This window comes from Anolis sagrei, chromosome 1 (assembly GCF_037176765.1).
Source record: "Anolis sagrei isolate rAnoSag1 chromosome 1, rAnoSag1.mat, whole genome shotgun sequence".
Taxonomy (NCBI): Eukaryota; Metazoa; Chordata; class Lepidosauria; order Squamata; family Dactyloidae; genus Anolis; species Anolis sagrei.
This window is the reverse complement of record NC_090021.1, coordinates 176,954,132-177,026,220: the sequence shown is the minus strand read 5'-3', so window position 1 is coordinate 177,026,220 and position 72,089 is coordinate 176,954,132. Positions and strand designations below refer to the sequence as shown.

Genomic DNA, 72,089 nt, shown 5'->3' with positions numbered 1-72,089 from the left:
GGAGCCGACCAAGGGCAAGATGGATGGATGGTTTCCTTTCTGGTATGACTTCCAGCAAGTTCATAGTGATCCCCTCCATATTTATTTTCTGCTCGTCCGAGGCCGGGCTGTCACACTCTTGCTGTGTCATATGTCAAAGCTTTTTTGATGTGCCGAGACTGAAATTGAAAACGAACAGAGTGCAGCGACTCTCAGTAAGCTTCCTATTTCTTACATCAATGTGGTGTTGAGATTAAGTCCTACTGCAGAACGGTGTTGTTACCAGTAAATTGCAGGGAGGCCATTGACCTGAATACATTCAGAACATCTGTAAGAAGCAATGGCTCCTGTAAGACAAGGACGTGGTGTAGGCAATCCTCCAAATCAGACTGTCTCTACTACTGGCTAGGACTGTTGATAGTTGCAGCCCTACAACACTGAGAGGTGCATAGGTTCCTCATGCCACTGCATAAAATCTATAATGCAGGGAGCGTTGGAGTGTTTACTCTAGATTTTCCTTCCACTGTTCTTATAGTTGCTCTGAGTTCAACCTCTCTCTCCCTCCCCCCCCCCCCCTCTCTCTGGCAGCTTTCGTACAATTCGGAGCAGCTAGGGGAAGTGCTGAAAAAAAAAATAAAGAGTTCCCTCATCCTCTCCCCCCACCCGCGAACATTACCCCCCCTCCCCAACCCCCCTTTCCCCACTGCACCCTCCTTATGTAACCTCCCTTCATACCCACTACCTGTTTTTAATAATGTATATGTATATGAAAATTAATAAAAATATATTTTAAAAAAGAGTTCCCTCATTGCCTTTACAGTTGTGGATCCAGTGTCCTCTTCCTGCACCCACTGTAATGTTCACTCCTACTGTGGCTCTAAATGCTGTTGAAACTTAGGCCCATTACCCAAGGAATCACAGAACACAACTAGCAAACACTTTGCCTTTCAGGACACTCAGTTGCAGATGCCACAGTGACTATTCTTGAACAAAAGAATTTCAAAAACAGATTTCAGTGCAAATCAAAACCCTCAACTCTGTTTCTTACTTTTCTGTTTATTTCTGTTTTTCTAGCCAATGATGTTGTTATTTTGCCATTTCCTTGGTATTATGTTTTAGATCGGTGCACTTAGCAATGCTTTCCTCTGCTCAGAACTCAAAGTATTGAATTACTGCTATCTTCTCTTTGTGAAAGGTTAAAATTTAAAACCATTCATTAGTTGATAAGGTTATCTACTGACCAGAAGAGCCCGGTCTGGCTGGTCCTTTTGCTTTTAAGAGATTATTGCACTGCAGGAAGGAGGCGATGATTTTCAAGGTAGGGAGAGAAACTTTCTTCTTTCCTCCTTAACAGGCTTACTGACAAAAGCACAGTAAAAGGATGGGTGAGGAAGATGGTAATCTGAATTTCCTTCTGATCAATAATCCTCTATATTTGAAGTCTGCCTAGCAGGTTTTTCTATTAGCCAGACCAGAAGTAAGATGACACCATATTCATGGACTAGATGCAGAATAAGGATGCAGTTCCTCATTCTGAATTCAAAAAGGGGAGCTCTTGTAATCAATGAGGTTCATATATGTCTATACAAGATGGTATTGGAGTATAGTGCTACTCTTCTGGAATAAGACCTGCTGTATTTATGGGGAATATATGTTCCTAGACCCCTCATGGATACTGTGGATGGTAGTGAATCATATATTTTGACTATCGCTGTGCTGAAAGTCGGCCATAGAACTACACTGGAGGATCTAGAGAGGCCCAAAAACTCTTGATGTGTGTGTGTGGGGGGGGGGGAGGCGGGGGAGGCGGGGGAGGAGAGGAGAGTATTGTTTGGAGTGTGTGCGTGAAACTGGATACCAGATCCTTTTTATGAAAGAACAATGGGGAAGAAAAAAGGTGAAGTGGGACATGAGGGAGAACTTTTCTGACACATGGCCCCTATAAATAGTAGATGTCCCACATATTTCCCCAGTTGACTTCACACTTTCTCCTCTTTTGGCAGATGGGAAGGGGAGAGGAAAGTGTGCCCCCCTTGCGAATCATTTCCATTCTCTATGGGTTTGATGCAGACAGAAGCCAATGGGGTCATTTTGAACAAATTTCTCTGCTCATTTCCATAGATCCCACTCTGCCAATCAGAACCACTGGCTAGCACTGGATGTGTGACTAGTCCCTTTTTCATCAAAGGTATAAGTGAGCAATTGGCAGAAAAATGTTTAGGAAAATTCATACAAAAAAGGAAACATACATGGAAGGGAAACTTGACTGATATGGTATTAGAATGAGATTCTGAGAAAAGAAGAGAAAAATCAAGACAATTTATGAAAACAGGGTTTTGTATCCCTAGTCATACAATGGGGTTATGAGTGAACTCTGTTTCAGAGCTCTGGTAAGAACTTCCGAGTGTCTTATTTTCTTTCCAGAGGGGGAAGCACAGGTCTGGCCTCTTTCTTTCTCTGGGATGTGACATAGACTGAAAACCTGAAATGAACATGAAAAATGCCAAATGTTTGGCCATCCATTTTGAGTAAGGTGTGTTAGATAACAACTTATCTAGCAGAATGGTATACAGACAACATTGCCAGTTGTGTGTCAATTTCCCTCATGAACACCACTGGATGTCAAATTAATGTTATTTTCTCCACCAAAATGCTAGTTGCTTAATCTGGTTTTGTTAGCTATACAAGATTTTGGCAAGAGAAATAAAGATGTTTAGCAATAATGTGGTCCTTTGCATATTTTCAGGTGTCCTGAATATATGTTTTGACAGGGTGCCAAATTCTTGCAGTAATTACATTAGCAGCTTCTTTGCCAATCCCAGTCCACTTGTCAGAGCAGATTTTTACTTCTCTCCATATTGAAGTTTAATGCAGCATATAGATTTCACAGCATTTAACTTCACAGCCATTCATAAACACTCCACATACTCCAATTCAAGAAAATATCAGAGACCAAGGGTACATCTACACTGTAGAATGATTACAATTTGACACCACGTTAACTGCATTGGTTTGGTGATATACAGTCATAGGAGCGAAACTCCGGCAAGGTCTTTCACATTCTCTGCCGGAGTCCTGAGGCCATACCAAACTACAAAACCAACAACTTCATAGCATTTAGCCATAGTTGTTTTAATCATGTCAAAATGTATTTATTCACATCTGACACAAAAACTGAAATGGCCTAGAACTTGTTCCTGGTGATATTTAGGGCATACAGAGGTTTCTGGTTCTTAATGGGAGTTTTACCCAGTTGAACCATTTCAAATCACAGGAAAGGAGATTCCACCTAAACATTGGGAAGAACTTCCTGACTGTTAGAGCTGTTAAGCAGTGGAACTCTCTGCTTTGGAGTGTGGTGGAAGTTCCTTCCTTAGAGGCTTTTAAACAGGGGCTGGATAGCCAGCTGTTGGGGGTACTTTGTCCTTTTCCTGCATGGCAGAATGAGGTTGGACTGGATAGCCCTTCGGGTCTCTTCCAACCTTGTTATTTTACGATTCTAAGGAAAATTGGGGAAATCCCAGAATTTGGGTCGAGTGTGGGTGGCAAACCAAATCCAGTTCAAGCAGTCTGCTGTTACATAGGCTGCCACTGCCACTTGATTTTCCACGTGCACATTAGCGTAGGAAAAAGGAGATGGCTTGTGTCAATTGCTACTCGTGTATAGCTACAGATAAGGGGTCGTCCTTTTCCCTGATCATAGGGGCACCTTTACTAATGTTAGTACAGGGTGGCCACAATGTCCCTGAGCTTGCTCGGAGTCTAGTGTCTAGATCCAGGGAAGTCATGCTACCCATGCTCTATTCTGCCTCAGTTAGACCACACCTGGAATATTAATCCCAATATGCTCAAACGATCAGGGGTCTGGAGAACAAACCCCATGAGGATTGGCTTAAAGAGCTGGACATGCTTAGCCTGAAGGAGCATAGTGTCTAGATCCAGGGAAGTCATGCTACCCATGCTCTATTCTGCCTCAGTTAGACCACACCTGGAATATTGTGTCCAATTCTGGGCACCACAATTGAAGAGAGATATTGACAAGCTGGAAAGTGTTCAGAGAAGGGCGGCTCAAATGATCAGGGGTCTGGAAAACAAACCCCATGAGGATCAGCTTAAAGAGCTGGGCATGTTTAGCCTGAAGAAGAAAGGCTGAAAGGAGACATGATAGCCATATATAAATATGTGAGAGGAAGTCATAGGGAGGAAGGAGCAAGCTTGCTTTCTGCTGCCCTGGAGACTAGGATGCAATGGAGCAATGGTTTCAAACTACAAGAAAGGAGATTCCATCTGAATATGAGGAAGAACTTCTGACTGTGAGAACTGTTCAGCAGTGGGACTCTCTGCCCTGGAGTGTGGTGGAGGCTCCTTCTTTGGAAGCTTTTAAAAAGGGGCTGGATGGTGTAGTGAATTCCCTACCTGTGAGGCTAGGAAAAGCCTAGAAAAGTAGGCCGAAGAAGTTAAGCCACCATTTTGGAAAGGGTGCTGGGAGGAATCCATTTTAGTTACTCATTTCCTGAAGGGGGGCATGTTTAGAAAGAAAGGTTTTGGAGGGAAATGAGGGGAGTTAGTAATTGGCAGAGAGAGAGAGTGAGCAGAGGTTAACCTGGCAAAAGAAAAAAATATTGACTTTAAGGGAAGGTTTTGAAACCCTGTCAGGCAGATTGGTTCTGGTTGTTGAAGAGACAGGTTCTGGCGTTTGAGAGAGTCAGAGGGACTCTGGGCTTTGAAGAAGGTAGATTAGAGTAGTATTCAGAGAGAGTTCTTAGAGAAAGCATAGCTGGAATACGGAAGAGCAACAGATCCTAGAGAAAGGACTGTTTGTAGTCAAAGAAGCCTAGTCAGAGGGAAGACTGCAAGGTTCTCGTGAGGAAGTTAAGAGTTTAAGTGCAACCAAGAAGTGTTTACGAATGGAACTGCTTAAAGTAACCACAAGCTTTTTATGCCAATACTTTGAATCCAACTAAGCTTAATACCTGATTTGTTCAAGTTCTCTCAAATAAAAATAATTGTTTTCTTTTTCACAACATGTGCCTCACATGTGACTCTGTGTATAAAGATTTAAAGCAGCTTTACTGAAGAATCTCTAAACAAGATAGAGAAACAGATTCTATACATTTGTTGGCAGCGGAGACTTAAAAGTTTCTCTATAAGAATCACCTCAGCATAGTACTTTAACTGGTGACCGTGGCCTGAAGTTTATTTTGCCTTTAACAAGTTCAAGTTAAGCACCCTAAACTTTTATATTCTGGTGTCAGATTGTGGGATTAATATTCCCAAATATTCCATCATCTGTTATAGATGGCCATCTGTCGGGGGTGCTTTGAATGCAATTTTCCTGCTTCTTGGACCGGATGGTCCATGAGATCTCTTCCAACTCTATGATCTTTTGACTCCTCTGACCATCCAGCAATAATCATGACAACAAGAAAAGTAAAGGGTCAGTCCAGCCAGGTCATATTGGGTTCAGCCTGGTTGGGATATTTATACTCCAACTTGCCACTGCTGTGGGTGGAACATGGAATGTGTGGCCCCAGAATACAGAGGGTCAGATCTACTGCTTGTAGACACGTGTTGTGGTTTTTCTCCATGTTGTATCAGGCTGGTGTTTTTCCATTGAACTCTATTTACATCACATCAATGGATTCCACCTGTGAAGACTAGGGACCTCATGAGATGGGCCGGCAGAATTGCCACGCATTGTGGCAAATCTGGTGGTACCCATTGGGGAATGTGGGGAACCTATCACCACTTGCCTCGTATCACCACACCCACTTGAGATACCTGGTCTGTCCACCCCCCCCCCCCCTTTTCAACACAGTCAGCCTCCCATGTATCCGCCATGGTGGCATGCACTGGTTAGCCTCTACTTTTACAACAGAGTCCCTCTGGAAGTTGCTCTAAGTCATGGGATGGGGGTCAGCAGGTTCCTCCATAAAATTAAAGGTGAACCGGAGCATTCCTAGGACTGGTTTTGCATGTCCGTCTAAAAGTAAGCCCCATCAAACACAGAAGGTAATAATTCTGTGTAACCATTTTTGTGGAGGTGTTCTACAGAGTGCAATAAGAAAGCTGTTGCTTGGGCTTTTTTTCATTCACTACTGATGTGCACTCCTATGATTTGATTTTTCAGGCTTTGTCTATTGTGTTTTCTTATGTGCCTTCAATTTGACTCTTAAGTTATGGTTACCCTGTTTTGTTTTGTTTGTTTGTTTGGAGGGTGGTCGGGGAGGTTAGACAAAATGTATTCAAGTGAGATTTGCTATTGCCTTTCTCCTAGGGTGCATCTGCACAGGGAATGGGCAAACGTCAGTACTCCAGGTGTTTTGAATTTCAACTCCCAGAAATCCCAGCCAGTTTACCAGCTGTTAGGATTTCTAGGAGTTGAAGAATATGGTATGACACTATTCTTTAACACTGAGCCTTGGCAGTGAAAGGGGTGTCAAACTGCATTAATTATACAGAATATCCTTAATTTGACCCTTAATCTGTTTCCTCTCTTATGAAAATATTTCTTCAGAGACATGAGCCATGCCAGTTGGGGCTTAAGAATTCAGACCATGATTACCTTCCAGTGAGAAACAGGCATGCTTACTGGAAACAACTGAGGAGAATCAGGAAAATTAGAGCACGTTTTTCACCATTTAAAGGGGGTAACTTTTCTAAAACGGGTTGATGATACTCAGGTGGATCATATCAGGTAAACAGATGAAAAAAGAAGATGTCCTTTCAGGGAGATAGAGGCGGGATACAAAAATAAAGTAGTTATTATTATTATTATTATTATTATTATTATTATTATTTGAAACACAACAAGATGCGTCTACAGCAGACACTTTGCTGGCTGTTGTATTGTATCACACGTCGGACATTTCCCAACTGTATGGTGATAATGATGATGATTTGGAACACAACAAGATCACTCTGCTGGCTGTTGTATTGGATCACACTTTGGACATTTCCCAAGTGTCTAGGACTGTGCGATGTATCGGCGAATAATGTGTGCAGATTCCAGTAAGGTGGCCTTCTGCAGCTGGCAGATGGTAATTTTGTCAGTGCCAATTGTGTTTAAGTGCAGGCCAAGGTCTTTAGGCACTGCACCCAGTGTGCCGATCATCACTGGCACCACCTTGACTGGCTTATTATTTTACTTATGAAATATCCGTGTATAATACAAGGTGCTGAGCATACCCTTTGCCACAGGCTAGAATATATTCTCCTGAAATGGGGTCCAGGGTTATAATTTTCAGAGAGAGAGAAGTATATCCCCATCTTCTCTGCACTTTCTATGCCTTCTGTTGACTGTCCCAGATGCAGAAGTAAATTTCCTCTGCTATAGCAGTGTTGCTTCCATGTTGCTCTTCCAGACATAGAAATGGTTTTAGTGCCTCAGCAGTTAAGAATCACAATATCCTTCAGATCCCAGTGGTACACAAAATATAACAATATTCTAAACTGCTCTTCTATATGGTTAAACATATCTTAATGTTGCTGAAAGTTGTGATAATTGTTGCTGTAGTTCACAATGCTTTACAACTCTTACAATGAAGTTTTTAATGACCTGAAAAGTGCTGGGCTCTTTTCAGGTCATTCCCAGCACCATCTGCAACATTTTACTCCCACCTTCAGGGGGCTTTCTTGATTGTGGGATGTATTTAGGGGGTGGGGGGAAGAAACATAAACCTTCACTTCTGATCCTTTTTAATTTCTTTCAACATGGGTCAGGGAAATTGCAACTTTACCTTGTAATACTATTGGTGTTGGTTTTTTAAAAAACAGAATGATGAAATCTGCCCAAAAACTATAGTATTAATATCAGCAACACTATAAAGAGCCGTTCAAAAGAAAAAAGAGGGTATAGAAACAAAAAGTCTCAAAAATCTTTCATTGAGGTCTTTATCATTGGAAAAGAACATATTTTACACTAAGAAATATGAAATCCAAATACTGAAATCAATGTATGTTTACTGTGTGTGTGTGTGCTTTTACCAATTTGTATGTTATCCATGAAATGTCTTTTCCAGGCTACTACGTGCAAAATGCTGAGCAACCCAGGCAGGATTGGATTATTTTAAATTTTGGCTTGAAGAGCATACTAACCTTTACTGTTTCACATTGGATTTAAAGGGCTTTCATGATTCCTGGTATGCTCTTCTTCTTTGCAAGGGAAAGGGTCCTTGAGGCAGGGTTTGAACTGTAATGCATGGGAGACTTGTTCAAAATGCCACATTGTCCTTTGTGGGATTTCATGTTGAAAAGGAGTTGTTGCCTGACTAACAGAAACACAAACTTGGTGAGTTACAACCCATATCAAAAGAGCGTATGTTTCATGACCCTCAGTGAATACCTAGAACTGGGAATAATAACAAATCCTACATTTTAGCTAAACTTGTGCTGGGAGCATGCCATAGAATAATGGAGAACCTAAAGATGACCATAAACACTTCCAATGCAGGGGGAATATATTTGGGACTGTGGGTTAGTAAAACTGAGTATTAAAACTGTGCCTAAGGGGCTCATAGTGCATCTGCTCTTACTTTCAACTCACATCTCTCTTTTCAGTGGAATTTCTCTTTGCCCCTTTTCTGTATATTTTTATTTCCATTTCTTGGGGAATCTCATCTGTTAGGCTCAGAAAATAATCCTCAGTTGGGGTGATTCCACCATAAATATAGCAGTTGAAGACAGTTCCATCTTGTCTCCTTGTGCTTTACTAATAATATAATATAATATAATATAATATACTGTATATCATATTATAATGTAATACAATATAATACTAATAATACAATATTATAATTATATAAAACCTCCCTGCTTAGATACATCCTACTTCTGTCCATGCCCAGTGTTTATTTTAAAATTTTAATCTATTACATCTGGCCCAGCCATAGCTTTTAAATTTTGTGTGTGTTATTGCCTATATGTGAGTGATATTAACTGGATTGTTTTATTTGCTTACTACTTTGTTGTTTTATTGATGTGTTGTTGGGCTTGGCCTCATGTAAGCCGCCCCGAGTCCCCTGGGGAGATGGTGGCGGGGTATAAATAAATAAATTATTATTATTATTACAAAGCTTAGTAATTACACAGTAGTTTCTTCTCAATATTCCTTAGTTACTCCAAGTTAACTTTAATTATCATGAACATTTGAAACAGTTTCTATATAACTTCCAGAATGGCTTATCTCTTCAATAACTTGCTTTACTTTAAAATGATATTCTCTCTCAGCCTTCTGACTGGGTAAATATAATCTTATGGTTTCTTCACCTTAGCAATAGGTTAACTGTGGACTTTTCTCCCAAAGGACACTTTTTCCTCAGTTCCACTGACTGACACGTATGCACAGATGCACCTTTTATTTACTTCAGCTCTCCCACTGAAGAGAGAAAATATTACTGGGAATGCCTTTTCCCTAGCTCACAAGCTAGTTTCTCATTCAAAACCAGGTCATTTAAATATCAAAGCTGAAGACTTAAACTCCTTGGTCTAGCTCTAACATAGCTAGACTGGGTAACATTTTAAAATGTCCGCTCTCCTCCTCTTGGCAGTTGGCTCCTGAGATCTGCTGAAAGAGATACATTTCTACTGCAAGCAAACTGGGTTACTATGGCAACACAGCAGCTGCGGTTTGATCTAGCCTGTGCTTACAATATACTAACCTTAAAAAACATATTCAAACCCCATATTATAATTAGATATATTGTAACACAAGCCCTAACACAGTCCCTGAGAAGTTGACTGTTCTTTTAAGTAAGCACTAACAATACCCTCAGCAAATTCACAATTTTGGGGTCAGTGGCCTGGTATTTCCCATCCTGGTTTATTAGTATTGTTTTGTTCATTTCACTTTTTCCTTGGATTCATTTTCTATTCGATTAGGCATGCTGTTGTCATCACATTTACTTTGGCTTCATCTTTCTAGTTTTCTTACGATGCATAACTGTGAAATGGATTTCTTTGCTGCCACACATTGCTCTGAAGATCCGAGCATTGTATTACTAAGTATTACTAAGGCCTGTGGAGCTTTCTCAGACAGATACTTTCTATTGATGCTCCCATAAGTATTTGTTTACTTCTGACTGGATTTTTAATATGAAAGTTCAAGAGACTTTCCATTACAAACTGTAAAGGAAAATATAAGCGTGCCTTGCAATGGTGGCCATGTGCATGTGTGTTTGTATGTGTGCATACACTCTCTATTTTCCTGGTACATTGGGGGGGGGGGGGGAGCCAAAAACTGAAAATTACATTGAAATAAGAAGCCGATAATTCAGTAGGACATTTCCACAAAGAATTTGATTTACATGGAATTTGGTTTCATCCATATTGTGGTTTTCTCTTTTAATAGACAAATGTCACCTTCTTTTTCTAATAATCTTTAGTAAGGGGTTTTCCTTTTACAATAATACAATGGGGGGAGGGTTGGGAAAAGGGAAGGAAAGAAAAAAAGGAAAATGGGAGGAGGTATCTTATCTGTTAATCAAACTAACGGGGGGGGGGGTGTTGGTTTCTTCCGTTTCTCATCAGAGTGGCATTATTTATGTGCATTTTTTCCTTCAGTTTTGTTCTCGTTCTCTTCCTCCTTCTGGTAGTGGGTCTGTTTTTGTAATTATTATGTTTCCTTTTCTCTTTTTATATCAATAATTTTACTTTCCTTGTGTGTTCACATATCTACTCTACTGTTGTCATCCATCCCACAATGAACTAAATTCAAAGTTAGTCTAAGGACCCTCTTACAGAAATCCACTATTCCACTACAGTTTTATTATTATCAACTGTTTGTTTTCTTTTGACCAAGTCTTCAAGGATGTCCAGTCCGTCATCTTCATAGGTTTGTTTTGTGTCTTTGAAAGTACAAATGTTCGTTTATCCATGCTCATTATATCGAGGATTTTCTTTAGCCAGTCTCCTTTTTGAGGTCTTACTTTTTGTCTCCATGACTTTGCGTAGATTATTCTGCTGCTGTCGTCATATATACGAAAAGTTTGTCATCATTAGTGTCCCATTGAATGTTTGTCATTCCTAGGAGAAAGCTTTCTGGTTGGAATGGGATTTTCTTCTTCAGTATTTTTTGACAGGTGTCCAATATCTCATACTTCCAGAACAATTTTGCCATTTCGCATGCCCACCACATGTGCATGAAAGACACTTTGAATTCCACATTTCCAACATTTATCGTTCATGTTTTTGTTGAATTTGGCTATTTTACTTGGGGTCATGTACCATTAGTAGAACGTCATTACCAGATTTTCTTTGAGGTCATACGCATAAATATAGTTCATTTTCTTGTTCCATATTGCTTTCCAATCCTCTAATGGTATCAAACTTCCTATATCCCTGGCCCATTTAACCATACAGTTTTTAATTTGCTCTTTTTCAGTACTCCATTCTAATAGTTTTTTTATATATATATTTGTAACTATTTTTTTTTTTTGCTTTCAAAGATTTTTTGCCATGCTGAGACACCTTCTTCAAAACCTAATTTGCTATCTTTTTGGAAGTGATCTTTAATCTGTAGGTGTTTGAACCAGGTTATGTTAGCAAATTTCTTATTTAGTTCTTCTTGCGCTTTCAATTTAGTTTCCCTTTGTCCTTCCTTCAGAATATCTTCATAGGTGGGCCACACAGTCCAACCTAATTCTCACCTCTGGCATGTTTCCAGAGGGGAAAGCCATAGAGGTGTTTTCCTATATATTCTTTGTTTATATTTATCCCAAATTCGTAGCAGGGCCGATCGTACAAAATGGTTCCCCAAATTTTTCTCTATGCCTTTTCTTCTGTACCAGAGGTACTTGTGCCACCTTGCTCGCAAGTCATGGCCCTCTAGTGTCAATATCTTTTTGTGTCATCTTCTTGACATGATTCTATAGCAATGGAAAATTGTTCCCCTTGACTGCATTTTGCTTACCTCCACTTTTCCTCTTGCCAAAGTCATATGAGGCATTCAAGTGTAAAGCATGGGTATCTGAGTTATGGTGTAAAGAAGACTAGTTAATTTGGAATATGCACTGTTTGCTCAGTTCTACTCTTCACTGTTCTGGTAAAGGGACATCGTAAAAGTAAATTAGGAAAAAGTAGGAACCATCTGTTGAAAGGAACATAACAATGATATTTTAAGTATATCAGAAAGGCAGAAGAATAATGATAAACCCCTTGTGTATTCCCACATCTACTCTACTGTTGTCATCCATCCTACAATGAACTACATTCAAAGTTAGTCTAAGGACTTTCTTGCAGAAATCCACTATTCCACTGCAGTTTTATTATCAACTAGCTGTTCCATGCCACACGTTGCTGTGGCCCAGTTTGTGTTTTGAGTGTGTGTATGTGTATATATATTTGTGTATATGTGTATATATGTGTGTTTGTGTAGTTTTACACATATTTTGTAATGCATTTTTTTTGTTTTTTGGATTTTTAAGTCTCTTCTACTGTGTTTTTCAGTGTTTTTTTTTTTTTTTGAATGATGCTCACTTGTAGGCCTGGTATACGTATTGTGTCCAAATTTGGCGTTAATTCATCCAGTGGTTTTTGAGTTATGTTAATCCCACAAATGAACATTATATTTTTATTTATATAGAATAGCTGTCCCCTGCCACGCATTACTGTGGCCAAGTGTGGTGAAGTGGAAAATAAAGTAATGAGAAAGTATTGGTTTCCAATACATTTAATTTCTTTATGTTTTTAGGTAAACAGTATTTCTTCTTGTTACTTTGTCCGTGTTGCTGTAGAGATTATCTGGTTTTCCTACTCTGGAACATGCAGTATATTACTGTCCTTCTTTAGGGGTCCCTATCAAATCAATGATACCATTTGTCTCCTGCATATGCCATCAGCTGGAGACCTCCCCCCCCCCCCCCCCCGCCAGCACCAAGTGTCGCTCTGGGCCAGAGAGGGGAGGCCAAGGGACAGTTCCATCTTGTGTCCTGGATATGCCATCAGCTGGAGACCCCTCCTCCCAGCACCAACTGCAACTCTGGACCAGAGTGAAGAGAGGGTATGCCAGGGGACAGTTCCATCTTGTCTCATGCATGTGCAAACAGCTGGAACCCCCTCCCCACAGCACCAATTATTGTTCTGGGCCAGAGTGAAGAGAGGGGAGGCCAAGGGACAGTTCCATCTTGTGTACTGGATATGTCATCAGCTGGAGAACCCTCCCCCCAGCACCAACTGTCCCTCTGGGCCACAGTGAAGAGAGCGGAGGCCAAGGGACAGTTCCATCTTGTGTCCTGGCTATGCAATCAGCTGGAGAGCCCTCCCCCCAGCACCAATTGTTGTTCTGGGCCAGAGTGAAGAGAGGGGAGGCCAAGGGACAGATCCATCTTGCGTACTGGATATGCCATCAGCTGGAGACCCCTCCCCCCAGCACCAACTGCCACTCTGGGCTAGAGATAAGAGAGGGGAGGCCAAGGGACAGTTCCATCCTGTGTACTGGATATGCCATCAGCTGGAGACCCCTCCCCCAAAACCAACTGACCCTCTGGGCCAGAGTGAAGAGAGGAGAGACCAAGCGACAGTTCCATCTTGTCTCCTGGTTATGCCATCAGCTGGAGACCTCTCCCCCCACACCAACTGTCGCTCTGGGCCAGAGTGAAGAGAGGGGAGGCCAAGGGGCAGTTCCATCTTGCGTACTGGATATGCCATCAGCTGGAGACCCCTCCCCTCAGCACCAACTGCCGCTCTGGGCTAGAGATAAGAGAGGGGAGGCCAAGGGACAGTTCCGTCTTGTCTCCTGGTTATGCCATCAGCTGGAGACCCCTCCCCGCATACCAACTGTCGCTCTGGGCCAGAGTGAAGAGAGGGGAGGCCAAGGGACAGTTCCATCTTGTGTCCTGCATATGCCATCAGCTGGAGACCCCTCCCCCAGCACCAACTGCTGCTCTGGGTGAAGAGAGGGGAGGCCAAAGGACAGTTCCATCTTCTGTACTGGATATGCCATCAGCTGGAGACCCCTCCCATAACACCAACTGTCCCACTGGGCCAGAGTGAAGAGAGGGGAGACCAAGGGACAGTTCCATCCTGTCTCCTGGTTATGCCACCAGCTGGAGACCCCTCCCCCAGCACCAACTGTTTCTCTGCGCCAGAGTGAAGAGAGGGGAGGCCAAAGGGACAGTTCCATCATGTCGCCTGGATATGCCATCAGCTGGATACCCCTCCCCCTTCACCAACTGTTGCTCTGGGCTAGAGTGAAGAAAGGGTAGGCCAAGGGACAGTTCCATCTTGTGTCCTGGATAGGCCATCAGTTGGAGACCCCTCACTCCACACCAACTGTCGCTCAGGGCCAGAGTAAAGAACAGAGGGGAGGCCAGGGGACAGTTCCATATTGTGTCCTGGATCTCCCATCAGTTGGAGACCCCGCACTCCACACCAACTGTCGCTCAGAGCCAGAGTGAAGAGAGGGGAGGCCAAGGGACAGTTCCATCTTGTGTCCTGGATATGCTATCAGCTGGAGACCCCAACACCAACTGTCCCACTGGGCCAGAGTGAAGAGAGGGGAAACCAAGGGAAAGGTCCATCCTGTCTCCTGGTTATGCCATCAGCTGGAGACCCCTCCCCCCCCACACCAACTGTCGTTCTGGACCAGAGTGAAGAGAGGGGAGGCCAAGGGATAGTTCCATCTTGTGGACTGGATGTGCCATCAGCTGGAGACCCCTCCCCCTTCACCAACTGTCCCTCTGGGCCAGAATGAAGAGAGGGGAGGCCAAGGGACAGTTCCATCTTGTGTCATGGCTATGTAATCAGCTGGAGACCCCTCCCCCCAGCACCAACTGTTGCTCTAGGCCAGAGTGAAGAGAGGGGAGGCCAAGGGACAGCTCCATCTTATGTCCTGCATATACCATCAGCTGGAGACCCCTCCCCGCACACCAACTGTGGCTCTGGGCCAGAGTGAAGAGAGGGGAGACCAAGGGGACAGTTCCATCTTGTGTCCTAGATATGCCATCAGCTGGAGACCCCTCCCCCCAGCACCAACTGTCCCTCTGGGCCAGAGAGAAGAGAGGGGAGGCCAAGGGACAGTTCCATCTTGTGTCCTTGATATGCCATCAGTTTGAGACCCCTCCCCCACTGGAGGGGTCCAACGACCAACTGTCGCTCTGGGCCAGAGTGAATAAAGGGGAGGCCAAGGGACAGTTCCATCTTGTGTCCTGGATATGCCATCAGCTGGAGACCCCTCCCCCTTCACCAACTGTGGTTCTGGACCAGAGTGAAGAAAGGGGAGGCCAAGGGACAGTTCCATCTTGTGTCCTGGATATGCCATCAGCTGGAGACCCCTCCTCCCAGCACCAACTGCAACTCTGGGCCAGAGTGAAGAGAGGGGAGGCCAGGGGACAGTTCCATCTTATGTCCTAGATATGCCATCAGCTGGAGACCCCTCCCCCTTCACCAACTGTGGTTCTGGACCAGAGTGAAGAAAGGGGAGGCCAAGGGACAGTTCCATCTTGTGTCCTGGATATGCCATCAGCTGGAGACCCCTCCTCCCAGCACCAACTGCAACTCTGGGCCAGAGAGAAGAGAGGGGAGGCCAAGGGACAGTTCCATCTTGTGTCCTTGATATGCCATCAGTTTGAGACCCCTCCCCCACTGGAGGTGTCCAACGACCAACTGTCGATCTGGGCCAGAGTGTATAAAGGGGAGGCCAAGGGACAGTTCCATCTTGTTTCCTGGATATGCCATCAGCTGGAGACCCCTCCCCCCACACCAACTGTCACTCTGGGCCAGAGTGAAGAGAGGGGAGGCCAAGGGACAGTTCCATCTTGTGTCCTGGATATGCCATCAGCTGGAGACCCCTCCTCCCAGCACCAACTGCAACTCTGGGCCAGAGTGAAGAGAGGGGAGGCCAGGGGACAGTTCCATCTTGTCTCATGCATGTGCAAACAGCTGGAGCCTCCTCCCCACAGCACCAATTATTGTTCTGGGCCAGAGTGGAGAGAGGGGAGGCCAAGGGACAGTTCCATCTTGTGTACTGGATATGCCATCAGCTGGAGAACCCTCCCCCCAGCACCAACTGTCCCTCTGGGCCACAGTGAAGAGAGAGGAGGCCAAGGGACAGTTCCATCTTGTGTCATGGCTATGCAATCAGCTGGCGACCCCTCCCCCCAGCACCAACTGTTGCTCTGGGCCAGAGTGAAGAGAGGGGAGACCAAGGGACAGATCCATCTTGTGTCCTGGATATGCTATCAGCTGGAGACCCCTCCCCCCACACCAACCGTCGCTCTGGACCAGAGTGAAGAGAGGGGAGGCCAAGGGACAGTTTCATCTTGTGTCCTGCATATACCATCAGCTGGAGACCCCTACCCGCACACCGTGGCTCTGGGCCAGAGTGAAGAGAGGGGAGGCCAAGGGACAGTTCCATCTTGTGTCATGGCTATTCAATCAGCTGGAGACCCCTCCCCCCAGCACCAACTGTTGCTCTGGGCCAGAGTGAAGAGAGGGGAGGCCAAGGGACAAATCCATCTTGTGTCCTGGATATGCCATCAGCTGGAGACCCCTCCCCGCCCACCAACCGTCGCTCTGGGCCAGAGTGAAGAGAGGGGAGGCCAAGGGACAGTTCCATCTTGTGTCCTTGATATGCCATCAGTTTGAGACCCCTCCCCCACTGGAGGGGTCCAACGACCAACTGTCGCTCTGGGCCAGAGTGAATAAAGGGGAGGCCAAGGGACAGTTCCATCTTGTTTCCTGGATATGCCATCAGCTTGGGACCCCTCCCCCCACACCAACTGTCACTCTGGGCCAGAGTGAAGAGAGGGGAGGCCAAGGGATAGTTCCATTTTTTCTCGTGGATATGCCATCACCTGGAGATCCTTCCCCCCACATCAACTGTCACCCTGGGCCAGAAGGAAGAGAGGGGAGACCAAGGGACAGTTATTTCTTGTGTCCTGGATATGCCATCAGCTGGAGTCCTATTTTCTATAGTTTAACAGTTTTGCTGGATTTAGTTTTTAATATTTTCATGAAAATAATTAGTAAAAAGTAATGCCACTTCTGCTCTAAAGGAATGTGCGCCAGATCATTGGGGAGGCTTACCTCTACATGAGATATGTCTCATATAAATGAAGATGAGCTATTCATTTTCTCATTAGGTGGCCTTGTTAACCTATTCTACATCCTCATCTAGAATTTTTTCCTCTTTTGTGGAAGGTAAAGCCAATTGGTTGTGTCAGTTTCTCTTGCTGCCAAACACAAGCAAAAAAGTCATTAATGATTGCAACATATGTTGCTGTTTTCCAGACCACTGGGATCTTCATACATCTGTTGTTCCTGGGGGACCCAAGATATGATTGTTAATATCATGATCCCAACATCCTTAGTCAGTGGAGCTTCTAGAACATTAGCACTTGCTTAACTCTGTATAATGCGTTGATAAACAACCACAAGTGAAATTATGGTGCAAAGTTTGTGTTGAGACTGAGAATGCACTAGGGAAGGAGGCAGGTGCAAGAGGTGGAGTGAGAATCGATTTAATAATGAATTTATTTGACTTAAACCCATGTCTTTCTCTTAGCAATTGGACTCAAAACAAGATGGAAACAAGTGCTGATAAAAGCAATCAAAATGCGATATTACAGACAAAGTTCACATTTATACTTGTCGCACCATAGCAGTAGCTCCAAATGTCCCCTAATATGCCTTTAGAAGCCATCCAAAAGATCTCTTGGCTGCTGGAGAGAAGGTTGTTGAATGATGATGCATCCAGCCCTCTCTCACCAGTGAGGGTTAGTGTGATTAGTAGTTGTGAGAGGACCCTGTTACCCCCTTTTGCATCAAATGAGTGTGGCAGGGGAAGGAACACATCATAATTTGGCATCACACACTCCACTGTCTCAGAACTCCTTTCCTTGGTGTAGCTTCTTGGTGTTTGAGGTGGGTTTGAGAGGTTGTATTGCCAGATATACCTATGACAATGGAGCTGCATCACTGTAGTTATGTCTGATAATGCAGAATCTTGGCCAGAGTACTTAATATTCAAATATCATGAAGCAAATTGCGATATTTAATAACAACTGAATGGAAAAAGTCATGTAAAAACACATCAATCTAATGTAGTGCACCTCCCCATTTAGAATCGTTAAGAATCACAAATTATAATTTGTATTGAAGGATAGGTAACTAATGTGTGTTTTTCCTCCTTGATACAGCTAAAGCTAAGTTCCAGCTGTATGGAATAGTCAAAGTATACATCTACCAACACTGATAAACTGACAAACCATTGAGGTTTGATTCGAAAATCCCATCTGAATATCAAATCTTTGCATGCTCTAGGCCATATTATATACAATGATTTAGTAAAATGGTGGTTATTTTTTGAAATGTCAAAAGTAAGGGATTTTCTATACTGTTCCAAATATTAATGAGGGCTAGCTTTGCTTCACTCCAAGTTCAGATGGCTCTGGTTCCTTCATGGTATTTAGGCTTTGGTGCTCACATTTAGTTATATTTTGGAATGCATCTGTGTTTGGAATAAGGGTAAACAATTAATCTGGTTGTTTTAAATATGAATGTACCCTAATCTAAAATAATCTTCATATTCAGAGTGGAAACAATATAAGATTTTAAAAACTTGACTCTGTGGGGAAACCGAAAAACACACAATCTTCAATCCAGACCCAGAGCCTCAAAGTCTTAGTTCATATCACTGTACACTCACAGCATTCTAATACTGAATTAGTATTTCCACTTCCTAATTTTTATGTGAGATTGGTAAAGGAGGGGAAAGAATATAATTTCTGTTCATTGTAAAAGAATTGATCACACATGTAAAGAAAAGTAAATCCGTAGAAAAAGTGAAAATGACATTTCCTCTTGAGTATACTAATCAGGAAAGAAATTAAGTTTAAAGATTTACCAATGAGGCTGTAAAGAAAAGGAGGAGGTTTTTCCGGTCAGTGTGGTTCCTGCCGTTTCACAATGTTTCCGTATTGGGAATCTCTCTCTTTGATGCTGAACTCCTATGAATGATTTTGTTTTTATCTTTTATAGGGACTTGTAAATTAGATCTACTATGTAGAACTTGCACCATAATATTGTAGAGTGGCAGAAATGTTAATATTTGAGAAATAATAATTTCACAAGTTTTCTCCCTGCTTAATAATGTTTTATGCCATCCTTGCCTAATGTTCAGTTCTCCTGAAGTGTTTCATGACATTATTCTATGCAGAAAGAAGGGATTTTAAAGTGTCATAACTGTGGGGCTTTGCACAAACAGTACTGTTTCCAGGAAGCCATGTGTAATTTTGTATGTTTGCAAGACTGCCCTTTTTTGACACTTTTTCCCACAATCTTTCTCAACAAACCACCTGGCTAGGTTTATTGTGCAAGTCTGCTAGTTTTTTTTTTTCCGCAAGACATTTGGTGTGTAATTTTTTTTAAAATATGTAAGATTGCTGGGAGATTGTTTGCTTTGCATAGTCTTGCACAATATACACATGCATTAGTCTGGAAAGAAATGAAACATATAGCACAAGCTGAGAGCTGGGAAACTAATTTATCCGCCAGGAAACAAATACTGGCAAAAATACATAGTCAAATCCTCTTGTTCAGTTATCCAATCAGAAAGCCATATTTTCTCTTCCAGTGTACTCCATTCTGTTCCTCGTCCCATCCAATTTTCAGTTATCAATGCTGCAATGATCTGCCTTGTACATATAGTTCTTTTTGGACTGATTTTGTGGTGTTTTACCTAAGATCCTCCTACCAAGTTATTCTCTCCAAAGTATGCTCTTGTGCAAAGCTGCTACTGTTTTGATTGCAGATGGGTTGATAATTTATCTCTGAGCTTTAGGATAAAAGGCAATGGTTTTTCTTGTGATAAGTCTTATACCAGTAGCTAATAGAAATGACAAAGAGTAGCAGAATCATTGCATCCATTTGTTTATGGCGATTTAATACATTGATATCTTCATGTGAATTGAATGTTTTTCTGCTCACATTTTTTGCTAACCAGTCTCCTATTTACTGAAGCCAACTACCGTACCCCATACTATTCTGAAAGGGCTCAAGTCCCCCAGAAGCCATTTTTGAAGTGCAAGAAGACTGATGATACAGGGGAGAATATTCAGCAAAAGAAGTGTGCCTTTTTTTTGCAATTAGAAATATATGCTTCTAGTTGAAAACAGTGAATTGTTTGCACATTTGGATGAGTAAACCTACTTTTGAATAGGGAAAAGTGCACAGATTTATATACAAGTTATGTATTGAATGTAACATTCAGTATAGTCCTCTGTTGACCCAGAGTTTTTTAAAAAAATTAAATATTGTGTTGTTGTTGTTGTTTTAAAAAAATGACAGATTAATCTGGTTCCTGGTAACTTCCTTACTTCACCTTGTTTCTCAATTTGTTTAAACCATGATGTTATATTTCTGGAATACCAACATGCTATCTCTTTGTGTTACGTATTGTTTCCAGGAGTTACCGCCTATTACAGGGAAAACCAGCTCATTCCTAATCCTTCTAAAACACACTTTTTTCCTGTGGTCCTTCAGTTATTATTCAAAAGAACTTACAATTTTGACAGTACTCTATAAAATGTTTCTCAGATAAATCAGAGTGTCCTTTTAATGAAGCAAAACGAACATGATTATGAAAGAAAGTTGTGAAATGTTTCAACTCTGGAAACAATAGGTAACACAAAGAGATAGCATGTTGGTATTCCAGAAATATAACATCATTACTCCTTTCCACCACATGCTAAGAAGGCTGTCCAGGTCGTGAACCAGTGTCTGGCTGCTGTGACGGTCTGGATGAGGGCGAACAATCTGAAGGTCCTCCTGGCCAGTTGCAAGGCCGAACAGGGTATAGGGAGATCAACTTGGAAAGATACTTGTAGCAAAGAGCTATGCCAGTGTCACTTTCCATCACTATTCATTAAAAGTGGAATCCACTTGAGTCCCTTTGGGAAGATGGTGGAGGGGTATACATAAAGATTATTATTATTATTATTATTATTATTATTATTATTATTATTTTACTGACACAAAATCACAGTATGACACAGCAAACGAGATATATATGTTGGATTTCGTATCACAAAATCACAAGTTGAATACTTCCCAAGCGTTCAGGACTGTGTGATATGTTTTTGAATGATGCACGCAGATCCAAGTAAGGTGGCCTTTTGCTGTTGATAGATCGTGGTTTTTTCAATGTTTATTATTTCCAAATACTAGCTGAGATATTTTGGCACGGCACCCAGTGCGCCAATTACCACTGGGACCACCTGTGCTGGTTTCTGCCAAAGCCTTTGCAGTACAATTTTGAGGTCTTGATCATGGTTGATTTTTTCCTATTGGTTTTTGGTCAATTTGACTGTCATCTGGTATGGCGACATCAATAATCCAAAGTTTTTTCTTTTCCACAATCATGATGTCTGTTGTATTGTGCTCAAAAACTTTGTCAGTTTGGATTCGAAAGTCCCGCAGTATTTTTGCGTGTTCATTTTCCACTAACTTTGCAGGTCTATAATACCACCAGTTCTTTACTATTGGCAGGTGGTACTTGTGACATAAGTTCCAATGAATCATTTCGGCCACATAGTTGTGCCTCTGTTTGTAGTCTGTCTGTGTGATGATGATGATGATGATGATGATGATGATGATGATACCACAGTATGTCACAGCAAATGAGATCTATATGCTGGATTTCGTATCACAAAATCACAAGTCAAACACTTCTAAGTGTCTAGGACTGAGTGATGTATGATGATGATGATGATGATGATGATGATGATTATTATTATTATTATTATTGAGGCACATTTGTTGTCATACTAAAACAACTCCCATCTTCATGTTGTAATAAATGATATTTTTCTTAAAATCTTGCAGTACCAAATAAAACCGTATTTGGAGAATTCTGATAAACACTGTGTGGAACGTATGAGGGAGGCCTTTTATCCAGATCTTAGGAAAGAACCCCGAAAGGCACCTATTCAAACATATGAGACAGTCAGTATAATATACAAATTCCTTTCCTTTTGTTGTTCCTTTGGTCTCGATCAGGTAGAGAGCTGGTCACATCAATACACTAGACATAAAAACTGCTACAGCGTTATCATTTTTAAAATTGACTAGAGGCATGATTTGCATTTCTTTGCATTTGAAGACTGCAAATTAGATTCAGCACATATTTTGAAAACACTGGGAGTCTTATACCTAAGAAAGAAATTGGTCAGTGAAATAGTACGGTGAACATGTGGAGCATTTCTCTAAAGTCCAAATTTGCTAAATGTGATTGAGTTTTTTTATTGCAATTTTGGAAAACCTGGAATGATATTTCTTTCCTAGGCAGGCAGAAGAGCGGAAGGAGAGATGCAGTAGGGGAACAGTCTAAAAAAGGCATGCCCATTGATTTTATTAAGCCTTAGTTTTGATTAGTACTTAGGTTTTCAAAATTTTGTGTGTATGTATGCGTGAATTTTCGATGGTTAGTTTTGTCCTTTTAAGCACCCTTGTCAGAGATAGGGATTTGATTTTAGCCCTCTGGGATTCTTTTTGACTTTCCTTTGTAACTGGAATATATGATTGTGACAGGGGCGGCATTATTTTCTCTTCTGATATTGTTATTCTTGCTATATTGGATTTTTTTTTGGGGGGGGGGAGATTGCTATTTAATTTTATTGCATTGGTTTATTGTGGGATTGTTGTTTTGCCTGCTTCTAATAAATTGACAAAAGAAAGCGGTTGTTTATATTTTAGAATTTTGCAGCTCCATTGTTAGATTTCCCTTCTCAGAAGCCCTTGATGGGCCCCTTATTATTGAGGAAATAAATCAATTCCACCTTTAACCAAAGTCTTAACAGGGTTCTTAAAGGTGCTGAACTTTATTTCTAAATATGTCCAGTACCCTGGAAAACACCTGCAAATGTAACAAAAACCTAGAATGAACACTAAATGCTTGAGAGGACTCAGTTGTCAGTTGGAACTATCACTGGGCTGACTGAAGCCTGCTTAAAATGCCTGCAACCTTTTCTCTCTGTTGGATGTGGGCTCAGACTATCCCTTAAATCACTGTAAATTCCTCCCAAGCCCCTCCTGTATTATTTTTTTTACATGAGACTTCTGTATGGAGGTCTCAGTGGTCTGTGGAAGTCAGAGCTGAATTGCTTGAAGGTACTGCAAATCCCATCATCTGTTTTCCATACTCCTTTAAACATATTTTTTCTGATTAATCATGATGCTTTAATTATGTTGAATTCGTAACAATGAAAACACATCCTGCATATCAGATATTTACATTACGATTCGTAACAGTAGCAAAATTAGAGTTATAAAGGAGCAACGAAAATAATTTTATGGTTGGGGGTCACCACAAGATGAGGAACCATATTTAGGGGTCACGATGTTAGAAAGGTTGAGAACCACTGGTATAGACTGACATGATTTGCGTGTTTCTCTGCCATTGGCTATAACATACTAAATGTCTTCATCTGTTTTCTTATTTCAGAACGATCATGAAAAAATAATTTGCCATCCAGAAAATTTCCAGTGGGAATAGTGGTGCTTAGAAAACATTGCTGCTATTCTTGGCCATCGTTTCCCTGGCACTTACATCTGGGTTATAACATCCCGTATGCATTTGCACAAATTTAGCTGCTATAATAATTTTGGGACAAGTAATATGTTTGGAGCACCTGAGCACAACACTAACTTTGGAACCTTCATGTACCTTCATGCATTGTTAATTAATGCATTTAAATTTGCTCAAAATATTTTGCTGTCTCAAAAAAGTATGCATGATTTCCTCAAGGAGACTAAGCCAGCTACCTATTAGGGCTGGGCGGTTTTGTTTCGTTAATTCGTAATTCGTTAAAAATTCGTTATTTTTTTTTATAACGAAGCGATAACGAACCATTCTGGAGCAACTTAAAAACGAAATGAATTTTTAAATTCGTTTCGTAATTGTTTCGGATTCGTTATGTATTCGTTTCGTTATCGTTTTGAAGTCGTTTCGTTATTATTTCCGCATGTCTGGGGCAAGTTTTATAGTTGTTTTTTGTTTAATTAGTGAAAAAAAATTATAATATCACACCAACAGTCAACAACAGAGGGAGAGGGAAGCTTCAGAAGTTCCCCCTGTCCCATTTGGAGGTTTTTTAGCGTATTTCGCGGTCGTGTCCGCCATTAACGAATCGATTCGTTATTGTTTCGAAATCGATTCATTATTGTTTCGTAATTTTTTTAACATTTACGAAATTTTGTAAATATCGAACTTTTTAAAAGAAAAATTTCGGAATTCTTTTTAAAATCGAAACGCAAAAACCCCCAAAAAAACGAATCGATTTTAGAAACAATTTTTTCCGTTGTTACCCAGGCCTACTACCTATGAATTGCCTCCTGTGGCTATGACGAATGGATGTCCAAGAGGAGGAACGGAGAGAGACTGTGAATATTTTGGCTCTTCTTCTCTGGACTTTATTGAACCTTCTGTTGTTGGCGGAGCGTCATTCACTTTACTCAGGGTTTGTTTGTATGTTTGTTTGTTACAATAGGTAGTTTAAAGTGAAAAACAGGCTTAGATTTGTTTGGGGGGGGGGGGTCATATTTCAAAGTCTGTATAAGCTTTGGTATATTTTTCTTCAAATCAAATCTGTTGTTTTTCCCCCTACTAGATAAGCTAGCTTCTTATTTGTTGTTTCTTGAAATTATTCATGTGCTTTTGGGCTTGGCTTCTTTTCATTACAAAATCTGCAAAATATGCTGAAAATGTTATAAGGAAAATCACAAAACTGTAGATGAAATGCAAATTGTTCCATAATAAACTGTTGACATTGGACAGATTGATACTGGAGTCCATTGTATAATGACAACTTATTTGAACTTCCAAAGTTTCTTAATTTGTGTTCATTTGGGGAAACCAAATCTCTCAGTATTGAAACATTATTACCAGTTCTAGCTGGAAGGCATAACACAGTGTTTTGAGAAAGTGTTGCATTCCCCGACTTTCCCATAATGCAGGACTAAAGCTGCCTACTTGATTTGAAGAAAAATATACCAAAGCCTATACAGACTTTGAAATATGACTGTAACGAATTAGGAGAGAGGAGGGACGATTTATTATTTATTACTCTTAATGGTGCCACCAATGTGTGATGTGAGATATTATTGGGAGATATGGCACACTGGACGCAGAATTAATGGAGATAAGGCAGTCTTCAAACAAAAGAGAACAAGTTTATTTTGAACAAAGCGTATGGTTGCAGGCTGTTGATAAACTTGGAAATACTTTTAGAACTTTACATGTAACTTAGTTGCAATACAGTTCACACTTCTAGATGTTACAACTTGTAATTGACTTTTACTGTGGTGAAGCACTTTCTTAAACAATGTTTCCTGAGGTGAATAGCCTTCCTGTTTGATCCTTCCGTGATCAAACCCCAGATCTCTAGTTCATTTCTAACTAGTGATCTAAACAAGCTTCTCTTAGTCCTCTCTAACTAATGAAACTAATTAGGTTTCCCCTTCAGCCTTCCTAAACTGAAGAAACCTCTGACTATTCACAAACACTGCTTCTCTACTTCCCACTCTCTCTCTCTCAACTGCTAACTCCGACTCCAAAACCCTAACTGAACATAAACTGTCGTTTTTCAAACTCTCCCCTCTAAGCTCCTCCCACTTCTCTCTCTACAGCATCGTCTCCATGGCAACGCACTCCTCTGACTTAGGCCGCTCCAGCATTACTGCAGCCAATCTAAACACCAATACAGTTAAAGTCATACAATTTATAATCAACTTCTGTACAATGACCCCCCCCCCAAACAAATCTAAGCCTGTTTTTCACTCACTACAATTGTTATTCGTTCATGCCATAGCATCCTGTTTTCTCTAAATTACTGCTGCTGACAAAGGGCTCTTGGAATAGTCTCTCGAATGTTGTAATTCCCATTTTTCCTCTCACAGAGCCTTCTTCCTTTGACAACAGCACATTCATTAGTACTGCATGTCTCATCAGATAAACTCACAGCACTTGACATGTTACATTTGGACAGGTAAATTGGGCCGGAGCCATTTAGCGCTTTATAGGCCAAAGCCAGCACTTTGAATTGTGCTTGGTAGCAAACAGGCAGCCAGTTGAGCTGACGTAACACGGAAGTTATTAATCTGGCTGCCTCTCGTTGGACCCTTTGAAGCTTCCAAACCACCTTCAAAGGCAACCCCACGAAGAGCGCATTGCAGTAGTCTATCCTGGATTAAACGAGAGCGTGGACTACTGTGGCCAAGTCTTACTTCCCAAGGTATGGAAGATACTCTTAGCTCAATGCAGACTCAACAGGAAATCCTGGAAGTTAAAGAGAAGGAATGCCAACTAAGATTTCGCAACATAATAGAGGAAGATAAGGAGAACATCAGGGAGATTGTTATAGGTTTGACAGCGCTTATTCTTACTAAAGAAAAAACAGAATTGGAGATAGACGGAAATTACAGACACGAAAATTGAGAGTAATATATTTCTCAATTTTATTGTTATTTCTCTCCACAACAGCAGCTAGAATATGTGACGCTAGAATGTGGAGAAAAAAGGAGACGCCCACAATTGAAGATTGGAAGAGGAAGATTTTGGACGTTAAGAATATGGACAGGCTAAGTTATTTATTACAAAGATATAAAGGGATAGTAAAAAAAGAAACAGATTGGACATTATTTGATGAATATCTAAGATAACAGATGTTAAAGGGTTAAACAGCTTTTTGATAAAGAACTAACACATATTTCTTATTCCTCTGAAATAATTTATGTAAGATATAAAATGAGATCTACGAAACATCGAACCTCGAAGGAAAAGGAAGAAACCAACCTTGAAGGACCCTGGAAGTTAGACTGAAGAAGAAGGAACTTTTGGATTTTCTTTTTGGTTTTTTTTTCTGGTTCTTGTTTTAAATTCCCAAACCCCCTTCCCACCACTCCACTCCCACACACCCCTTCCCCTTCCCTTCCCTACATCTCCTCCCCTTTTATTTCTTTTTTATTTCTTTTTTTCTCTCCCTAACAAGTGCTTTTATCTATTATGTACTATGAAAACTTAATAAAGAATATTTTAAAAAGAAAAAGAAAAAATGATTTGCCACTTCCGGGTTGGCGTGATGGCTGCAGGAGAGTTTCCGCAGAGACCGCAGGGCGACCTGCCAACGGTCCTAAGAGACACTCTCCCCTCAAGGGTGGTGTCCAAAGGACCCGGCAAAGGTGGTCCACAGGGCATAGCGGATCGTGCCGGGGCGAGCTAGGGCCCAAAGATAGCCTAACAAAGGAGACAGAAAATCATTGACTCCATAGCAGAGGGGGAAAAGATAGAAAGAAGATAGTTTAGGCATAATAAAATAATAAAACACCAAATAAGACACCACATTAACACCCTAAGGGAAATAAAGGACGTGTTTAACTGCTCATAGCAAGGAACTGGAAAAAAGAAATAAATATACAAATAGAGAAGTGGTACAAGGAAGCATTGAAATTGGCAATAAATGATAATAATTATGATAAAGTAATAAAAATATTTTTTTTAAAAAGAGACAAGTCAAAAATCTGAAATATTGCCACCTTGCATTTCAGATGCAGGTGCAAATCGTGATGCTGATGCTGATACTGATGATGTACCAGCACACTACTTGATGCTTTAAGAGAACAAGAAAATAGTCCCCCAATCTACAGGCTTACAATCTAATTTAGACATGAAACAAAAGGCAAAGGTAGAGAATTGAGTTCAGTAGGTACTTCTGCCTTCTCTCCTTCTGAGGTCATGGCAGCAGAAATTGAAATGGACGCAGGACTTTTCATCAGTTTCTGGTACATAACATAATTGTTTATTTATTTATTTATTTGCTCTATTTCTTTATTTATTGCTTTGATTGGCAGACACTTGAGATCAGTTACTACTATTCTAGATATGGCAGATGAGTTACCAATGTATGCTCGGAAAGAAAATCTATTTGGAATATTTGGAACTAATGAGAAGTGTGGAAATCAAGAATGGTCCAGAACTTGAGCTACCAGAAGCTATCAAAACAGTCCAGTTTTCATGGAAACTTTTGCTTTAGATCACAATTTAATCTATGTTTGAATACTGGTTTTGCAGGCTGAACTGTAGGCAAACTCAGGACAGGATCCTCTTGGTGGTTAACAATGGTCTCTTCACTATTGATACCAATTTAGTGCTTTCTCAGGCACGTACAAGGATGTGTATACAGTACATCCTTAAGCAGTACTTCTCCCAACTCTACAATGGAAGAATACAGATGCCCATTGACTGCAAGGGCATACCTGGCAGCTAAGAGAAAAGGAGCTTTCTGGACTTCCAGTTTAAATAAGCTAGTGAAGGTGTACACTCTGCCAGCTTCCAATAAGATCTCAGCCTTAATTTAACATTTTATTTCATGACTAGCTGTACCCGCCACGCGTTCCTGTGGCCAACCTTCCCTCTCCATCCTTCCCTTCCCCCTCCCTCCCTCCCTCCCTTCCCTTTTTTCTTTCTTTCTCTCCTTTCTTCCTTCTCTTCCTCTTCCCTTTTTTCTTTCTTTCTTTCTCTCCTTCCTTCCTTCTCTACCTCTTTCCTTCCTTCTCATCCCTTTTTCTTTCCTGGCCATGCGTTGCTGTGGCACTTTGTGGAGAAATAGAAAAGAAAGAAAAGAGAAATAACTGGTTTCTATTATATGTGGTTTGATATTGCTTGTGGGTATACAATGTTTTTGATGTTCCATTGTCTGTGGAGATGTAGAGACAGATAGGTATATGGTTTATTATATATATGTCTGGTTTATTATATCTATTATATAATATTATATTATATATTAATTATATAATATTATATAATAATGGTTTATTATATTATGGTTTATTATATCTATTATATCTATGTCTGTTATATCTATGTCTAGCCATCTGTTTGGAGGGCTTTGATGGTGTATTCTTGCATGTTAGAAGAGGGTTGGAGTGGATCGTCTTTGGGGGCCTCTTCCAGATCTATGTTCTCTATCATGTGTCTATGTATGGGTATGTATGTGTGTGTTTTCAATTCTGTGGCTGGCCGGCCATCTGCCTGAAGGGTTCTGATGGTGTCTGCTTGTATGGTTGAAGAATGTTGGGCTGGATGGCTCTTGGGGTCTCTTCAGATGTGTGATACCTGTCATGGGTGTGCATGTGAGTCTATCCTTTCTATGGCTGGCTGGCCATCAACCTGGAGGGCTTTGTTGGTGTTTTTTGCCTGGCCTGCCTGTGGGCCAGTCAGGTTCAAAGGAAAAGAAAGGATAGGGAAAGAGGAGGTTTCAGATATACTGGATGTGATTTTGTAATGGTTGTGGGTAGGTAATATTTGTGGTGGCTCCACTGGATATTGACCTCTTTCATTGTCCGCTAACCCTTTGGGGAGAATAGCAGGGGTGTGGCTTCCTCGTTGGCCATGTCCCCGTGTTATTTTCCTGCTGAGATAGGCCATAGGGCCCTCCCAGGGAGCGACCCCAGTGTCTCCTCCTCCCTATTTTTGAAAATCTGGCTACCAGTATTGAAAAACTCTGAAATCAGAACAGTAAATAACAGCACACCACTCAGAAAACAGAGGAATTCCAGCATAAACCAATCAGGGCCAGGGAACATCTTCCAACGAAAGATTCCCCCAGGCAGGAAGATGCCAGGCTTTGAAGCAGCAAGGCTATTTATTGTTAACCACGGTGGGCAATTGCAACAATGTCACTTGGGTCTAGTAGAAAAGAGTCCTTCCTCCCAGCCTGAACCTTCCATAGATATATAAAGAGAAGCCTCCCACAAGATAGTAAAACATCCGGGCAAAACCCTATGCGCAAAGCAGGAGAGAGACAGAGAAGAAGGGTGAACATGTCCAAAGGGAGGAGAGCTGAGGAGGGCAAAACCCTATACAAAATGGAGGGGGTGTGTGTTAAGAGACCAGCAGTCTCTGTCCCACTGAGGGTGCCCCCCCCCCCAATTCAAACTGGGGTTGTGGGGACCAGGAGCCTCACTCTCTGCCTGTGCAGCTCCTCGGGGAAGTTCAGTGGGGCAGCCCGGGTGGACTGGAAGGAAGGCAGCAGTGGTGGTCGGCAGGGAGCACACCGGGGAGGAGGGAGGGGCTGGGCCAGCGCTGGACAGAACCATCCGGCATTAGGGAGGGAGCCTTCGTGACACATGGAGAGGAAGAAGAGACCAAGAAGCCAACAGATTGGGGGGGGGGGGTTGTTGTGCGCATACGCCCTGTCATCTTGTAGACATAAAAACTCCTACAGCATTATCATTTTAAAAATTGGCTAGAGGCATGATTTGCATTTCTTTGCATTTGAAGACTGCAAATTAGATTCAACACACGTTTTGGAAACACTGGGAGGCTTAGACCTTAGAAAGAAATTGGTCAGTGAAAAGTAGTGGTGAACATGTGAAACATTCCACTAAAATCCAAATTTGCTAAGTATGACTGAGTTTTTTTATTGCAGTTTTGGAAAACCTAAATAATGTCATGCATTTTTTCCTTTTCAGAGAACACCTGGCTCTAGTAAAATTATACTTCATTATCAGAATTTTGATGATAGTAAGTACACTGTTATTAATTAGTAGCTGTACCCGCCACGTGTTGCTGTTGCCAACCTTCCTTCCCTCTTTGTCTCCTTCTTTCTTTGTGGGGAGTTGTAGTGCATGCACACACACACACACAAATACGGGTGTGGATATGCTAATGTCTATGTTGAAAGGAAGTTGTGGAGAATACCTACATGGGTGTTAATTTTACATATTTCCTCAACTCTCCCCTCAAATACACACAGTCAAGCGGGAAATAAGTGGCTCTGCTGGAGTGCATGTCTTGAGGGGTTATTGTGAGGATGATATTACATGTACATTAATTCCACTATATTTACACAACTCCACACACGCATACGCACTCACCGTTGCTCTGCCGACATGTGTATGTTGCCAAGTTGTAAAAGATAGATAGATAGATAGAATGATTTTCAGTTCATATAGCAGTTCAAAAATATGCAAATGTAAGTAGGGCAATAGATACCACTCTGGCAGGATGATGATGATGATGATGTGCAAGCACAGTACTTGATATTGTAAGAGAACAAAAATAGTCCCCCTATCTACAGGCTTACAGTCTAATTTAGACATGAAACAAAAGGCAAAGGTAGAGAATTGAGTTCTGTAGGTACTGCCGCCTTCTCTCCTTCTGAGGTCATGGCAGCAGAAACTGAAATGGATGGAGGACTTTTCATCTGCTTCTGGTACATAACATAATGGTTCTTGTCTTCCTCTGAGTCTAGAACAATGACAGTTGGGATATGGGAAAGATTTTCACCAGCTTCTTGGTCTAGGCATGATAGAGCTGTGTCTGCTTTCATCTGTCCCATGAGGCCTGGGCAGTCATATGAGCTTCTTCTAACTTACTAAGGAAGGAGCTGCACAGTCAAGGGGACTCCGGATGCAGTGGCATCCAAAAGTGAAACACTGAATATGTGTCACCACTAAACTCACTTATCTTTTCATTCCAATCCAGATATGTCACTGATGCCTATGATGCCTAACACTTCTTGACCATTCAAAAAAATCATTGCTTAAATTGATGACTTCAGTTGTTGATGAAAATTCTCCATGGGAATAAATTCTAACACCTTTCTTCACAATAATTTTACAAATTATGCTGTTTGTCAGCAAGACTCTAATGCATAGGTATTGTTTTTTCTTGATTTTCAGAACCTACAACTTTAAAGGAATCTCTGTTACCAGAAATCCGGCCCAAAACAAACTGGTTCCACCACTTACCTACAACTTCAAAGCAGTCTGAAGAACTAGAAACCAAGGCCAAACAAAAACCGGTCCCACCAGTAAGTAAAACCTATACACTACAAAAAAGGACCTTTCCCCACCCTGGCGACGCGAGGAGTGGGGAGAGCAATTTGCCTCCTCTCCCAAAGGAAGAGATTGTTTATTTCTCTGGATTTGAGGGATCCGGAAAGACACACTCTGGATAATACGAGGAAGAGCTTTGATCCTGGTCTCAGGAAAGAACCACAAAAGGAACCTACTCAAGCTGATGAGACGATCAGTATAATGTACAAATCCCTTTCCTTTTTTATTCCTTTTGTTCCTTTGGTCTAGATCAGGTAGAGAGCTGGTCACATCAATACAGTAGACACTAAACTGATCTCTGGTGATCAATGTGCAAAGTGGGCCAAAGGATGCAATGTTGCATGAAGGGTGCTTGCTTTGTGAGAGCCCATTGCCTCAGCCATAGCTTCTCATTCCCTGGGCAGCTCTGCTTGGTCCTATATAAGCTTATAGGTTTAAAAAAAATAAATTAGTGAAAATAACAAGGGATGCTGATGCAGGGCTGACATATTTCCCTATATTTTGTTACAGATGGCTCGCAAGCCCAGCAAGAAAGAATTTTCCACAACACCAAGCCTCCTAGAGGAATTAAATATTAAAGAAAACTTTAAAGCCATCGATCTGCTGGTTCTGTAAGTTTATACACTTTTCTTAACCCTTGTATGTGTATGTGTTGTTGCAGTTATAGAGGATGTATTCCCTTATATGACTTCCCCCTTCTTTTCTAGATGAGCAGGAAATCATAAATAATTTGAACTGCATCCAAGAATTGCATTCCCTTCATAAATACAGGAGGTTTCTGCACACCCAATACAGGGCTGACATATTTCTCTATATTTTGTTACAGATGTCTCGCAAGTCTAGCAAGCTAGAACGTAGAGCGAAGAGCAGAGGTGGTGGGGGACCCCTACAACTCCAGGGACTGGCTCGAAAAACTGGAAGCTGGGCTGAAGTTCTGAAGACTGCAGGAATGTACTTCATCAACAGATGCCACACCAAAGCAGCCTAAGGAATATATTAAAATAAAAGCCTCACTGATGAAGGAAGCCTTTACAATTGTTGCATGCTTTTGAGCTTCCCACTTGCTCCGTGGGTAAAGTGGCCTATTCTATTCTAAACATTGCACAAATGAATGTAATTACTTCATATTGATGCAAAGAACCCAAAATAAAAACCTTAACACCATCTTAAATGGCATGTGGCTTAAACAAAACTTGAAGCATAAAACAGATACTTCCACATAATTTAATATTCTTGTCTTTACGCTATGATTAAAACCTTCATTTTCAGATGCCACTAAAAGTTTATTGCATTTACAAAGCGACACATGCAAACAAACTGTATAACATATGAAAAAAAGTACTTAAAATAAATAATACTCTGCCTATTCCTGTCATCTCCAATTCTTTGTTATAGTTCTCTGTTAATCATTTTGATAATTCTTCTTTAATCCTTTAATTATAATTATCCTTTAATAAGTCTTTGAATCTATAATCTTTGAAAGGAAAACTCCACATTTAGCTCAAGAAATACTTTTTATATCAAATTAAAATTCTCTGAAGAACATCTTTTCTGGTGTTCTCTTGTTGCTGGCCAAATTTCGCAAAGGTCCAACCTACTGTTTCCCATAAGTCAAGAACATGGATTTATCATTTAAATTCACATGTAGGCACTTGTCATACTATAGCTCATCAGAATGATTGAATAATAGAAAAGAGAGGATTACAACCCAGGATGAGCTTATAGTAAAACCCTCGTATCCACAGGGGATACATTCCAAGACCCACCTGTAGATGCCTGAAGCCATGGATAATAGCAAACCCTATATTTTGATAATATGTAGGTCATAAGCACACCATAGAATCACACTGGAGGACCTAGGGATGCCCACAAACACTTCCAGTGGGGCGATCATTTTTGGAGCATGAATAGGTGAACATGTGATATCAAATCAGTGGATGAGGGGATGTACTGTATAAAATTCAATATAGTGAAATTAAAGGTGGAATTCAAATGTAATTAAGTTAAGCCTTGCACCTCAGATGACTTTCAGTCCAGATGGGAAAAGCAATAGCAGCCAAAATTTCATCCTTAGGCTTCTCTCTAGGACTGCTATCCAGTATGGGTTACAACCAAGCCAAATCTCTGATTAAACAACCATTACCTGACATTGAGCACCAATTAGACTTAGTCAATGCCCTATCCTTTATTATCGATGGAGTCATTAGGCTTTGTAACTCTCCTATGTAATATCTAACAATGCTAGAGGTTTCCAGTCATCGGAGGGCCTTCACTCTGGCACGTTGCCATGCGCTCCCATCTGCCACATTGGAAGGTTGTTACCGGAAGACCCCATAGGCTGAGAGACTATGCTCTTGTGACTCAGGACACATGGAGACAACAGAATATGTGCTTCTTCAGTGCCTGTTCTATAGAGATATTTGATCCCGTCTCATTACACCATGGCTACTGAAACACCCAGGACGCTCTGGACAATTTTACATCACCCTGCTGCTTTCAGATATGAACTGGGCTATAACCTATAATGTCGCCAAGTTCTGCACAGCAGCAATTAAAATCCAGCAAGTGATGACTAATAGCACCAGATAGTACAAGTCAAGATTTCATACCAGTAGAAAATTATAGTCTTTTAATTATAGTATTTTAATTATAGTATGAATGTTGTTCCCTCCTCTGTCTGACTGGACTTCCCTTCCCTGTGCCACATGAATACCCCAATGCCCTCCCTTCAGACTCCCTTCTTTTAAATCCATTAATTGTGTTGGGTTTGGCTTAGATTCTTGGGTTAATTGTCTATGAAGCCTTCAATATCTTTCCTCACATGCTTTCAGATGTCCCACACATAGTCTCAGAGTTTTAAGTCTTGGCAGATCCATACAGACCATGGGCAATGCACCAATAATCAGGATTTTATGCAATATGATATTACCTATTTACTCAAGTTGGTTAGGTTCGCTTCGTTAAAACCTTAAATTCGTTAAAACCTATTGAATTTGGTCTTTCGAATCAATTTTGAACCATGCAATTACGATTTAAACCACTTACCCTTTTTATTCATAAATATTTCGTAATGTTCGGAACTCTCCCAAGGTCATTTTAATTTTCACAAGCATTAAGCAACTTTTGTAAAGGTTTGCTTCCCCTCCCGGGCTGATGCAAAGGAGGGATGAGGTGGGCGTGCCTACGCACAGCCATTGTTGTAGTTTGTGAAGGGAAGGCCCCCAATCAGCCATGTAGCTGGGGAGGGGGGCTTTGGGGGCTTCAGCCCCCCCCCCCAAAAAAAATCTCATGGTGGTCTGCGAAAAGGCCTTACTGGTACATTATTTAAACTGTTATGTTTATTCATATCATGATCTGATCACCATGCTCAATATATATTCATGGGGGTATTGGGGTAACGATAGAAAAGGTTTGGTAGGGTAGACCCTCTTTCACTCAGACTCAGCCCCCCCCTCCCCCGGCGAATCAAACTCAGCCCCCCCCCCCCCCGAATCAAAATCCTGGCTATGGGTCTGCCCCCAATGGTAGAGATTGCAAAAGGCCCTGTTGTTAAACTACATTTCCCACACTGCCTTGCTGCGCATTTGCCAAAATGGCAGAGCAGCAGGCTCCTCCTCATTTTCCTTTTCTACATTACCAGTTGGATTCTCCTTCGGAATTTGAATTCAAACCGAGTTTTCCTCACTCCCCCCTCCCAATCTCAAAGTTTGGCAACTGGGAGTTTAGCCAGGCAGGAAGCAGCTTCCACTCAACAGGATCAAGCCAATGCTGGGTTTAAAAAAAAAGAAAGGGGGAAGGCGGGAGAAAATTGGGAAGGGAGAAAGGAGAGGGTGCTTTCTGTTATAGATCAGTGGCACTAAAGGTTGATTGGGATATTGGTTAAAGCAAACAATTTTGGAAAGTAAGGAGAACCTGTCAGAAGCACCTTCCTCCCCTTCCTCTCTTCCTTCCTCCCTTCCTTCCTCCCTTCCTCCCTCCCTTCCTCCCTCCCTTCCTCCCTCCCTTCCTTCCCTCTCCTGCCTCCCTCCCTCCAGGTGTATCAGGCAGATCTTATCAAGGAACCGCTTCCAACTGCTTTGCCTAAATGCTACACAATCCTGAGAGCTGTAGTTTTGCATGGGTTTTTTTTTTTTAGCCTCCTTTGCCAAAGAGTGCCGTACTACAAACCCCAGGATCCCATAACATTGAACTGTGTCATGGCTGCATTTGATCCAGGCCTGGGCAAACTTTAGCCCCTCCAGGTGTTTTGGATTTCCACTCACATTATTCCTAACAGCCTGCAGCCTGCTGCCTGACTTGAGGGATGTCGCTGCCTCCTCCTCCTCCTCAGCATTGACAGCCGGGACAGACTTGGAGTGGAAGAGCCCCTTGATCAGGAGTGGCCTGAGTGGAAGAGCCCCTGAAGTTTCCCCAGTGCCAGTGCTGTTTTTTTCCTACTGCACATGTGTATCTGCCATTAACGAAGCTGTTTTGGAAGTTTCAGAAAGTTTTGAAAAAAATTATTTTTCAAGGAGGTGACTTTAGAATCAAACTACATCCAAAACGGGTTTTGAACCATTTTTGAAAAATCAAACAAGCCTACTATCTACATTGTATCAAGGCTGAAACTAGCAGTCAAGACTTTCTAATCACCCACCCTGCCCATATAGGATTAGCTGCTTTGTAGAAAGGAATCCAATCGCGTGTGCGAAAGGGTGAAGGCAAAGTTGGTATTGGATAATGTGGCTTGTGTTTCCTGGGTTAGAATGTTCTTTTGTTTAAATTATAAACATCATTAATGGGTCTATTGACATTGGATTACAGATATTAGCACTTCCGCAGATTATGATAGAAAAATTGGATAGAATTTATATAAAAATTACATCATCTTCAAGTTTTTTACATGACACCTTTTGCCTGTAGAGCAAGTTGGGATGTAATTCCAAAATCAAAGCCAATTTCCTTCAAAGTGTTGTAATTAATTAATTTGAATTTAATTAAGTGTTGTAATTAATTGAACTGAATTAAGAAGGAAAAATATAAACATGTTTTGCCACTTGAAAGCCAAGTGGCTGCTTTTGTGTTGGTCCTGCATTGTGAAAAATGTGCTCCAGACGAGGAGAGTATGTACCGTGTTTAAGTCCTCCAGTATAATCCAAGCCAGCACTCTCATATGAAATGCAAGGAATGAGAATTAGTTGACATTACAAAGCTTTTAAAACATTCCATTCAAGTATGTTGTGTTGAAGCAACAAAGTTTCTGGAGTAGACCATACAAAGAAACAGTGCAAAGACCACACAAAGAAACACCTTGGCAGGGGATGGGGATCGAGAGCTCCTGCCTTGGAAACAAAAGCCTCCCACTTCGAATCCCGGGCAGGGACAAAAGCGTCAAAATCAGCTGGAAAAACAGGGGAGGGCACGGAGGGTTGCCTAGACACACATTTTGCTGGAATCAGATTCCCCTTCTTTATCCACCGCCCCCCTTTTTTTTCTTTTCTTTTCTTTTTTTTTGGAAATGACAAAAGAGGAAGAACAGAGCAAGCCATGTTGCTACCCTGGGGGAACCATGCCGCACCATGAGGACGGAGGCTGTTTTCCCTCATGCAACACTTACAAAGTAAAGACCACACAAAGAAACAGGAAAAATACTTTCAAAATGCAAACCAGGAACATATTTCCTGTATTATTAAAAAAACTTTTAAAAACATTGAAATTTTTTCCTTGGCAGGGGATGGGGATCGAGAGAAGATAAAGGTTCCTATTCTCCCATACAAGTCAATGGCAGCAAAATAGCCTACTGGCAGAGTTCCTGCCTTGGAAACAAATCCTGGTCAGGGACAAAAACGTCAAAAGCAGGGGAGGAGGGCACGGAGGGTTGCCAAGACACCTGCCATTAACGAAGCGATTCGGAAATTTCTGATATATCCGATCTTTTTTTCCAGAAAATTTCAGAAATCATTTCAAAATTGAATCGCCAGTTCCCCCTACATCTGAAACGAGTTTTGAACCATTTTTTAAAATCAAACAAACCTAGTAGCTAGTAGAGGTGTGCAATTTTTATTAGCCCTTGTAAGTCGTATCAAATTTGTTAAATTCATACTTACAAGGCGATATATGATACGTGGGCATGGCTCGTGTCAAAAATTTAAGAATCAAAACTTACCCCATACTTCTTCGTTTTAGTTTTGTAAATCTCAGAAGGCTTCCAAAGTCAGTTCCATATTCATTACAAAGAAGAAAAGCTGAAAGCAAAGCCAAAAAGGCTGCCTTAGTGCCTTGCCTTTCCTCTGTAAATTAATGGAGTCTCACCATTAGGAGTGGGGGAAAGAGGGAGCAGGGTTTTTGAATGATGCATGCAGATCCAAGTAAGGTGGCCTTTTGCAGTTGACAGATCGTGATTTTGTCAATGTTTATTGTTTCCAAATGCCGGGTGAGATCTTTTGGCACGGCACCCAGTGTGCCAATGACCACTAGGACCACCTATACTGGTTTATGCCAGACCCTTTGTAGTTTGATTTTGAGGTCCTGATAACGGCTGAGTTTTTCCTGTTGATTTTCCTCAATGTGACTGTCACCCAGTATGGCAACATCCATAATCCAAACTTTTTTTCTTTTCCACAGTTGTGATGTCTGGCGTATTGTGTTCCAAAACTTTGTCAGCCTGGATTCAAAAGTCCCATAGTATTTTTGCGTGTTCATTTTCCACGACATCTGCAGGTTTATGATCCCACCAGTTCTTTACTATTGGCAGGTGGTACTTGTGACATAAGTTCAAATGAATCATTTGGGCCACAGAGTTGTGCCTCTGTTTGTAGTCTGTCTGTGCTATTTTCTTGCAGCAGCTGAGGATATGATCAGTGGTTTCATCGGCTTCCTTGCACAGTCTGCATTTTGGGTCATCCGCTGATTTTTCAATCCTGGCCATAATTGCATTTGCTCTGATGGCTTGCTCCTGGGCTGCAAGAGTCAGGCCTTCTGTCTCCTTCTTCATTGCTCCATTCATGAGCCATAACCAGGTTTTCTCCTTATCAACTTTTCCTTCAATTTTGTCAAGGAATTGCCCATGAAATGCTTTGTTGTGCCAGCAATCAGCTCTGGTTTGTAGTGCAGTTTTCTTGCACTGATTCTTTGTATGCTGTGCTTTGAGAAGTTTCTGATTATTGACTTCAATTAAAGCAGATTTCCTTTACATATTATGCCAGGGCATGTTTTTCTTCTTCAACCGCTTGTTTTACTTGTAAATATCCTCTGCCACCTGACTTTCTAGGCAGATAGAGCCTAGAAATCTTTATCACTTATCTTTATCTTTAGTACTGATAACAACATGGAGTTTGATTTGGACAAATGTTCAACAGTGGAACTGAAGAAGGGAAAAATCATTGAAAGTGAGGGCATAAATATTCCCAATGGCCAAGTGATAAAGTGTCACCAGCCAGAGGCCTATAAATATCTGGGCATACTACAGATGGACAACATCAAACATGAACATGTGAAAACTGTGGTCAGCAAAGAATACATTCAAAAGGTCAGAAAAATTCTCAAAAGCAAGCTCAATGGAGGCAACACCATCAAGGCCATAAACCACTGGGCCATACCTGTCATAAGATATACTGCTGGCATCATAAAACTGGACGCAGGCAGAACTGGACAATTTGGGCAGAAAAACAAGAAAACTCACGACCATTCATAATTCACTACATCCTTGCAGTGATGTTGACCGGCTCTTCATTATTATTATTATTATTATTATTATTATTATTATTACTATTTGGCAGGATTGCCATCTGTTGGGGTGCTTTGGTGGTTTCTACATTATGGTTTTTGTTCTTGGGTAATAAATGTCATTTCCTAATTGGTTTTATCATTTAAAAAAACACAGTGAAATTTTATTAAACTGCAAAAACTTTGTCTTTGCTCAAGGGGCATTTGTGTTATAGCACATTTTGCTGTAGTCTCTAGTCCTTCAATTTAACATCATTGTCCACCCATTTGCTCCCATGGTGTAAAAACAAAGTTCCTGGTGTAGAACCATTACTTTCAAAGTAAGGACTACACAATTAAATAGGAAGTAATACTTTCAAACTAGGAACATATTTTCTTTATTATAAAAAAATGTGGTTTATAAAATGTTTTGAAAATTCCCCCAACATCTGTGAATAAGTGTAACTTTCTGAACTTTGGTGGGCTAAGAGTGGTAAATGTGTTCTACCATTGTAGTGAGTTTCACTCTAATAGCTGTAAAATGAAGGAGAAAGAGCCCATGAAATTTCCCTGATTATAATAATCATGCACAATTAATATAATGAAATAGTAATGAAATTTGGTTACTCTTGTTATACTAACGTATTTTTCACTAACTCTACTTTAGAAACACTTTAGCAACGAAGCACCAGTGCCTTTCCTTTTGAATCATTTTTATGGACCACACATCCCTAGTAGCTAGCAAAGTCAGTTGTGGGATACATTGGGAGTTGCAGTTCATCAACTTGAGTGGGCTAGACAATTGCCATTCTGTCTTATAAGCTTTCAAAAGATCTTTTTTCCTCTTCTGCAGTGCCTCCTCTCTTCAGGGAAATTGCTTTCAGGCAATTCTCTGTCCAAGGACCTGATCAGAATTGTCTGGTTTAACTCCTGCTGCATCTGAATCTTGCTGGTCAAGACTTAATTTTGTTCGAGCTTCCCTTTACTTTGTTTACTGGAACCTTTCTTTCACAAATGTGATTCAGAACCTCATCAGGAAGCACGGCATAATGTCCTTCTTTGCGTGTTATTGCAGTGAAAAGAGAGGGTCAGCAGGGTGATTCTGTCAGCCCGCATGCAGCTCCCTTTCAGTGACACTTTTCCCATCAGATGTGGGAAGTGTCACTGTTCTGAAGAGGACCTGTGCTGGCTCCACTGGAAAAGTCCATCCTTTCCTGGAGTCAGATTTCAGTGCAGGAATTCAACAGTCTCTGTCTTTATCCTCAAAAGAATTCTTCTTTTAGCAACACAGTCTTTAAGGAGTACTTCTTATGCAGCAGAGTCTTCCTTAGGTAACACAATTTCTACAAGGTCTCCCGGTATGTTCTCCTTGGGGAGTTTCATGTATCTATTGTGTATGTTATTTTTACTCCTTTATTTAGTGCATTAAGTATAATGTGATAACAGACTACATCCTGAAGAACAAAATACAAAAATTCAAAAATTTTGAATACTTTTATTAGCCAACCAAAAAAAAAACCAATCAGAAAATACATTATGCAAGCTTTTGAAGAAATACAAATCTGAGTAATAAATAATATCTATGTACTTGCTAAAGGAAAAGGTTTGCATAGGCTGTGCTCTAACAATAAAAGCAGAAAAATGAAAAAGGTGGTCAATCATTTTACCTATGTCTTATCCATCTCAGCTTCTCCCCTTCCTTGAAATTCATTTCTTCCTTAACTTTCTTCTCTAACGCCTGATAAAGTAAGGTGAACACAAATATATATTCTCCTTGCAATATTAGTTTCCTTGTAGATTCAAGGAGATGATCACTAAAAGTGAGTGTTTGGTCAAGATGCAGAATGGGCAAAAATGGAACTTTTCTATGCCGTCTGCTGAATGAAGTGACTCTAGTTCTTCAGTCCCTACCCTGCAATGCTTGAATTGCTATTCTGGGGCATAATTATTTGATGGTACCCATTGAGGTGAAGCCCATACCCAAGCAGGTTGTGTGGTTGGTCCAATCCCTGAAGCTCCTGGAGAAGTGCTGGCACCCAACATATTAAGGTGCCTTACCCCAGCACTTCATGATCCCCAGGGCCTGCTATAGTCAAGAACAGGTCAGCAACATTATGTGAAGCCACTTGAGGTCTCAGTGGCTCTGCGCAGTCCTTTAATGAAACTACGATCACTGTATCATCATCATCAGGGTCCTGTGGGCTCCTTGTGTTGTCCCTGTCTCTCTAGGGTATCATGGCAGCCAAGATTTGATTATTGATCTTCTCCTTGTTAGATACTCTGGGTGCCTTTTTGGGAAGAGAGAGTGATGGCTTTTTGAGAGCCTTGGATTTTTATAAGCTAGACCAGAATGGCCACTAAAGTCTAACAATCACCGAACAACCTCAGATGATGGATACCTTTCCTTTCACCTCTTTGTGAAAAGAAGAGGGGGGAAGAAAAGTCTTGGCATTCATCCACTCTGCAAGCACAAGGTTTAGGAATTTATGAGGCTGTTGCTTTTTTCTGATATCTTTACTGTAAATGTCTGGCTAGAATGATCATATACACAGTATTTCTCTTCTAGGCATGACAGCAGACATAAAAATGAAACAAATAAACAAACAAAATGGGTAAACTCCAGTGTCTGGCTGAATCTTACTCCAGGAGACAACCATGCTTGGCCAGGATGCGCATAGACCATGGAGGGCTTCATAGGACTTCATTGGGTGGGCAATATTTCCTGTCCTATGACACTTGTACCTCTCTTCAGTCACAGAGTCCTCTGGATTCCAACACATGACATCAATCTTCTTCTGGTAGGGCTCCATCCCTGAAGAGTGGTCCAAGTGCCTCAGGAAGCAGTGCTGGCAACACAGGGGCTTCCTATGTTGCACAGAAAATAATGGGGGGAAGCCAGGCGGTGGCGCTCCCACCTATGGGATAAGGTGAGGGGGAAGACATGTGAGATGGGGTGCTGGTATTGCTCTGCTGGTGAATTGCCCTGCTATCCCTCATCAATGAAATAAGGTCCTTAGTATAAGAGTCAAGTAGAAACTTTCTTGAAACTTGCCTTCCATCCTCCTGTTGATGTAAGCAAACAGCCAATATTCCAGTATCTGCTACTGACAACACAGAAGTTGAAGGGTCCTTCCCAACAACCACCAGTTCCTTTTACCTCAAGCTGAAGTCCTACTCCTGCATATACCTGAGGTTTGGAAGGAAGGGAATGTCAGGTTATCCCATGGAAAGGGCAGTGAAAATGCTCCTCTTTGTGATAAATAGGATGCAATGAGGCCTTCCTATACAACATTAGCAAAGCCTCCTTTGGTACAGCATCTGCTTGGAGGAGCCAAGAGAATTTCTGCAGCACCTCCTTCCTCCACAAGACTTTTCAACTCGTGTCAAATATATGTTAGCCTTCACCTAAGCATTATGGTGGAATTCATGATGATTGCCGCCCCCCAAATACAACGTGTATTTTCTCAACATTTTAAAAATATCTTGTTCCCTAATGGCTTCTTGGGGTTGAGTGGAACATTTAAATCATGTTTTGAGACCTCCTGGGTCAATTCATGCCCAAGAGTACCCCCCACAGCCCCCCAATAATATAGAACAAAAAGGGACTTCTGCCACTTCTCATTGTTAGGAAAGGGTCTCTCTAGAGTCTAAAATGGAAGAGAAAGGCCCCAAAATGCAAAGAGAGTGCTCCTCATGCCCCCTAGGGAGTATTTCAGTACAAATCTACTTTGTTGTTTTTTTTTGGGGGGGGGGGTTGCTGGAGCTGTGAGGCGTACGCTCCAAGGTCTCCTGGGTGTAAGCAGGTAGCCTTCCAGATGACAGACTAAAGTTGCTCAACCCTGTTTTACAAGATGGTTAGCTGGCATCCGCTTTTCTGTTGTGTTGATTTGCCAGAAAGCTTCCACTCAAAATGCAGTGAGAACTTATGGGATTTCTCAAATTTATCATGTGCTGATTTTTAAAGGTGGTTGGTAGGACCACCTAAATTGTTCACTGTGATTCTGTGTATCCATATATTGCTACTAGATTTCAACCCAAATTAAATGTGAGCAAAGTGAAAGTTTCTTCTCAGCCACATTTTGGCATAAGTTTTAAAAATATTTTATTGTATAATACATAGAAACATACCATCTTTGAAATTAACATTCAAAATAGCAGTATTTCCCCCAATCCCACCACCACCACAACCACCCCCCGCCTTTAGGTGTTTTATGTTATTGATTGAATGCATCCAATTGTCTATTTCTATCTCACTGCAACTTAATTCCTCTTTCCAGACTTCTATTGGGGCAGATTTTGTGTTATATTGTATTTCTGTGATTATTTTATATATAATTCCTTTCTCCTTCTCAACTTTCTATTTTATTATTTTGTCAAGATTTGTTTCTGAGGTTTCCTTAGTCTTCAATTCTCTTAGCTTTTTAGACAGCCCTCCCCATTGTAACCAATTTCCAGGCCCACATTTATCTTTTATTTCCTCCCATTGAATTACAGTTCCGTCTGGTTTCAGTAAGTCCTCAACCTTAGTTATTCCGTTCTGTTCCAGTTTCTTTAGCATATTGCGATATGGCTGGGGTTTTCTGTTGTCTATGGAACCTATTGGGAGCTTGTCTATCTTATTATTGGGAGATTGTTTTGCCATTTCCCCCAACAGGTCATTGTTGATAACAAAAGGCCTCCTTTTATGTTTTTAGGTGTTTCCCCCCAATTTTCCCCATAACGCAAGATCCATATTCCCACCCGTTTGTTAATTTCTCTATCCTAACCCATCTTTTGGGCTCTCCAATATCTAATTCTAGTAACCTAGCCAGTTGACAGGCTTCATAGTAATTCTGGAGGCAAGGTGCTCCCCAGCCTCCATTTTCTTGTGGAGTAAAGAATATTGAATTTGCAATTCTGGTTTTACTAGAACCTACTGCCCATGTTTTAATTGAGTTATCCCATTTCTTTATTATTTTAGGTGGAATGCAATATGGGAGGCATTGAAATAAGTACAAAAATTTGGGCAGTATCATTATTTTATATGGCTTTACCCTTGTTGTTATATCCCAATTCCATTTTTTCCAATTGTTGATTTGTTTGCTTGTTTTCTTCCTTACTTTGTTATAATTTATCAGAATTATATTATTTAAAATTTTAGGTATTTTAGGTAAGTATTTTATGGAAACCTACTTCATGTTGTAACAGAAACAGATAAAAACCAAGTAAAATAGAATCATTTAGACCAGGGGTCAGGAACCTTCGGCCCTCCAGGTGTGGTGGACTTCAACTCCCACAATTCCTTGAGGCTCGGCATTCGCCCCAAAGGCTTACCTTGGCCTCAAGGAATTGTGGGAGTTGAAGTCCACCACACCTGGAGGGCCGAAGGTTCCCCATGCCTGATTTAGACCATATTTGTTTTTTTACATGTGCAACAGAGAGGTGTGGATCTCTTTCCACTCTCAACCCCTGTGGCAGCAGAGATGCAGTCGGGAAACAGTATAAAAGAGGCATGCCCATTGGTTTCATTAACAAGGACGGCTAACTGTATTTTTCGTGAGAAAAAGATGGATCTCTTTCTTGTGGATAGAGCATCCAACCAGAACCATGTAGAGTTTCTATTCCGATATGATGCTTTTGCAAGAAATTACATGAAAATTGTTTCGCACTAATTTGCAGCCGGATTACACAGAAATTTTATGGTAACTACTTAGCTGAAATCTCAGGCTTTTTTCCCCCAACTTTAATAAGGAAAAAAAGTCCCATTTTGTAAAGTACTAACAAAAATCAAATTAATATTAATTTTATTCAGTATGCACTTGCAAAGGGAATTTCAACCGCTTTAGCAAGAAAGTTAATTTCATTTTTAAAGGAAAGTGACTAAAAAGAACATGTATGGGTCATTTATTTATTCAGATGGATTATTTAGTGGCATGATAAATAATGTCATGCATTTTTTTTCAGCGAATGCCTGGCTCTCATGCACAGCCTTTAGCTGTCTGGTACAAACATCTGGGAATGTATTCTTCTGCCTGTCATTCAGGAGATGTCAAAACCGATTTCATTATTGGCTCCTCCTCTAAGTACAGACAAACATATCTCTTTCTCTAAGAAGCTTTATCTGGACAGCTGTCTGTCATTCATATTAGCTAAAAATGCAAACCCTGTGTTATTAGAGCAGTCCAATAGTGAGCAACATGTCCATAAATCCATAAATCCACATTTTTTCCTTTTCAGTCTACACAAGGTCCAAAGTGGGTCACCTCCTATTATAGGAAGATATATGGCGGTAAGTACAATGCACTAGCTGTTTTGGGGTACACTGTTATTAGCTAAAAATGCAAACCCTGGTCTATTAGAGCAGTACAATAGTGAGCAACAAGAGGAAAAATCCTGAACCATTACAACAATGTCTGTTCGTTTACGCATGTTTTTCTGCTTCTGTTTTCAATCAGGCTGTTCCAGTTTCCATGCGCCGGCAGCCTGGACAAAACGAGTCAACTGGGCAAAACTCCAAGATTCTGGCAGCAAGCTTGCAGGTCTGTTTCTTGGTTTTGGTTTTTTAGATATATTTTCTGGATATTTGAATGCCTGGATTTGCACCTGGGCAGTCATATGAGCTTCTTCTAACTTACTAAGGAAGGAGCTGTACAGTCAAGGGGCTCCAGATGCAGTGGCATCCAGGAGTGAAACACTGAATATGTGTCACCACTAAACTCACTTATCTTTTCATTCCTATCCACCTATGTCATGGATACCTGTGATGCCTAACACTTCTTGACCATTCAAAAATGATCATTGCTTAAATTGATGACTTCAGTTGTTGATAAAAACTGATGACATCGGAAAGACAGTTAAAAAAGTATCAGTTGATGGTTGCCTTCGACTTAGTTGGAGTGTATTTCCCATCAGCGTATTTCCCATTGAGGAAGTGTAGTTGGAGTGTATTTCCCATCAGCGCATTTCCCATTGAGGAAGTGTAGTAGGAGTGTATTTTCCATCAGCATATTTCTGGCAGCAAGCTTGCAGGTCTGTTTCTTGGTAAACCTCCGGCGACATGTCCATAAATCCATAAATCCACATTTTTTCCTTTTCAGTCTACACCAGGTCCAAAGTGGGTCACCTCTTATTATAGGAAGATATATGGCGGTAAGTACAATGCATTAGCTGTTTTGGGGTACACTGTTATTAGCTAAAAATGCAAACCCTGTGCTATTAGAGCAGTCCAATAGTGAGCGACAAGAGGAAAAATCCTGAACCATTACAACAATGTCCGTTAGTTTACGCATGTTTTTCTGCTTCTGTTTTCAATCAGGCTGTTCCAGTTTGCATGCGCCGGCAGCCTGGGCAAAACGAGTCATTTTCTTTTTATTTAAAGGTGGAAAAAAGATCTCATGTGTATGTCCCCAGAGAAGAAATTCCAGAAATGCAAACTTTAGAATTTTACTCTAAAGAAAAATAAATGCAATGACATCCATTCATAACTGGAAAAAATGTTATGTGTTTCTTCTTAAAAGTAACTTCTTAAGCTCCTGCTAAAGTCATGAATTTAATAGATGGCCTGGGACTAACAATTTTTGTTTCACTCAATGACACGATCATCTCATTTGAAACATTATCTCCATGTGACGACTTCTCCAGGTTTGAGTTCCCTGTGATATAATTTGCTTTTGTTTCTGAAGAAGCTCATCATTTCTCCTGTCAAAGTGACATCCCACCACAAATCCCATCGGAACCAATGTCAGGGCCCAGTGATCTCACACAAGCTGGAAGATATTCAACATAGTTACTCTCCTTCAGGCCTTCTTTTTCTCTCTGGTTCATTCTTGGGTGGGAGACACTAAATCATCAATCCCATGTGCTGTAGGCTATATTTCAGAAGATGCAATTGGCAAAGGATCGCTGCCTTGTCATGGCGCTGGAGCTTGAGCACCTCAATGATGCCACGAGCGAAACCGTGAAGGGCCACCCAAGAAAAATCCTGAACCATTACAACAATGTCCGTTAGTTTACGCATGTTTTTCTGCTTCTGTTTTCAATCAGGCTGTTCCAGTTTCCATGCGCCGGCAGCCTGGGCAAAACGAGTCAACTGGGCAAAACTCCAAGACTCTGGCAGCAAACTTGCAGGTCTGTTTCTTGGTAAACCTCTGGCAACATGTCCATAAATCCATAAATCCACATTTTTTCCTTTTCAGTCTACACAAGGTCCAAAGTGGGTCACCTCCTATTATAGGAAGATATATGGCGGTAAGTACAATGCACTAGCTGTTTTGGGGTACACTGTTATTAGCTAAAAATGCAAACCCTGGGCTATTAGAGCAGTCCAATAGTGAGCGACAAGCGGAAAAATCCTGAACCATTACAACAATGTCCGTTAGTTTACGCATGTTTTTCTGCTTCTGTTTTCAATCAGGCTGTTCCAGTTTCCATACGCCGTCAGCCTGGGCAAAACAAGTCAACTGGGCAAAACTCCAAGATTCTGGCAGCAAGCTTGCAGGTCTGTTTCTTGGTAAACCTCCGGCAACATGTCCATAAATCCATAAATCCACATTTTTTCCTTTTCAGTCTACACAAGGTCCAAAGTGGGTCACCTCCTATTATAGGAAGATATATGGCGGTAAGTACAATGCACTAGCTGTTTTGGGGTACACTGTTATTAGTTAAAAATGCAAACCCTGGGCTATTAGAGCAGTCCAATAGTGAGCAACAAGAGGAAAAATCCTGGACCATTACAACAATGTCCGTTAGTTTATGCATGTTTTTCTGCTTCTGTTTTCAATTAGGCTGTTCCAGTTTCCATGCGCCGGCAGCCTGGGCAAAATGAGTCAACTGGGCAAAACTCCAAGACTCTGGCAGCAAGCTTGCAGGTCTGTTTGCTGTGAAGGGCCAACAAAGATCTCCAGCCTGCTCACAGGACTCCTTGTGAGTAGCTAGCAGCCCAGGCCTCCTCCAGTGGGGTGTGACACAGCAACTGCAAGGAGGTTTCTACTCCACAAAGCTCCATATTCTGAGGATAGGAGATTGTATATTTCATCCTGTATTTCATCCTTTTAAGTGGTAAGCTCTATCAGGCACAACACAAGTGCCCGGAGTCTGCAGTGCTTGCTGTGAAGGGCCAACAAAGATCTCCAGCCTGCTCCCAGGACTCCTTGTGAGTAGCCAGCAGCCCAGGCCTCCTCCAGTGGGGTGTGACACAGCAACTGCAAGGAGGTTTCTACTCCACAAAGCTCCATATTCTGAGGATAGGAGATTGTATATTTCATCCTCTATTTCATCCTTTTAAGTGGTAAGCTCTATCAGGCACAACACAAGTGCCCGGAGTCTGCAGTGCTTGCTGTGAAGGGCCAACAAAGATCTCCAGCCTGCTCCCAGGACTCCTTGTGAGTAGCCAGCAGCCCAGGCCTCCTCTAGTGGGGTGTGACACAGCAACTGCAAGGAGGCTTCTACTCCACAAAGCTCCATATTCTGAGGATAGGAGATTGTATATTTCATTCTGTATTTCATCCTTTTAAGTGGTAAGCTCTATCGGGTACAACACAAGTGCCCGGAGTCTGCAGTGCTTGCTGTGAAGGGCCAACAAAGATCTCCAGCCTGCTCACGGGACTCCTTGTGAGTAGCCAGCAGCCCAGGCCTCCTCCAGTGGGGTGTGACTCAGTAACTGCAAGGAGGCTTCTACTCCATCAAGCGGAGCCCACAGGCCTGCCAGGGACTGAGTCTGCAGTGCTTGCTGTGAAGGTCCAACAAAGATTTCCAGCCTGCTCCCAGGACTCCTTGTGAGGAGCCAGCAGCCCAGGCCTCCTCCAGTGGGGTGTGACTCAGCAACTGCAAGGAGGCTTCTACTCCATCAATCTCCATATTCTGAGGATAGGAGATTGTATATTTCATCCTGTATTTCATCCTTTTAAGTGGTAAGCTCTATCCTGTCTTAGTTTGTGAAATGATTCTAGAGTCAGAAAAAGACACAGGAAAACAAACACCCAAATTGGGTATATATCTATCTGACATTAGTTCTGGTTCATTCTTTTTCTTTCTTTTTTTTAAGGCTGGTTGTCATTTTCTTTTTATTTAAAGGTGGAAAAAAGATCTCATGTGTATGTCCCCAGAGAAGAAATTCCAGAAATGCAAACTTTAGAATTTTACTCTAAAGAAAAATAAATGCAATGACATCCATTCATAACTGGAAAAAATGTTATGTGTTTCTTCTTAAAAGTAACTTCTTAAGCTCCTGCTAAAGTCATGAATTTAATAGATGGCCTGGGACTAACAATTTTTGTTTCACTCAATGACACGATCATCTCATTTGAAACATTATCTCCATGTGACGACTTCTCCAGGTTTGAGTTCCCTGTGATATAATTTGCTTTTGTTTCTGAAGAAGCTCATCATTTCTCCTGTCAAAGTGACATCCCACCACAAATCCAATCGGAACCAATGTCAGGGCCCAGTGATCTCACACAAGCTGGAAGATATTCAACATAGTTACTCTCCTTCAGGCCTTCTTTTTCTCTCTGGTTCATTCTTGGGTGGGAGACACTAAATCATCAATCCCATGTGCTGTAGGCTATATTTCAGAAGATGCAATTGGCAAAGGATCGCTGCCTTGTCATGGCGCTGGAGCTTGAGCACCTCAATGATGCCACGAGCGAAACCGTGAAGGGCCACCCAAGACGGGTCAGTCATGGCAGAGAGGTCAAACCAAGCGCGATCCCTGGGGAAGGCAATGGCAAACCACCAAGAAAACTAAATGGACCAGCACAACCAGAGATATGTCGGTATGCCATGGGAAGATGGGGCTCCCAGGTCGGAAGATGGCCACAATGCTACTGGGGAGGAACAGAGAGTGGGGTAAAAAAGTCTTCAAACATTTCCGCTTAGACCTTGGAAGTGGAAATGCAACATTGGCAGATTAAATAAAAACTAATTTGTTGGTCCTTCACAACATCTAAAACAGCTGCTTGAGATCCCTACCTGTGCCTAAGAGCAGGACCATTGAACTCCTTCTCTCAACATCTGCTAGGGAGAGTCTGCAATGAGCAGAGTGTTGGACTAGATGACCCTAGAACTTCCTTCTAACTCTTAGATTCTATAGTTCTGTGACTCTATGGACCTCTTCACATGCGGGTTTTAATGGCCCCTTTCCCCTCTTGGGGATGGGGAAGGGGGCAATGTGCGCTGCTGTCCTCTGATGAGGACAGGGTGCCAACGTGCCTTGTCCCATCCCCACCATATGATGGGGAAAGGAGAGAGGGCACGCTGGGCACCTGCTGGTGAAACGGCATGGTGTGTGAAGAGGTCCTATGACTCCTTCTCCAAAGACACCAACTCTCTTTGTGTGGGAAATAGGAGTCCGAGAGTATGTGTGAGAGAGACAAAGAGCATTTGCAAAATTCATTGAGCTACTGAACTTTGGTTTTCTTTGTTATAAGGAAAATAAAGGAAGGGGAATATTTTTTTTGAAATTTTCCATAAATCTAAAATATTACCAATGAATGCTGCATGATTCAATGGGACGTATCATAGAATCATAGAATCAAAGAGTTGGAAGAGACCTCATGGGCCATCAGTCCAACCCCCTGCCAAGAAGCAGGAATATTGCATTCAAATCACCCCTGACAGATGGCCATCCAGCTTCTGTTTAAAAGCTTCCAAAGAAGGAGCCTCCACCACATTCCGGGGCAGAGAGTTCCACTGCTGAACGCATGTGTGAATATATGTTTGAAGCAGGCATGGGGGGAATGTATGTGCAGCTGAAGATGGAGAATATTGCTTCCAACTCTTTCTCAGTCTGAGCCAAACCAGACCTTAACCCCCCCCCCCCTTTCCCAGTGCTCCGTATTGCCTCAGCTGGTGCCATAAAAACTTTATCTCCCTTTTCACCTCTCTGCGTATGCTCTTCAGCAGTCTGGTATATAAGATAAGAAGCTTGGCAAAACACATTATGGTAGAAGCATTCATATTTCTACTGATGCTGAGATGATGAAAGGTGTTTCGCACATTAATGCTCATCTGCACAATTGCAAGACATACTGTACTGCATTAATCTGAGATTACTTTGTCTTACATACATAGTTTTAATGAGGAACAATGGCCCATGTATATTTTGTGTCTGCACCTCCGTCACAAGCATGGTTGGTGGGGACAAGAGAGAGGGCCTTCTCGGTGGTCGCCCCCCTCCTCTGAAACGCCCTTCCAAGGGAAATAAGACAGGCCCCATCCCTCCCCTCCTTTCGTAAGAACTTGAAGACCTGGTGGTTGTCAGAGTTTTATATTATTTAGATCATTTCTTAAGTGAAAAATGGGTAAGTGATTGTAAGAATCATGTCCAGTCATTGTATGACCAGCAACAGTCAAGCCACCTGTGAGAGCTTAGCTACTACAAATTAAGAGACTGAGAATGTAGAAAGTAGAGAAGAGAAGGAGTAGAGAATGCTGATGGTGAGATGAGAGACTCTCATGAGAGCTAGAAGAAGAGGAATAGATTCTTGTAAAACCTCAAGGAAGGTTTGCTGGAATATTAGGATCAATGGATTGAAACTGTTATTTGTGACTATTGCATAAACATTTACTTTATTGGAAGAAAGTTTGTCTTCTGTGGATAGTATTATTTTTCTCAACGGGGCGCAGCTTCCAAGAAGGGGGTTTGAATGTTTGAAAAAGAACCCCAACTATAAAGCAGCAACACCGTAGCTGCGACAGTGGTTTCAACAAGACTTTGAAAATGACCAGTTCTAACTTAGTCTTACACATTGTTGAATACGGCCTTATTCTTCCTACCAATTCCCCAGATCACTTCCTCTAATCGGCCCCGGAATGAACAGCCACAGACCAGTACCTCATATTATTGTTGCTTGCACAAATCTTGGCCCGGCCTTTTAAATTTTTTAATTGCCTTGAACAGGCAGGATTATTTTTAATGTATGTCTGTTATGGCGACAATTTTTATGCTTATATTGTTTTGTTAATCTTATGGTTATGTTGTTTTACTTTGCATGTTTTGTGATGTTACCTGGGAACTGCTCTGAGACCCCTTGGGGAGACTCAGAGTGGTTATATAAATAAAGTTGTTGCTATTATTATTATTATTATTATTATTATTATTATTACTATTATTTAATATGGGCAGGTTCATATAAGGGACGAGTGGCTGGCGTTCTATGAGTGACCAATGCCAGCCACAACAGGGAGGATTTTGCTGCCTACCTTGTGTAATCTCTCCCCCCACAGCACCACCACCATTTGAAACACATCCGTCACCTATAGAAGTACACACATCACTGGCATGACCATTTAGTGGTTGGTGGAGAGAACTTGGTGGTGATGAAATCTCCAGGTATTTCTCTATAGCTGGCTATGCAGTGATAAAGGCATCCCCTGGGGTCCTCTAGAGGTCCTGAGGATGGTGTTGTTTTGCATCTAGCTGCCAGGACATAGTTCCCTTTCCTTACACTCCACTGGCCACTAAATTGCGGGGTTGTTGGTGAGAGGAGGGAGTAGGCAATAACTGAGTCATAGAATCATAGAATAATTGAGTTGGAAGAGACTACATGGGCCATCAAATCCAAACCCCTGCCATTCAGGCAAAACACAATGAAAGTTCCCCTAAGAGAATGGATATCCAGCCTCTGATTAAAAGTTTCCAAGGAAGGAGCTTCCACCACACTCCGAGGCAGAGAGTTCCACTGCTGAACAGCTCTTCTTATAGTCAGGAAGTTCTTCCTCGTGAGCATCTAGAACCTCCTTCCCTGTCATTTCAACCCATTGTTCTGAGTCCTAGTTTGCAGGGCAGCAGGAAATAAGCCTGCACCCTCTTCCTTATGACATCCTTTCACATCTTTATACATGCCTATCATGTCTCCTCTCAACCTCTTTTCTGCAGGCTAAATATGCCCAGTTCTTTAAGACGCTCCTCTTGGGCATGGTCTCTAGATGTTTGATCATTTGAGTTGCCCTCCTTTGAACACCTTCCAGCTTATTAATATCACTTTTGAACTGTGGTGCCCAGAATTGGACACACTACTCTAGGTGAAATCTGACCAAAGCCAAATAGAGGGACACCATGTCTTCCCTCAATCTAGATACTGTACAGGGACTGTGGCAGTCATCCAGTTCTTATTTAGGGTATTTTCTACTGTGAGAGGGGAATTGAGGCAAGGACCCTGCTTCTGCATGTCATAATGGATGTCATTCACAAAAGGGAATGGAAATGTCATTTAGGTACTTCCTGATTCACAAGGGAACAGATCCCTGTTGATCACAGCAGGCATGGTTGCGTTGGGCTAATATGTAACAACACAACTAAAGTATGTAACAACACAACTAAAGTCATCTTCTAGGTTCACAGCTGATACTGACTGCTTCATTTTCTTACATGAATCTGTGCAGACTTTCAGGTTTGCTCAGGCCCAGCATCTCCACAGGCACATTTCACATTTGAAATTTTCCATAAATCTAAAATATTACCAATGAATGCTGCATGATTCAATGGGACGTATCATAGAATCATAGAATCAAAGAGTTGGAAGAGACCTCGTGGGCCATCCAGTCCAACCCCCTGCCAAGAAGCAGGAATATTGCATTCAAATCACCCCTGACAGACGGCCATCCAGCCTCTGTTTAAAAGCTTCCAAAGAGGGAGCCTCCACCACACTCCGGGACAGAGATTTCCACTGCTGAACGGCTCTCACAGTCAGGAAGTTGTTCCTCGTGTTCAGATGGAATCTCCTCTCTTGTAGTTTGAAGCCATTGTTCGATGTCCTAGTCTCCAGGGAAGCAGAAAACAAGCTTGCTCCCTCCTCCCTGTGGCTTCCTCTCACATATTTATACATGGCTATCATATCCCCTCTCAGCCTTCTCTTCTTCAGGCTAACCATGCCCAGCTCCTTAAGCCGCTCCTCATAGGGCTTGTTCTCCAGACCCTTGATCATTTTACTCGTCCTCCGCTGGACACATTCCAGCTTGTCAATATGTCTCTTGAATTGTGGTGCCCAGAATTGGACACAATATTCCAGGTGTGGTCTAACCAAAGCAGAATAGAGGGGTAGCATTACTTCCCTGGACTCAGATTTCCATTGGATGGATCCATGGCAGGGAAAATTAAATCATAGCACTACAATTGTGTAGTGGAAAAAAATCCTAAACTCAGAAGATACCACTAGGCTCAGTGTTCTTTCAAAACAAATGAGAAACCATCCAGTTCTTTGTAGTACACTGGGTCACAATTCCTTAGAAACACAAAGTACTATTAAAACAATTATTTCCCCAGGGTTTGTACTGCATTAAGCTTCAGCAATTGTCACCTCAAAAGTAGCACTAGATATAACTACCCTATCAGTCTTGAGAAAGCTACACAAATTGGATCAAAGTGCTTTGTCATCAAAGGTCACTAATAAATGATACTATCCAATCAACTTTTTGTCCAATTTTCTGGGTTTTCCACAGTTAAAACCACAGGGCTATTGACAGTTTTATCAGGAAGCTGATGGAGGATTTCTGTGGTGTTATAGTATCTTCTTTTGTTCTTTTGTAGTGATCCAAACTTTGATATCGAGGAGAAGCTCAAGAAATTTGGAAGAACTAAGGCAGAAGATGAGGAATTCCTGGTAAGTGTCTTTTCAATATTCTTCTATTGTCTGCTTTGTGTCTTGCATTTATGCGTGTCAGTGGCATTCCCCAAAGTCAAAGTGACAATTAGCACAGAACATTTCCAATGTTATAAAGCGATGTCCTGGATTGCATAACACGAAAGGCATAACACAGGATATAAATGGCCTTGCAATAACAGAATATACAACTGACAGATCCTCTTGTAACTGATATCCCAAAATGATTTCTGGGTTGACAGTTTTTGCAGAATCATCTGCCGGCTTTTGCTGCTACTGCTGCATGGATGTATATATGCCTTCAAGGCACCTGGCAACTTGATTCATAGGGCTTTCTTAGACAAAGCATACCCTGAGGTGGTTTTGCCTGTTCCTCCCACTGAATCATAGCTTGAAATACCTGGTGTTCATGGTTGGTCTTTTGTCCAAATATTAACGAGGGTTAGCTCCTCTGTTGTGCCAGCTCCACTGGCTGCCAATCTGCTACGGGGCACAATTCAAAGTGCTGGCTTTAGCCTTTAAAGCCCTAAACGGTTCTGGCCCGACATATCTGTCCGAACGCATCACCCCCTATGAACCAGTTAGGACATTAAGATCGTCCGGGGAGGCCCTGCTCTCGATCCCACCGGCCTCACAAGCACGGCTGGCGGGGACGAGAGACAGGGACTTCTCAGTGGTGGCCCCTCGGCTGTGGAACCCCCTTCCCGCAAACATTAGATCGGCCCCCTCCCTACTGGCATTCAGGAGAAGAGTGAAGACCTGGCTCTTTGAACAGGCATTTAATTAAGCAGTGCAATTAATTGATTGATTATTGGAACATGGAATAATGGACAAGGAGATCGGATTATGACTTTTCTGATGAGACGTGATGGATTAGTTATATGGATGTATTGATGTTATATTGATGTACTGATGTATTGTTATATTGATGTAGTTGCCATGTTTACTGTTTTAAATGCTAATGTTGTGCACTTTCTATACTGATTTGGTTGTAAACCGCTCTGAGTCGCCTACGGGCTGAGAGAGAGCGGTATACAAATGAAGTAAACAATAAATAAATAATAATAGCTTTGCTTCACTTCCAAGTTCAGATGGATCTGGTTCCTTCATGGTATTTAGGCTTTGGTGCTCACATTTTGTTATATTTTGGAATGTATCTGTGTTGGGAATAAGGGTAAACAATTAATCTGGTTGTTTTAAATATGAATGTACCCGAATCTTTAAAAATCTTCATATTCAGAGTGGAAACAATATAAGATTTTAAAAACTTGACTATGCGGGGAAACCGAAAAACACACCGTTTTCTGGTGTGTTTGATTTGGACAAATGTTCAACAGTGGAACTGAAGAAGGGAAAAATCATTGAAAGTGAGGGCATAAATATGCCCAATGGCCAAGTGATAAAGTGTCACCAGCCAGAGGCCTATAAATATCTGGGCATACTACAGATGGACAACATCAAACATGAACATGTGAAAACTGTGGTCAGCAAAGAATACATTCAAAAGGTCAGAAAAATTCTCAAAAGCAAGCTCAATGGAGGCAACACCATCAAGGCCATAAACCACTGGGCCTTACCTGTCATAAGATATACTGCTGGCATCATAAAACTGGACGCAGGCAGAACTGGACAATTTGGGCAGAAAAACAAGAAAACTCACGACCATTCATAATTCACTACATCCTTGCAGTGATGTTGACCGGCTCTTCATTATTATTATTATTATTATTATTACTATTTGGCAGGATTGCCATCTGTTGGGGTGCTTTGGTGGTTTCTACATTATGGTTTTTGTTCTTGGGTAATAAATGTCATTTCCTAATGGTTTTTATCATTTAAAAAAACACAGCGAAATTTTATTAAACTGCAAAAACTTTGTCTTTGCTCAAGGGGCATTTGTGTTATAGCACATTTTGCTGTAGTCTCTAGTCCTTCAATTTAACATCATCATCCACCCATTTGCTCCCATGGTGCAAAAACAAAGTTCCTGGTGTAGAACCATTACTTTCAAAGTAAGGACTGCACAATTAAATAGGAAGTAATACTTTCAAACTAGGAACATATTTTCTTTATTATAAAAAAAATGTGGTTTATTAAATGTTTTGAAAATTCCCCCAAAATCTGTGAATAAGTGTAACTTTCTGAACCTTGGTGGACTAAGAGAGGTAAATGTGTTCTACCATTGTAGTGAGTTTCACTCTAATAGCTGTAAAATGAAGGAGAAAGAGCCCATGAAATTTCCCTGATTATAATAATCATGCACAATTAATATAATGAAATAGTAATGAAATTTGGTTACTCTTGTTATACTAACGTATTTTTCACTAACTCTACTTTAGAAATACTTTAGCAACGAAGCACCAGTGCCCTTCCTTTTGAATCATTTTTATTGACCACACATCCCTAGTAGCTAGCAAAGTCAGTTGTGGGATACATTGGGAGTTGCAGTTCATCAACTTGAGTGGGCTAGACAATTGCCATTCTGTCTTATAAGCTTTCAAAAGATCTTTTTTCCTCTTCTGCAGTGCTTCCTCTCTTCAGAGAAATTGCTTTCAGGCAATTCTCTGTCCAAGGACCTGATCAGAATTGTCTGGAATAACTGGATCTTGCTGGTCAAGACTTAATTTTGTTCGAGCTTCCCTTTACTTTGTTTACTGGAACCTTTCACAAATGTGATTCAGAACCTCATCAGAAAGCCTGGCATAATGTCCTTCTTTGCGTGTTATTGCAGTGAAAAGAGAGGGTCAGCAGGGTGATTCTGTCAGCCCGCATGCAGCTCCCTTTCAGTGACACTTTTCCCATCAGATGTGGGAAGTGTCACTGTTCTGAAGAGGACCTGTGCTGGCTCCACTGGAGCCAGCACAACATGGGAAGGCTTTGGCAACTTTTCCACTCCAGTTGGGGTGTGGCCTCCTCTGGAAGTCATACAACATCATGTTATGGCCAGCATGGGTCTGCATCCCCAAGACAGGGTAAAAGCATCTTTGGACACTAAATTTACCTCATCTGAATAAGGCCCTTAGTCATTCTGCTATACACTATAATGTTATGAAGCACCTCAACCACGACACTTTCTCTTTGGAGCCTAGAGACTGATCAGAAAAATAAACCCTGCAATGTGAAGCAGTGGTATGGTGCAGCTCCTGGTAGAGAACGTGTATCACAGTTACTGATGGGTAAAGATAGCTAAAAATGTTGATAAATGTCATTGTATTTTCTGTCCCAGTATGGAATTTAAGCTCATTTCCAGTTACAGCAATGAACTGCTGCTAGAGGATGATTAATGGGAAATGAAGGCTTTTGTTTTTATGTAAAGTGTTTTCCCCTTACACAAAGTGTCTCTTGCATGGAACAACAATTTTCCCTGGAAATGTAAGAAAAACAATTTAAAATAATTGCTCAAGAACTCTGTGGATTAGACCTAAGGATGTTCCCTTCCTTAAGTTTAAGCAGAGTGCTAGAAATAGCATGGCCCGACTTACCGGGCCAAAGAAGTTGCGGTGCAGAGTGTTCCCCACCGCCATTCTTGCCTGAGGGGGCTTCTTCCTTCCAGAAGCCCCCTCCGATGGCGGGAAGAATTCCCGCCAGCGGGTCAAGGGGCCAATGGCCTATTGACCACGCCCACCACAGCTGAGGCCCGAGCTGGCCTCTCCCCCCTTTCGGGTCAGCCTTCTTAAGGCTGCCCAGGCTCCCCGGCAGGCACTTGGCCTGCAACATGCAGCTCCTCAAGCGTTCTCGAACAGACCGGACGCAGTGCAGGACTTTGAGATGGCCAGTGTTGCTATTAGGCTTCCTTTGTTGGGAGCAGGCTCCAGGGTTGGCGGCAAGGGGGGTGCGGTCCCCACCCCCCCACCCCTTTTGTGGCGTGGGGCATGGGCCCTGGATCCGGTTTGGTATCCCCCCTAGCGGTTAGGGGGACTCCCGGTGGTCCCAGGGGGGGTGCCGAGTTGCGTGTGCCCAGTATTGTGCCGGCGGCACCCCGATGTGTGCGGGATCGGACAGTATTGGGCTGTCCGATCATGATCCAGGACCCATGCTTGGCTGCCAACCCTTGTTCCTGTTATCAATAAATGAGTTGTGGCCATTGTTCATCCCACATCATGTGTGAGTGTACTTCTTGGGTTGGCCGTGGGAGGTGTATCGCACTTGCACACGCAAATAGCATGGCCCGACTTACCGGGCCAAAGAAGTTGCGGTGCAGAGTGTTCCCCACCGCCATTCTTGCCTGAGGGGGCTTCTTCCTCCCAGAAGCCCCCTCCGATGGCGGGAAGAATTCCCGCCGGCGGGTCAAGGGGCCAATGGCCTATTGACCACGCCCACCACAGCTGAGGCCCGAGCTGGCCTCTCCCCCCTTTCGGGTCAGCCTTCTTAAGGCTGCCCAGGCTCCCCGGCAGGCACTTGGCCTGCATAGCTGATCCATCCCACCCACCCTGCATGCAGTTTATGTTTTCATGGCTGTTAATTTTGGAGATGTTCACCTTGTCACGGTTACCTGTTAACAGTTAATTGTTTATCTTTGCTTCTCGTCACAACTCCTTGATGGGCGTGGGGCATGGGCCCTGGATCCGGTTTGGTATCCCCCCTAGCGGTTAGTGGGGACGCCCGGTGGTCCCAGGGGGGGTGCCGAGTTGCGTGTGCCCGGTATTGTGCCGGCGGCACCCCGGTGTGTGCGGGATCGGACAGTATTGGGCTGTCCGATCATGATCCAGGACCCATGCTTGGCTGCCAACCCTTGTTCCTGTTATCAATAAATGAGTTATGGCCATTGTTCATCCCACATCATGTGTGAGTGTACTTCTTGGGTTGGCCGTGGGAGGTGTATCGCACTTGCACACGCAATTAGAGTAATCATTTAGTAAAGCCAAGCTCAAACATTTCAGCTATTTTCTTCATTCCTTATCCATCATGCTTTCATTATCTCACTTGATAAAAGAACATAGAAGTTAATTCCATGTAGAGGAACAGCACCTAGAACAAGGTAGGTAGCATCAGCTTTCACAAATAGACTTAGCCTACAAGAGCTTATACTGTCAATTTCTTTCAGTAAGTTTCACTATGAAATCCCTTTGCAGTTTTCCACCATGTTTTATCCTATCAGCACATTATGTAAGGACGAGGATATGCACACAGCTATGTTACCACATGGAATAGGTGAATCAACAAACTTTAGGGGAGAAAGGTGATATTTTTATTACCATTCCCAACTAATTGTAGCTCTACCATAATTTTTAAAATATTCAGGAGATATGGAATTGGATTGATACCATCAGAGATGGGCTTACTGTTACCTCACTCCATTGAGAATGACCTGAGGCCCTTTCACACTATGCAATTATTAGGCATGGTTAGGTATCATTGGAATACTGGTAATTCGGAATAAAGTCCGAAAAGTTACCTTTCTGAAGCGATTTCAAAGTTATTTTAAAAACAGGAAGTCCCTATGCCCTTGCAAAGCTTCCCTCGCCATTTTTTATATGACTCAGGAAATGAGTCGGAAGTGAGTCAGTGTTTGGAGGCAAGCAGCCTCCCAACATGCCTCCCAGCCAATGAGAGGAGAAGTTTTGGGGAGAGGAAGGTTTTCAGCATGGCAGCCATTGCGCTATATAAAGGGCAGCACATGGCTCATGGCTCATTCGGAGCTGGAAACGAAAGGGAAAGAGAAAGGGAAGGGTGGTTGTGAAGGGAGGTTGGAAAAAGAGCGATTGGAAGAGCAGGGCAAGTGGAGAAGGGCTGTTGCCTGGCTGGACTGCCTGCCTTGCTGCTTGTGTCTTGTTGCTGTTGGGGTTTGGGATGGGTGGTCGATGCGTGGGTGGGTAATATTGGGGTGTGAGGGTGCGTGGAGTGGTGTAGGTGGGTGGAAGGAAGGAAGGAACAGCACGGAGGAAACAAAGCACCAGTGTTGTAGCAGGTCTCTCTGGCTTGGCCTCTGTGTTGTACATTGCCTCAATACAATTAGATCTCCCATCAATTTAAGCCACTCTTTGAACACAAACTATCCTTCCGAAAGGTGTGAAATCAACTTCCAAACCCACAAAGTGTTCTCTCTGCTGTTTGTTTCCTTTGTTTGCCTTGCGTTGCCAGAAAAGACACCACAAATCCCATATAGTCAAAATATTCTCCTAAAGGTGTGAAATCAACTTTAATGAAGCAATTAAAAAAGTTCCTAAATTTTTAAAAGAAAAATTCTGAATTCAATTCTGAATCGAACCACCAGCGTCCCCCTACATCCGAAATCTGGCTACCAGTATTGAAAAACTCTGAAATCAGAACAGTAAATAACAGCACACCACTCAAAAAACAGAGGAATTCCAGCATAAACCAATCAGGGCCAGGTAACATCTTCCAACGAAGGATTCCCCCAGGCTGGAAGATGTCAGGCTTTGAAGCAGCAAGGCTATTTATTGTTTATCAAAGTGTCACTTGGGTCTAGTAGAAAAGAGTCCTTCCTCCCAGCCTGAACCTTCCATAGATATATAAAGAGAAGCCTCCCACAGGATAGTAAAACATCAGGGCAAAACCCTATGCGCAAAGCAGGAGAGAGACAGAGAAGAAGGGTGAACATGTCCAAAGGGAGGGGGGCTGAGGAGGGCAAAACCCTATACAAAATGGAGGGGGTGTGTGTTAAGAGACCAGCAGTCTCCGTCCCACTGAGGGTGCCCCCCCCCAATTCAAACTGGGGTTGTGGGGACCAGGAGCCTCACTCTCTGCCTGTGCAGCTCCTCGGGGAAGTTCAGTGGGGCAGCCCGGGTGGACTGGAAGGAAGGCAGCAGAGGTGGTCGGCAGGGAGCACACCGGGGAGGAGGGAGGGGCTGGACAGAACCATCCGGCATTTGGGAGGGAGCCTTCACAACACATGGAGAGGAAGAAGAGACCAAGAAGCCAACAGTTTGGGGGGGGGGGTTGTTGTGTGCATACGCCCTGTCATCTTGTAGACATAAAAACTGCTACAGCATTATCATTTTAAAAATTGGCTAGAGGCATGATTTGCATTTCTTTGCATTTGAAGACTGCAAATTAGATTCAACACACGTTTTGGAAACACTGGGAGGCTTAGACCTTAGAAAGAAATTGGTCAGTGAAAAGTAGTGGTGAACATGTGAAACATTCCACTAAAATCCAAATTTGCTAAGTATGACAGTTTTTTTATTGCAGTTTTGGAAAACCTAAATAATGTCATGCATTTTTTCCTTTTCAGAGAACACCTGGCTCTAGTAAAATTATACTTCATTATCAGAATTTTGATGACAGTAAGTACACTGTTATTAATTACTAGCTGTACCCGCCACGTGTTGCTGTTGCCAACCTTCCTTCCCTCTTTGTCTCCTTCTTTCTTTGTGGGGAGTTGTAGTGCATGCACACACACACACACACACACAAATACGGGTGTGGATATGCCTGGAGGGCATTGTTGGTGTTTTTTGCCTGGCCTGCCTGTAGGCCAGTCTGGTTCAATGGGAAAGAAAGGATAGGGAAAGAGGAGGTTTCACATATACTGGATGTGATTTTGTAATGGTTGTGGGTAGGTAATATTTGTGGTGGCTCCACTGGATATTGACCTCTTTCATTGTCCACTAACCCTTTGGGGAGAATAGCAGGGGTGTGGCTTCCTCGTTGGCCGTGTCCCCGTGTTATTTTCCTGCTGAGATAGGCCATAGGGCCCTCCCAGGGAGTGACCCCACTGTCTCCTCCTCCCTATTTTTGAAAATCTGGCTACCAGTATTGAAAAACTCTGAAATCAGAACAGTAAATAAGAGCACACCACTCAGAAAACAGAGGAATTCCAGCATAAACCAATCAGGGCCAGGGAACATCTTCCAACGAAAGATTCCCCCAGGCAGGAAGATGCCAGGCTTTGAAGCAGCAAGGCTATTTATTGTTAACCAAGGTGGGCAATTGCAACAATGTCACTTGGGTCTAGTAGAAAAGAGTCCTTCCTCCCAGCCTGAACCTTCCATAGATATATAAAGAGAAGCCTCCCACAAGATAGTAAAACATCCGGGCAAAACCCTATGCGCAAAGCAGGAGAGAGACAGAGAAGAAGGGTGAACATGTCCAAAGGGAGGGGGCTGAGGAGGGCAAAAGCATATACAAAATGGAGGGGGGTGTTAAAAGACCAACAGTCTCCATCTCACTGAGGGTGCCCCCCCCCCCAGCTCGAACTGGGGTTGTGGAGACCAGGAGCCTCACTCTCTGCCTGTACAACTCCTCGGGGAAGTTCAGTGGGGCAGCCCAGGTGGACTGGAAGGAAGGCAGCAGAGGTGGTCGGCAGGGAGCACACTGGGGAGGAAAATTTTCAGCGAATGCCTGGCTCTCATGCACAGCCTTTAGCTGTCTGATACAAACATCTGGGAATGTATTCTGCTGCCTGTCATTCAGGAGACGTCAAAACGGATTTCATTATTGGCTCCTCCTCTAAGTACAGACAAACATATCTCTTTTGCTAAGAAGTTTTATATGGACAGCTGTCTGTCATTCATATTAGCTATACATGCAAGCCCTGTGCTATTAGAGCAGTCCAGTAGTGAGCAACAAGGGGGGAAAATCCTGAACCATTACAACAATGTCCGTTAGTTCACGCACATTGTTATGTTGTTATCCACATTTTGGCAAAGGCATGTGTAGGCTGAAAAATTGAAATTTATGTAGACAAATTCATCAACTTTGCCCTTTAGATTTTCTGAGGCTAAAAGCATTTATCAGTCCTTTACAAAAGTGGAAAAATGATTAATCAATCTTAGCTATATTTTGCTATAGATAATATCAGAGGCTATAAGTATCTCCTCTTTATTACACTTCTGGGACAGATTTTGAGTTTGTTTTTGTGGAGACAGGAATATTGAGAGCACTTCCCAAGAGATGCACAGATCATATTAGGATACATAAGAGGAATGTGTTTTAAGGTATATATTGTCTTCATATATATAGCCATCTTGGCCATGGAACAAAATACAAAAATTCAAAATTTTTGAATACTTTTATTAGCCAACCAAAAAAAAAAAACAATCAGAAAATACATTATGCAAGCTTTTGAAGAAATACAAATCTGAGTAATAAATAATATCCATGTACTTGCTAAAGGAAAAGGCTTACATAGGCTGTGCTCTAACAATAAAAGCAGAAAAATGAAAAAGGTGGTCAATCATTTTACCTATGTCTTATCCATCTCAGCTTCTCCCCTTCCTTGAAATTCATTTCTTCCTTAACTTTCTTCTCTAATGCCTGATAAAGTAAGGTGAACACAAATATATATTCTCCTTGCAATATTAGTTTCCTTGTAGATTCAAGGAGATGATCACTAAAAGTGAGTGTTTGGTCAAGATGCAGAATGGGCAAAAATGGAACTTTTCTATGTCGTCTGCTGAATGAAGTGACCCTAGTTCTTCAGTCCCTACCCTGCAATGCTTGAATTGCTATTCTGGGGCATAATTATTTGATGGTACCCATTGAGGTGAAGCCCATACCCAAGCGGGTTGTGTGGTTGGTCCAATCCCTGAAGCTCCTGGAGAAGTGCTGGCACCCAACATATTAAGGTACCTTACCCCAGCACTTCATGATCCCCAGGGCCTGCTATAGTCAAGAACAGGTCAGCAACATTATGTAAAGCCACTTGAGGTCTCAGTGGCTCTGCGCAATCCTTTAACGAAACTACGATCACTGTATCATCATCATCAGGGTCCTGTGGGCTCCTTGTGTTGTCCCTGTCTCTCTAGGGTATCATGGCAGCCAAGATTTGATTATTGATCCTCTCCTTGTTAGATACTCTGGGTGCCTTTTTGGGAAGAGAGAGTGATGGCTTTTTGAGAGCCTTGGATTTTTATAAGCTAGACCAGAATGGCCACTAAAGTTTAACAACCGAACAACCTCAGATGATGGATACCTTTCCTTTCACCTCTTTGTGAAAAGAAGAGGGGGAAAGAAAAGTCTTGGCATTCATCCACTCTGCAAGCACAAGGTTTAGGAATTTATGAGGCTGTTGCTTTTTTCTGATATCTTTACTGTAAATGTCTGGCTAGAATGATCATTTTCTGGTTATAAGGGGGTTATTGCTTTTAACATTCCCCCTCCACCCGAAATAGATTTTATGTATAAGAACCCATCAATGTTACCAGAAATATACACAGTATTTCTCTTCTAGGCATGACAGCAGACATAAAAATGAAACAAATAAACAAACAAAATAGGTAAACTCCAGTGTCTGGCTGAATCTTACTCCAGGAGACAATCATTCTTGGCCAGGATGTGCATATACCATGGAGGGCTTCATAGGACTTCATTGGGTGGGCAAAATTTCCTGTCCTATGACACTTGTACCTCTCTTCAGTCACAGAGCCCTCTGGATTCCAACACATGACATCAATCTTCTTCTGGTAGGGCTCCATCCCTGAAGTGTGGTCCAAGTGCTTCAGGAAGCAGTGCTGGCAACACAGGGGCTTCCTATGTTGCACAGAAAATAATGGGGGGAAGCCGGGCGGTGGCGCTCCCACCTATGGGATGAGGTGAGGGGGAAGACGTGTGAGGTGGGGTGCTGGTATTGCTTTGCTGGTGAATCGCCCTGCTGTCCCTAATCAATGAGATAAGGTCCTTAGTATAAGAGTCAAGTAGAAACTTTCTTGAAACTTGCCTTCCATCCTCCTGTTGATGTAAGCAAACAGCCGATATTCCAGTATCTTCTACTGACAACACAGAAGTTGAAGGGTCCTTCCCAACAACCAGCAGTTCCTTTTACCTCAAGCTGAAGTCCTACTCCTGCATATACCTGAGGTTTGGAAGGAAGGGAATGTCAGGTTATCCCATGGAAAGGGCAGTGAAAATGCTCCTCTTTGTGATAAATAGGATGCAATGAGGCCTTCCTATACAACATTAGCAAAGCCTCCTTTGGTACAGCATCTGCTTGGAGGAGCCAAGAGAATTTCTGCAGCACCTCCTTCCTCCACAAGACTTTTCAACTCGTGTCAAATATATGTTAGCCTTCACCTAAGCATTATGGTGGAATTCATGATGATTGCCGCCCCCCAAATACAATGTGTATTTTCTCAACATTTTAAAAATATCTTGTTCCCTAATGGCTTCTTGGGGTCGAGTGGAACATTTACATCATGTTTTGAGACCTCCTGGGTCAATTCATGCCCAAGAGTACCCCCCCCCCCCACAGCCCCCCAGTAATATAGAACAAAAAGGGACTTCTGCCGCTTCTCATTGTTAGGAAAGGGTCTCTCTAGAGTCTAAAATGGAAGAGAAAGGCCCCAAAATGCAAAGAGAGTGCTCCTCATGCCCCCTAGGGAGTATTTCAGTACAAATCTACTTTGTTTTTGGGTTTTTTTTTTTTGCTGGAGCTGTGAGGCGTACCCCCCAAGGTCTCCTGGGTGTAAGCGGGTAGCCTTCCAGATGACAGACTAAAGTTGCTCAACCCTGTTTTACAAGATGGTTAGCTGGCATCCGCTTTTCTGTTGTGTTGATTTGCCATAAAGCTTCCTCTCAAAATGCAGTGAGAACTTATGGGATTTCTCAAATTTATCATGTGCTGATTTTTAAAGGTGGTTGGTAGGACCACCTAAATTGTTCACTGTGATTCTGTGTATCCATATATTGCTACTAGATTTCAACCCAAATTAAATGTGAGCAAAGTGAAAGTTTCTTCTCAGCCACATTTTGGCATAAGTTTTAAAAATATTTTATTGTATAATACATAGAAACATACCATCTTTGAAATTAACATTCAAATACCAGTATTTCCCCCAATCCCACCACCACCACAACCACCCCCCGCCTTTAGGTGTTTTATTTTATTGATTGAATGCATCCAAATGTCTATTTCTTTCTCACTGCAACTTAATTCCTCTTTCCAGACTTCTAATTCCTTTCTCCTTCTCAACTTTCCATTTTATTATTTTGTCAAGATTTGTTTCTGAGGTTTACTTAGTCTTCAATTCTCTTAGCTTTTTAGACAGCCCTCCCCATTGTAACCAATTTCCAGGTCCACATTTATCTTTTATTTCCTCCCATTGAATTACAGTTCCGTCTGGTTTCAGTAAGTCCTCAACCTTAGTTATTCCGTTCTGTTCCAGTTTCTTTAGCATATTGCGATATGGCTGGGGTTTTCTGTTGTCTATGGAACCTATTGGGAGCTTGTCTATCTTATTTTTGGGAGACTGTTTTGCCATTTCCCCCAACAGGTCATTGTTGATAACAAAAGGCCTTTTATGTTTTTAGGTGTTTCCCCCCAATTTTCCCCATACGCAAGATCCATATTCCCTCCCGTTTGTTAATTTCTCTATCCTAACCCATCTTTTGGGCTCTCCAATATCTAATTCTAGTAACCTATCCAGTTGACAGGCTTCATAGTAATTCTGGAGGCAAGGTGCTCCCCAGCCTCCATTTTCTTGTGGAGTAAAGAACATTGAATTTGCAATTCTGGTTTTACTAGAACCTACTGCCCATGTTTTAATTGAGTTATCCCATTTCTTTATTATTTTAGGTGGAATGCTATATGGGAGGCATTGAAATAAGTACAAAAATTTGGGCAGTATCATTATTTGATATGGCTTTACCCTTGTTGTTATATCCCAATTCCATTTTTTCCAATTGTTGATTTGTTTGCTTGTTTTCTTCTTTACTTTGTTATAATTTATCTGAATTATATTATTTAAAATTTTAGGTATTTTAGGTAAGTATTTTATGGAAACCTACTTCATGTTGTAACAGAAACAGATAAAAACCAAGTAAATTAGAATCATTTAGACCATATTTGTTTTTTTACATGTGCAACAGAGAGGTGTGGATCTCTTTCCACTCTCAACCCCTGTGGCAGCAGAGATGCAGTCGGGAAACAGTATAAAAGAGGCATGCCCATTGGTTTCATTAACAAGGATGGCTAACTGTATTTTTCGCGAGAAAAAGATGGATCTCTTTCTTGTGGATAGAGCATCCTACCAGAACCCATGTAGAGTTTCTATTCTGATATGATGCTTTTGCCTTTTTTTGTCTTATTCCTCTGAGAATATTGTTTCGCACTAATTTGCAGCCGGATTACACAGAAATCTTATTGTAACTACTTAGTTGAAATCTCAGGGCTGAAATCTGCCTCATATCCTTCAGGGCTGCTGTTGAAAGTCTTCCTGAAATATTTCACTCATCATTAAGATGTGCTAAATAGGCTTCCCCCCCCCCCCCCAACTTTAATAAGGAAAAAAAGTCCCATTTTGTAAAGTACTCACAAAAATCAAATTAATATTAATTTTATTCAGTATGCACTTGCAAAGGGAATTTCAACCGCTTTAGCAAGAAAGTTAATTTCATTTTTAAAGGAAAGTGACTAAAAAGAACATGTATGGGGCATTTATTTATTCAGATGGATTATTTAGCGGCATGATAAATAATGTCATGCATTTTTTCCTTTTCAGTCCACACCAGGTCCAAAATGGGGCACGTCATATTATAGGGCACTATATGGAGGTAAGTACAATGCACTAGCTGTTTTGGGGTACACTGTTATTAATTATAAAGGAGGGGTGATTGCCCATTATTGTGTCTAAGGGAAGGATCTTGTTTCTTGCCCAGTTTGATGCTCTGATAATACTTGATAACCAGGGCATCCTGTCAAAAGGTTTCCTACTGAAATTACAACAAGTTCTTCCAGGGATAGGAAAAAATATTCTTGGGCTGTGCGGATTAACACTGCAGTTTGGGAGGTCGCATTTAAAATGCTCCCTGCACAGACTTTGACTTATCATGCGATTGTGCCCTCCCTTCACCAACATGTCTTCTACAAACAGATGTTTCTGCCAGTGGTAGTCTACTAGGACAGTGGAAACCTCTTAAATGTTAACATAAATATAAAGAGGGTTCCTGATCCCATGGAATATCTACAACCAGTTGAATATTGTTGTTGTTGATAAAAATTCTCCATGGGAATAAATTTTAACATCTTTCTTCACAATATTTTTACAAATTTTACAATAATTTTACAAATTATGTTGTTTGTCAGCAAGACTCAATTACAGTGATATTGTTTTTCTTGATTTTCAGAAGCTACAACATCAATACAGGCTCCCGAGCCAGAAAGAGCAGTTCCATCAGTAAGTACAACTATACGCTACAAGATATACTTCCATACCAAAATTGATCAAAATGAACAGAGGTAAAGCATAAAGATACCTTACAGTTTTAGTTGAGCTTTGTTGCTGGACTTTCAATTCATTCATTCATTTGTTTATTCAATTGTGAGTTTTAGTTTGTATTTTTTTTAAAAAAAAATGTCTGTATGGTTTTAATGTCTGGACAGGTAGCTATTTTAGTTCAGCAAACCTGAGGAAAACTTTTGTAGAAATCTCCTCCTGATGTCCAGCCTAAAGTAAAACCAGCTCCACCAGTAAGTAGATGTATCCAAGATTGAAGGAGTCAACTCTCTCCACCTGCAAAGTTTGCCACGTTTGATGTTCAACATCTTTCCCAAAACCTTCCTTGAAAAGGAAGATGAGGTGATCGAAAAGAAATTCCATGCTGAAGAAAGCCAGTATACGAATATTTTAACACAATAGAAGTTGGAGTGTATAATAGGAGGAGGAGAAAAGAGAGAGGGGGAGGGGGGAGAGAGATCTCTATACTGACTGAGTCATGGAAATCTCTTGATTGTCCCACAGCTAACACCAGAACCTAAACGATAGTGTCTCTGTACATTTTCCTTATTAAGAATTAGTAGCAGTAACACCGAGGCTTTCAGTTTGTCTAATCCCAGTATTCTTGCTTACAGGGCATCAGAGCGCAGGTGAGGAGGGAGCAGTTACTGGAGAACTTAAATAAGACCACGCTTCCACCGCAGATGAGATTTGAGCGGCTCCTGGAGGAGAATTTAAAAAAAACCACACTTCCTCCAATAACTCCTCCAGGTACAGTATCACTTTGTATGAACTACAAATCCGTTTTTTTTTTAAAGGCAGTGCCAGTAGCTAACACACTTACATAAATCTTACATACATTATGTTTTCGTAGAAAAGGGGATATTTATTACACATATGCTAATTATATATTGGCAATGAACTTTATATTACATTGCTACACTAAACGATAAAGTTGATGAATCCTTTCTGTTACTCTATCCTCCCTGTTTTCAGGCTGGGATAAAAGTAAGCAGATCCATGAATCACTGAGAATTCCCTTTCTCATCCGTCTAACCTACTGGAAGGGAATGAGTGAAGTTCCCAATTTGATCAATACTGCATGATATAATTAGGACATACAATTGATTGAAAAATATTATTTTTGAAAAACAACAACAATTGTCACAATTCTTTTATTCACAGTAACAAATACTCTGGAGAAATAGGCAACTGAAAATTTAAATTTCTCAGTTTCTGCTTTTTTACTGGTGGGATATCACACTACTATTGCTCAACTCCAGTCCTGTATTCCCTTTTCCTCCTGTGACCTTCCTGATTTTCTTCAGTTTCTCAGGATGTTCTCCTAAAAATCAGGATGAAAGAAAACTTGACAAGACATTGAAAGGAAACTTGGACTGGACTTCCAGTGGATGGAAATGGAGTCATGCTGGGCTTGCTGAGGGCTCTCAGTAAGTCACCCGATTTCTAGGATCTGATGGGGTGATCGCCCCCACTCCTCCCAGAGAGAGTGGAGGAGAGACGCAAAGCCAGCTGGGCTCCCCCATAGACCCCAAAACCTTTTCTCCCTCAGGGGGAGGGGGTAAGAGGGTCCCGGGGTGCATGGCCGTGGCAAGCGGATCAACTATCGGGAAGTAGAGGACACTCTGCATATACTGTCTCCATGCCCATTTCAGATTGAAGAAGACAAGAAAACAAAAATCAAATCATTTGAAGGGGAATACGTAAGTTCCCATGAAAGAGCTCTTATTCCTGGCTAAAACTCTCTCTAAGAAAATAGATCCCTATAAAGGGCTAGGTGAAAGAGAGGAAAGGAGTAAATTACAAAATTGCAATAAAGATCAAAGATATATTACAAATAATATTAACTTTAAGCGGCATTGGATGTTTGAATAAATAAGGATTGAAGGACTCAATAGAGAGGAGAGGGGGACCTTATGCTGACCAGCATAAGTTCATAGGAGATATTAGAATATGACCTAAACACAGAATTGTAGTGGCACTGTGTATAGATGCAATATATCTTCCTTCCTGATCTTTGAATTTTAAATCGGCTAGGATAGTTAATATGTGTGTTTGTTTGAATTATTGAAATGTTAATATGTGTGATTGTTTGAATTATTTTTAAATGCAATGCTAGTTTGTTTTATTTTTCTGCTTTAACTTATAAAGAGGCTAAAGATTTATTTTAAAAGACAAAAAAGAGTCTTTAAAAACATAGTGTTACATATTTTATATAGTCTTCAGAAGTGTTAATATGTGTGCTTGTTTGAATTATTGAAATGTTAATATGTGTGTTAGTTTGAATTATTTTTAAATATATTTGGGTTCCATCTACTGACACAGAAATAATGTTTCATTGTTCTTTCTTAAAAGAGAAACTCGTACATACAATGCTAGTCTGTTTTATTTTTCCATGTTTTGTCTCCTTCTTCAAAAATGAATATGCAATGTAGAAGTAAAATAAAATGTTTACTCAAATAATTTGACTATGTGTTAAATCTATACAGAAGTCTTCTCCTAGTAAGATAGGTGTGATGTTTCCAGAATCACTGGTTGAAATTAATTGTGATACAAAATATGAGCAGTAGGACAGACAAGAAAAAAGGTTGCACATCTACCGGTATCTACTTAATTGCATTGTTTAAATTTAACTATAGTGTTCAGGACGAAGAAGCTGCTACATACATGTGGCAGTGAAGAGATAAAGCTATCATGTCCATGTCCCATATATGGGCTTTCCAAAAGTATCTGATTAGTTACGTTTACCAATACGATTTTACTATGCATGGCCTAGTCAAACTAAGGTTTCCTTTCTGAATTGTTTTTTGAGAGTTCCAGTGCATGCTGCTATCAACCCAAAGAGTGCAGAACTAAATCTCAATAGGACAATGAAAATTTTTAG

General features: G+C 41.7%; 2 long non-coding RNA genes and 2 pseudogenes across 2 annotated transcripts; 2 read left to right on the top strand and 2 right to left on the bottom strand.

The window, feature by feature from the left end:
* Positions 1 to 46,833: 46,833 nt before the first annotated feature.
* Positions 46,834 to 47,255, bottom strand: LOC132761967 (NADH dehydrogenase [ubiquinone] 1 beta subcomplex subunit 1 pseudogene; annotated as a pseudogene).
* A 635-nt stretch (positions 47,256 to 47,890) lies between these two features.
* Positions 47,891 to 55,070, top strand: LOC137097504 (uncharacterized). The gene is made up of 3 exons (XR_010910236.1): positions 47,891 to 48,088; positions 48,255 to 49,379; positions 54,998 to 55,070. It is a non-coding gene; the product is annotated as an uncharacterized lncRNA (long non-coding RNA).
* LOC132761954 (NADH dehydrogenase [ubiquinone] 1 beta subcomplex subunit 1 pseudogene) lies at positions 49,516 to 49,948 on the bottom strand (annotated as a pseudogene).
* A 14,023-nt stretch (positions 55,071 to 69,093) lies between the features above and the next one.
* On the top strand, positions 69,094 to 71,678 carry LOC137095938 (uncharacterized). Its single transcript, XR_010909084.1, has 3 exons — positions 69,094 to 69,145; positions 69,820 to 69,955; positions 70,513 to 71,678. It is a non-coding gene; the product is annotated as an uncharacterized lncRNA (long non-coding RNA).
* The last annotated feature ends 411 nt before the right edge of the window (positions 71,679 to 72,089 follow it).